Source organism: Lactuca saligna, chromosome 8 (genome assembly GCF_052625555.1).
Source record: "Lactuca saligna cultivar CGN05327 chromosome 8, ASM5262555v1, whole genome shotgun sequence".
NCBI lineage: Eukaryota > Viridiplantae > Streptophyta > Magnoliopsida > Asterales > Asteraceae > Lactuca > Lactuca saligna.
Genome location: NC_136424.1, coordinates 74,007,531 through 74,068,478, shown reverse-complemented (window position 1 = coordinate 74,068,478; position 60,948 = coordinate 74,007,531). Strand labels below are relative to the sequence as shown.

General features: G+C 35.2%; 6 protein-coding genes and 1 non-coding gene across 8 annotated transcripts in view; 2 read left to right on the top strand and 5 right to left on the bottom strand.

The window, feature by feature from the left end:
• Nucleotides 1–3,270: 3,270 nt before the first annotated feature.
• Nucleotides 3,271–5,229, bottom strand: LOC145011149 (uncharacterized). The gene is made up of 2 exons (XM_078969786.1): nucleotides 3,530–5,229; nucleotides 3,271–3,455 (listed from the first exon to the last, which is right to left on the bottom strand). Exon 1 carries the CDS (start codon nucleotides 5,054–5,056, stop codon nucleotides 3,557–3,559), a length of 1,500 nt encoding a protein of 499 aa, XP_078825912.1. The 5' UTR covers nucleotides 5,057–5,229; the 3' UTR covers nucleotides 3,271–3,455; nucleotides 3,530–3,556.
• Nucleotides 5,230–15,750: 10,521 nt separating this feature from the next.
• LOC145008164 (uncharacterized) lies at nucleotides 15,751–23,254 on the top strand. Of its 2 annotated transcripts, XR_013663282.1 has the most exons (12): nucleotides 15,751–16,026; nucleotides 16,403–16,741; nucleotides 16,833–16,905; nucleotides 16,997–17,109; nucleotides 17,202–17,286; nucleotides 17,386–17,458; nucleotides 17,607–17,662; nucleotides 17,736–17,801; nucleotides 17,928–17,993; nucleotides 18,097–18,197; nucleotides 20,992–21,209; nucleotides 23,111–23,254. XR_013663282.1 is itself a non-coding variant. In XM_078966785.1 (10 exons), the coding sequence occupies exons 1-10, from the start codon at nucleotides 15,839–15,841 to the stop codon at nucleotides 18,175–18,177; spliced, it is 1,140 nt and encodes a 379-aa protein (XP_078822911.1). In that variant the 5' UTR covers nucleotides 15,751–15,838; the 3' UTR covers nucleotides 18,178–18,429. The 2 variants fall into 2 exon arrangements, 1 of the variants encoding a protein (XP_078822911.1); XM_078966785.1 differs by lacking the exons at nucleotides 20,992–21,209; nucleotides 23,111–23,254 and having other exon boundaries at nucleotides 18,097–18,429.
• Nucleotides 18,345–22,858, bottom strand: LOC145008163 (Leucine-rich repeat protein kinase family protein). Its single transcript, XM_078966784.1, has 14 exons — nucleotides 22,654–22,858; nucleotides 22,072–22,594; nucleotides 21,186–21,637; nucleotides 20,950–21,067; nucleotides 20,786–20,854; nucleotides 20,621–20,689; nucleotides 20,455–20,523; nucleotides 20,306–20,377; nucleotides 20,159–20,227; nucleotides 19,613–20,066; nucleotides 19,413–19,539; nucleotides 19,076–19,334; nucleotides 18,848–18,980; nucleotides 18,345–18,768 (listed from the first exon to the last, which is right to left on the bottom strand). The coding sequence occupies exons 1-14, from the start codon at nucleotides 22,727–22,729 to the stop codon at nucleotides 18,550–18,552; spliced, it is 2,709 nt and encodes a 902-aa protein (XP_078822910.1). The 5' UTR covers nucleotides 22,730–22,858; the 3' UTR covers nucleotides 18,345–18,549.
• Nucleotides 23,255–27,537: 4,283 nt separating the features above from the next.
• Nucleotides 27,538–29,051, bottom strand: LOC145011144 (large ribosomal subunit protein uL13w-like). Its single transcript, XM_078969782.1, has 4 exons — nucleotides 28,689–29,051; nucleotides 28,140–28,256; nucleotides 27,899–27,986; nucleotides 27,538–27,783 (listed from the first exon to the last, which is right to left on the bottom strand). The coding sequence occupies exons 1-4, from the start codon at nucleotides 28,958–28,960 to the stop codon at nucleotides 27,640–27,642; spliced, it is 621 nt and encodes a 206-aa protein (XP_078825908.1). The 5' UTR covers nucleotides 28,961–29,051; the 3' UTR covers nucleotides 27,538–27,639.
• Nucleotides 29,052–51,255: 22,204 nt separating this feature from the next.
• LOC145012069 (cytochrome b5-like) lies at nucleotides 51,256–53,261 on the top strand. Its single transcript, XM_078970841.1, has 3 exons — nucleotides 51,256–51,471; nucleotides 52,650–52,716; nucleotides 52,843–53,261. Exons 1-3 carry the CDS (start codon nucleotides 51,394–51,396, stop codon nucleotides 53,091–53,093), a joined length of 396 nt encoding a protein of 131 aa, XP_078826967.1. The 5' UTR covers nucleotides 51,256–51,393; the 3' UTR covers nucleotides 53,094–53,261.
• TRNAH-GUG (transfer RNA histidin (anticodon GUG)) lies at nucleotides 52,364–52,435 on the bottom strand. The gene has a single exon. It is a non-coding gene; the product is annotated as a tRNA-His (tRNA).
• A 5,728-nt stretch (nucleotides 53,262–58,989) lies between the features above and the next one.
• The window catches only part of LOC145008038 (Phototropic-responsive NPH3 family protein), a 2,421-nt gene continuing 462 nt past the window's right edge, over nucleotides 58,990–60,948 (bottom strand). The window contains exons 3-4 of the mRNA XM_078966651.1: nucleotides 59,715–60,881; nucleotides 58,990–59,637 (exon numbers count right to left, since the gene is read on the bottom strand). Coding sequence (XP_078822777.1) covers nucleotides 59,104–59,637; nucleotides 59,715–60,881 — 1,701 coding nt within the window. The 3' untranslated portion in view covers nucleotides 58,990–59,103. The remainder of the gene's footprint in view (nucleotides 59,638–59,714; nucleotides 60,882–60,948) is intronic.

Here is a 60,948-nt window from a genome sequence, read left to right as displayed (position 1 = left end):
TCTAATAAATACTTTACATATATATTAACTTACACATTAAATGTGAAATTTTAATTTAATAAAATGAAATATACAATAAAATGACAAGTGGAAAATAGAAAATTTAAAATTTTTAGAAAATGCCAAGTGTCCAAATGAAGGAGAAGAGGACATGTGGCAAAAAAACTTTCATTTATTATAGTAGATATTTGTTAGTACAAAAAACGTAGTATTACCGGCTTTTTACTATGGATTGATTTATAGATTTACCTAAAAACCAACACTAAGAGTATCAACTATACTTTATAAAGAGATGTGTCCAAAATAAAATAAATTTGTCTCCGCTTTCAAGTCTTATATTGAGGTACAAGGTTTATCCACATGTACATGTGTATAAATCCAATTTTCAAATTTAATAGGACTATTTTGAACATTGATTCAGTTTTTTCTCGAATATGGTGTTCAGTTTTGAACCACTTCGAGGTTTAAATGTATGATTGGTATAAAATCAGTTCAAAAGTGGTTTGACAAACTAAACTCTTCCTATTTTTGTTGCATATTGCGGAACTTGATTTCGGCGTTAGAATTTAATGAAATTTCCATTGTTGTCGGAAATTGCCCAATAAGCAAAACCCATAGCTTTGATAAGGTGGCTTTCGACCATTCAATATCGTTTAGGGGTTTGAAACATTTTTTACGCATAATAATTTAATATGAATCTTGGACGCCCGAGATCGATCACGAGGTCAAAATGGTCTTGAGAAACCTCCAAAATCTTGTATCAACAAAAAGTAGAATAAATGGTCGATGGAAAGGATTTTTTTTTTAAATCAAAATTGACTTTTTGAAGGTTTCAATATGGTTTTGCAAACCATTTTTAAAGGTTCAAATGTCAAGTCAACCCCAAACCAAATCGGTTCCATATAAACCAGTTTCTAATTGCATCCGATGTAATTTTTGAACGTTTTTTTTCATGGATTTTTGTATCCGTATGAAATAATACGACCGCCATTTATAGGTAGTTGATTTAATTTTTCCTTCATTTTAAATATTAATTTCATATTACATCGCTTTTAAAAAAAACGACAAAATAAACATGGAATGTTACTTTTAATAATTAAAATATTAAAAGGAGGTAAATCATTACTTATTTGTAACTATTATTAATGCATATAAAATATAAGTTAATTACCATACTTGATAATAGGTTCATTTAAGGTTTTAAAAGATATTTTCACAATTATATTTCTTGTATACCTTTTGCATTTTTCTTACAACTAAATACCAATATACATGAAATAGGTAAGTGTCATGATTTAGCAACAAACTATTTTGTTATGTACTTATTTAGTAATTTTTATTTTCATTTTAGTGTAAGAGAATAACTAATTTTGATGTTTGTTCATGGAGTTTGGTCTTGAGGTATAGGTGGGGCTGGCTCTTGGATTCCATGAACACAGACTTTTTTTTTTCTTCTGTTGCTTCTGTTAGGAGACTTTTAGATACCAATATGTTGTTAGGAGATTCGATGGCTACAAGATGAAATAATAATAATATTCCCATATTTTGATGTGGATAATTAGTTTGTAGTGCATTCCAACTAGAGAGAGACTTGGTCGTAAAGACTTAGATTTGGATTTTATTTTTTTTTCGATTTGTATAGAGGAAGTAGAGTCTTTTTACCGTGTTTATTGTGGTTACTTTTCTTTTTTGGGGTTTTTGTTCCCATATCGTGAGATGGTGGGCATGGCATTGTTAATGTCTTCACCCATTAAAAAATAGAAAGAACCAAAATATAAACTAGATACTAAATCAAGGCGTATACGCCGAGTCCTTGATTGTATGAGCGGATACTTTGAGTTTATTTGTGTTGCAAAGAAAAACTTTTGATGTTGTGGTGATGTGATTACTTGTTGGGAGATGTGGAGATTCATAACTTCTTTCATTTTTGGAAAGGTGAAACGGAGAAAATATAGGTTGTTTGATGAGATCGTTGAGTATTCATTTTTATGAATCGAATAGGTATTAAAAAGGGTTTTTGAATTGGTAGAAAAATCCAACCATCACTTGTATTACATTGTAATTTCTCTTTTTTTAACTTTCATTTCAATTCGAAAATGTAGTCAGATAAGAGATGGGAAATCACTTATTAGGGTAATTAACTATTGCCCTTGTACTTAATTGGCCACTTATTTTTGTTTTTTTTTGTTTTTTTTTTTTTTTTTTATCTCATTTACCATTGAACTTGTTGTATACAGAAACCATTGAAACCGGCTATTGAAGGTTTCCGACAAATTCTTATCTCCAGCGACTCTCCGATCGTCTTCTCCGACGAGCCTCCGGCAAAAATGAGTTTTTCCGGCGGACTTTTCTCCACTGTCATCCAAGCGGCATCCACCATCGGTGTTGCTTCTTAGCTTTCTCCACCTTCCCCTCTCTCCCAGTCTCCCTCCTATCAATTTGATGCCAGAAAAAGGTAGAAGGGACGCAGGCAGCAAGCCACCTGCCACCTCCACCTGCCATCACCAGAACCCACCTGCCACCTCCCTTTTGCTGCCGGTAAACCACCATTACCACCTCATGCTGCTTGTTGCTGCTATAAGTCATCAAGCCGAGACCCAAGGATCCGTCGAAAATCTCATTTTTGCCGGAGGCTCGCCGGAGAAGACGACCGGAGAGTCGTCGGAGATAAGAAATTGTTGGAAACCTTCAATAGCTGGTTTCAATGGTTTTTGTGAATACCTACAACAAATTTAATGGTAAATGAGATACAAAAAAAAAGGAAAGCGACCAATTGAATACAAAGGCAACAGTTAATTACCCTAATAAATCATTTCCCGATAAAAGATCACGTAGTAGTAACTCATATCGCGGGAGGAAACTTTGTGTAGAGTTCTAGATAGTCTTTAAAAATATATTTATCGTTCTAAAATTAAATAAATAAATAAATCTAATGTTTGTTCAAACCGACCCATTATGATATAATATAACATAGTTTACGGATTACTACTTATGGTCTATCTCATGATTTTAGCCATCAACCATTTCGCATGTTAACATATCATAACAATATATTTTGAATAAACATTGGAATTTGTTATCATCACATACAATAATATGAGAAAAACGACTAGATAAGCAAAATATAATGGTAAGGGGTAACAAGTGTGCAAATCATAATGGTATATTTTGAACAAATATTAGAATCAGTTAGCTTCACAAACATTAAAATTTAACTTAAGTAACACATACAGAAATACTTGATTGTTGAATCATGACACAAACCCCAAATAAAGAGTAAAAGAGGTAAAGATATAAAATTATACCAACATGCAAGTTCTGGACTGTATATTTAAAGTTGGAATGTTATATCCATTTATACCATTTCCTCTACCACAATATCACTTCTTCGAATCTTTCTCACCTTAATAAATAGATACAAATAAGACCCGAAAGTTGTTTCTAAACCTACAAATCTGCAACAATCTAAGTTGTTATTCAAAGATAAAAACATAAATAAAATTATTGACCACACAAGGAAGGCTTGAACCTTGATTCTTGAGACCTTCAACTGTTGTTAATTTGCAGAAAGCTTGTGTGGTTTATGAGATCCACCAAAAGCTTTGTTTACAGTCTCTACAAGCATCTGTTGTGATTCAAGTATCATTTCCATTCTCTTATTCTCCATCTCCAATCTGTACCTCTCAACATCTTTTATCATCTCAATCTTCTTGTTCTCTATTTTTACAAACTTTTCAGCAAACCCCTTTATTTCAGCCGCCAATTGTGCTGCTACCCCTTCTTCATTGCCTTCATCTTCTTCATTACTATCGTCTTCTTCTTCCTCCTGATAAAAACCTTTATGTTTGTGAGCAACTGGAGTCCTCAACCCTCTCATAACCCTATCAGGTCCACCATCTGAAAACCGAGCATCTCTGTCATTGGAGATATGATGATTAGAAGAAATATTAGACCTGCTTCTTTTGTTAACCAGAAATTCACTGTCACCATCATCGTTGTTCTTCCTCTTTTTGCCATTAGAGTTGCTTGGTTTCTGGTACTCGACTAATTCCATAGAGGGCAGTGATGATGAAATTGGTAAAGGTCCTTTTTCCAGGTTGTCCATGAGTTTGAAGAAATTCCAAGCGGCGGCTTTGGACCTAGGTTTGCCCCTCTCTGAACGGTAACGCTTACGAAGCTTTTCTATTTTGTGGCGGCACTGTTTGGCGGTTTTGGTGGGCTCGTCGTAGTCACAGCGTGCAGCCACCGTGATGGCGACTTCTTCCCATTGGCTGGCCTTAAGGGGTCCCTTTTTTAAAGAGTACCATTTTTCTTGGTAAGCTTGGATCAGGTTTGCAGTTTCCTGGTGGGTCCAGGGTAAGATTTGTTGTTTAGTCGGTGAAGAGCTGGCAACCGCTTGGAGGAGTGGTGGTGATGATGGTGATGCGGCGGTCGGTGGTGGCGACGGAGAGGGGTCTTTAGGCGATTCGTGTGGTTTAGGGCTAGGGTTTCCTTGGAGTGTTGCTGGTGAAGACGGAGACGGAGATTCATGATCCGAGTTAGGGTTAGGGTTTGGGTAAGGGGTTTCACGATAATTAGGGCTTTGCACGGGGTCTTCATCTCGCTTTGGTGGTGATGGTGATTGCTTTGAAATAGGAGATTCATGGCCAGGGCTAAGGTTTTCCGGTGGATATTCAGGTTCTGTGGGTGGCGGTGGAGGTGGCGGTGGTGGTGACGGTTGTAAGAAGGAGGAAGGCGACGGTGGTGGCGAAGGCTGATGACGGCCGAGCATTTTGTCTTGCGGTGGAGGTGAAGTCGGAACCGGTTCCTGTTCATGTTCATCTTCGACGTCTTCAGGTGGTGGATGTTCGCGGTCGACAGGCTTTTCCGATTTTGCGACGGACGTCCGCGGCGAATAAGGTGAATTTGAGTTTTCAGATTGCTGGTGCTGATCCACGTCTTCAATTGGTGACCGCGGTGACAGAACCAACTCCTGCTGAGTAGGCGGTTGCTGGTTGATGTTATCTTCTTCTTCATGTGATGCAGTAGGATGTGGAGAGGGAGTATCGGTAGCCATAAGGTGGAGCTGATCAAAATCAGGGCTTTCAGAAGGCGAATTTCTGTGAATTGCGGTGAGGTATGGTAGGCAGCGGTGGTTGCGATGGTGGTGGGGGGTGGCTGTAGGTGGGGGATAGTAGTGACAGCTAATAAAAAATGAGATAATATAGTGATTGGTGACTCAGTAGTTCTAAAGTGCGCCTCTTTATACTAGTAGACTAGCAGTAGAGTAGGTGCCATTCGTGAATCCTTTTTCTTTTTGGGTCAATAGATCCGACCCGCATTTAGATAATAATTTCTTTACCATTTCAGCGTATATTTGGGATGATGAAAATTCAGACAACTATTGTCTGAATGTCTTTTAGAACAAACAAGTAGAAGGAATTGACCAAAGAGCTTGTAGTTAAGCATTATCAGGTATTGATGAAAGTTTCAATTATGTTCAAGTTCTGTCGTAAACAAAAATATTGTTTAAAATGGATTAAATAGTGTGCGTGTGTTTGTCGTTCAAATTTTTTTAAAAAGAAATTAAGATTCTAAATCTCGCATGAATACGAGACAATTAGAATTTATTACTTGTCTATTCGAAAAATACAGTAGGACATACACTTTAATTGTAAAAATTACTGATATCCACATCAAATATTTTGCTTGAAAACGTTACATAATAATATCATATCGTTACTTAATCCATTTAAGAGATAAATATTCCATAATAGTATTTTGGGACACACAATTTTATATAGAAAATATGTTTCTAAAAACATAAAATATAGTAAAACATTATAATATTGTTTTTCTTAATAACTAACTCACACTCACTGTATTACTCATAAATATACATATTTTGTACCAAGTTCTCCTTAAATCCTCAGAATATTGTTGATGGTCACCTTTCCTTAACGCTTTATATCATCATATCACAAGTTTTTTGGTATGCACTTACATTGTTATTTCTTTCGTTTAGTCTATAAAATATGTGATAAGTATACTTTTTTTCCATGCAATGTCTTATTTGTGTTTTACATTGTATACACGACATAGACAAAAACCCTAAACATTTTGTCTCGTTAGGGCAAAAGGTGTGGAGTATAAGTAGTTTAGAATGTATGAATTGTAGTTCAAAAAAAGATATGATCACATAAGTGTCTTCATTCATTTGGTATTACTTGTGTATGTCAATATCATACGTTTTTCTTATCTTGTGAATTTGAAGTTTTAATAATGCAGAGAGGAAATACTAATTGAACGAAAACCCTAAACATGCGTTTTTCGCTTCTTGTCAATAGCATGTGTTTTATATAATATAGTTAGTTACATAATAATAATAATAATAATAATAATAATAATAATAATAGTCAATTTAACGTCGTTCTATCGATTATCCACCCGAGCCAAGGAAAATGATAAAAGATATCTAATCGAACGATACCCTATCACATTATCATGTCCTTTTGGTTTACTTCTACAGTAGTGTTGTATCCATGATCTATTCATTAACTATTTAACAGGATAACTAATCTAACTTCAGACACCTCGCCTGCAAGCTAACATGAATTTCAATCAGACTTCATACATGGATGTTCTCATTACAAGTCTCATATCAAATAATTTATCCAATAGCCCATATTGTTTTATCCATAGATGGGTTGTTAAAAACAAAAGTATGTTAAATAATATTATGTAGGAAATACAAACCATTCTTATCCATATATGTTGACGATGATAGACTTGAAAATCACATACGGGGAGTGTAAAATAAGGAATAATGATCTCTTTCTTTCTCTATCTCTCTCTCTCTCTTTATATATATATATATATATATATATATATATATATATGAGATCACATGTATATATTATTGTTAAAAAAATTAATAGTAACTCGTCATTTATTAATTTTTCTTTATTAGGTTTAATTAACTTATTTGGTTTAATTAGCTTTGATATGTCAATCTCTTTAATTGGTTTCTCGTTGTAGGGTTTAACCAATTAATTGATTGATTTTACCTATTAATTGGTTTTGTTTAATGGATTTGTATATTGTGTTTTGTATTTAGTATTTCTCAAATTTTAACGAATAGACCAATATTTGGCATGAAGTTGAATGCAATTTTATGTTATGTGTCTATTTAAGTTGAAAGTATTTTAAATGAATTAGAATGTAAATTAAGTAATTTGCTACTCACTAAAATTATAACAACTAATATTATAGCATAAACAAGACTCACATATTTCTTTATTCAAACATTAAAATTTGATTATTCGGACTTCATATCAAAGACTTAGGGTTTAGGATACCAACAAAGAAAAACTCAAATATTAAGGGAATTCATAGTTGTATACTCGATTGAAACACATCTTATATAAACTATTTGAAATAGTCCTTTAAGACGAAAGTGTAAGTGTTTTATAAGACAAAAAATCATTTTAAGAAAACAATTTTCAAATAATGTCACAAACATTCAAAATTGCAATAGATTTAAAAACTAAGAGTGTGCAACAATAACATCGAGAGACAATGTGACACATATTACATATATTATTCTATAAAAGCAACACATATTACATATAAGATTTCACACGTGTTATTCATGCCATAAGATAAATAAAATACATATTATTTACGGGACATATTTTCTTAGGTAATGAACTCACACTGAGTGTATATTTTATATTTTTAACAAGTTACTGTAAGTGTTGAAGTATTATATATGAACATGCATAATCAAACAAATGACAGTTATTAGTTAGCTTCAATTAAACTAACAAGCTAGATATCCAAAGTTGGGTCTCCATGGCCTTACAAACATCTACAAGGTCTTGCAACGAGATTTACAAGGCCTTATAAACTAATATGTAAGTCCTTATATGCCTACACCTGATTACACTCCTCACGGACTCTTTTTGACACTTCTACAATGTCTTACAGAGCCTTCTACAAGGCCTTGCATAGCTAAATGCAAATAGGTCCTATTTAGTGTTTTTTGCTAAATTTATTATTTTATTAATCTGAATAAACTAAGAGTTGGACTTCAACGATCTATAATAGATTAACGAAATTCAAAATTTTGTACAAACATCAAATGATGTAGCAATCAACATCATTAACATTAGTAATTTGTAGACGATGATAACCATACTTTCCAAAAACAGGACTTCAAAACTGTAGACATGACCACTAGATTTGGTTTTCACTTCTCCATTGCAATTAAGATGGAGACCTAACTCCAAAGTATATTTTAACATTATTTATATCCTTTAATCATTAAATGATTCATTTATTGAAGATTTGGTTAATTTTCACTTGACAAAAATTTATCAAAACTTGTTAAATCATTATTTCATATATTTGAAGGTGTTAAAATCATGATTTAGACTTTATAAGATTCAATATGAATCGAAATCAATAAATAGAATTAAATCTCACTAGATAAATTCAATAACATGTCAACTAATGATTTGGAAAAAAAAAAAAAAAAAACTCCATTTTAGCTTCAAAAGATCGATCTCAGCCTTATAGACGAACTTGTACTTATACATTAATAATGGAAACATGGAATTATACAATAGTTTTTGCATTTAACACTAGGTTTATAATACAATTCAAATTTAAGAGAGGTTTCTAGACATCGAAGCTTAAATGACAAATGATAGTTTAATAAGCTACCTCACATACTTCTTTTTGAAGGTTTTGACCTAGATTCACTAGATACACTTTAATGTTGATGCTAATTTTATAAAAATCTCTAAAAAGTTAGATCTTCCTACTCTCTATATATCCATGTTTGAAAATGAAGTGAATGGAGGGATTTGGTTCCATATTTGAAAAATGAAGTGAATGTAGGGGTTTGGATGCTTTAGTTGTAACATTCCACCTTTAGACATGGTTAGCCCATTAACTTACTAATTTTAGTATTGGTTTTGACTTTACACACAACTAGCATTTTTAACATATTAACTTTTTCACTTTAACCCAAGAAAGTCTTTATTTAAACAATTAAGATCCAAACTCTAATTGTTACTACATCAATATTGATACCAGTTCAAAGATCATACCTTAGCTTCCATAATTTGAAATTCATCTCCCAAGTCTCCAAATCTGAACTTCCATAAATTGAAATTCATCCCCCAATCTTAAAGCTCTTGATTTCAACTTTCACCTGTAACATCCCTAAAATACTAATACAAAATTTCATTTTCAAACCATCAAAACCAGACAATCATTTGTTCAAAACCAATCATAGTCAAATGCATCTTTCAAGCATCAGAATAAAAGGGTAATAATAAATGCGAAAAAAGCCATCATAGGATGTTGTGCAGTTAAGTTGGGCGGTTCCCTTTAGAACTTGAAATATTTGAAATATTTAAACCACAAAACTGTAAGCATAAAGTTTAGTGAGTTTCCAAAAATACCACATACCATACATATCAATGGGCCCATGTCAACCTTATGTGAACATTATGATCCAACCAGGCAAGATTCACAATGACAATCTAGAAACCTGCATAGTATAGTGAAAAGACTCACTTCGTAGACGTAGTCAACAACTAACATCACTCACAATCAATGAATCGGGTGTTATACACCTCTTAATAAACCATACAAGGTAAACCTTTAGTTCACCTTCTAAAACTAGCCAATTGGCCAAAAGTCAACCAAGTCATAAAGTCAATGGTCAAAGTCAATAGTCAAAGTCAATTCTAGATGGTCGGCACGTCATGGCCAATCCTTAGCCATGACATGGAGACCAACCGACAAAACAGTTGTGAATTCCTCAATCCCCACGTCATGGTAGCCTATTCGCCACGTTGTGGTTTATGGGTTTAGACATCCTAATGGATTCAAACCTTAATCCATTAAACTCTAAACTTATACTCTCCGGGTGTAACACCCGGAATCTAGAAAGTTAATTGTGGAATTATGCTAATTTCTAGTTGAACTCGGTAAGTTAGAGGAGCCAACTCGGCGATTTGAAGATGAAGAATCGTGGATTAATGGCCCTACTCGACGAGTTGAGGAGCCTCAACTTGGCGAGTAGAAGTTGTCTTGACCACGAATTTTAATGAGGCAACTCAACGAGTTGGCCACTCAGAAGGAAATCCTAAATTTTAGGGTCTTGCACCCTATTTAAAGGCCTTAAATCTTTCTTTTAGTCTCCTTATGAGCCCCCTTGTCCTCCTGAAACCCTAAATCGAGTTGTGAGCCTCTTGTTGGGAATCATGCGGTTTTGAGTGGATTTTTATGTGCTTTTGGTGCTTGGTGAAGGCTTGGAAGATCTTGAAGTTGTTTAGCTTGGAGGGAAGCTTTGGGATCCGGATTCTATCACACTTTTATCAACCATTTGAGGTAAAAATTCTGGAACTTGGTGATTAATATCTTAGATTTTCTCATTAGGGATGTCAATGGGGGCAAACGGGACGGGGAGTACATCCCTGTGCCCGCCCCCAAAATTCTCCCATTCTCCCGCCCCTGCCCCCGCCCCCAAAATGTCCAGCATTCCTACCCCCACCCCCGCCCCCGAATCCCCCTTATTACCCCGTTCCCCGCCCCCAAATGATTTTGGGCTGCCTTTTTTGGGCTAAAATAAGTTGTTGTTTGGGCTAAAAGAAGCTATTTTTTGTAACAAATAATTATTTATGGCAAAATTTTACTTGTTAAAAACAAAAAATGATGGCATCTTAAAAACATTATAATAACAACTTAAAAACATGTTTTTTTGATGAATTTTGAAAGCTAAAAATCATATTATTGTTTATTATATTTATATAATTAATATATGTAAATATGTATAATTTATTAAACGGGGGCCCCATAGGGGTTTCGGGATGGGACTGCCCGCCCTCGCCCCCGCCCCCGAAATTAAAATGGAGGTTAACTTTGCCCCTGCTCTCATCCCCATCCCTGATTTTTTTTAAGTAAATACCCCCAAACGGGACAGGGGCCCCACGGGACCGGGGTCCCATGAGACTTTTTGACATCCCTACTTCTCATTTGGGTTTTATTGTGATTTTGGCCTCCTTTTTTAGTTATGGATAAGATTGGTGGTGTAAAGTTTCATCCTTTCAAATATGAGTTTGTTTTGCTACCCTTGAGCTTAAAGGTGCAAACTTTAGGAGGATCTTGATGTCATGAGTGTATTTGTTGAGTGCATTTGAAGCTTAAGAGCTTCATCTAGACCTGCATGAACGTAAAATTAACAACTTTACGTGGTTTTCTAGCTCAAGGAAGTCAGATATATGCTTTATGGAGATACTTTTATGGATTAGGTGCTTAATGAATTAAGTTGTTGGAATTTGAGCGAACTCAGCGACTTTATGGATAAACTCGATGAGTTGACTCGATTTTCCCTGATGTTTTGAGAATTATAGAGGAACTCGATGAGTTGGTGAGTAAACTCGGCGAGTTGACTTGGGTTTTCTCGGTCTGTGTAGATTGATGGAAAAACTCGACGAGTTGAAGGACAACTCGGTGAGTTGGGTCAACTTGGACCGTTAACTTTGAGTTTTGACTTATGTATTTAACCAAGTTTTCCCTAAGGGGTGGCTGTGGTAACCTGATTTAAGGAAAATATGGCTAAGGATAATATCCATATGGGGTTGAGCCCAATTTGGAAAATTGGGCAATAAGTGGTTTGAAATGTTTTTTAAAAAAAAAAATTTGTATGATTTTTATGGGTGTTACAGACCGATTGCATGTATCACACCCCTTTCATTGTAAAAATGTATTAGAAAATTTATTTTCTTAAAAAAATATTATCAATTCCTAAGTTTGAGTTCAAACACACCTGAGGGTTTGTTCGAATCCTTCAAACCAAGACTTTGATACCAACTTGTAACGTCCCAAAAATACTAGTAAAAAAAATTCATTTTTAAACCATCAAATCCACATAAACATTTGTTCAAAAACCAATCATAGTAAAATGTTTCTCTCAAACATCAAAGTAAAATATTAATAATCAGTGCCAAAAAAAGCCTTCAGGGATGCAGTGCAGTCAAGCCGAGCCCTTTCCTTTGGAATTGGAAGTATCTAAAAACATTTAAAACATAAACCATAAGCACAAAACTTAGTGAGTTCCTCAAAATACCACATATCATACATATCAGTGTGCCCAACCCTAGGGGTGTATTTCAACCTTACGTGAATGCTATGATCAAACCACAGTCTTACAATCACTTCCAGATTACAACCCAACAATAACCTTTCTGCTATGATCCAACCATGGTCTTCCATGCAAGTCACAAAAGACAAACAAGTGTTATGATCTAACCATAGTCTTTAATACACATGTTGTGATCTAACCATAGTCTTTCATAAAAAGTGTTGTGATCCAACCTAGTCTTTCACGCAAGAGTCACAAAGACAATCTAGCAACTTACATAGTATAGTGAGAAGACTCACCTCACACACATAGTCAACAACTAATAGCTCTCACGTGCAATGAAATGGTGCTATACACATCCTAATAAACCACACAAGGGAAACCCTTAGTTTATCTTCTAAAACTAGCTAATTGACCAAAAGTCAATATTAAAAGTCAAAGTCAACTCTAGATGATCGCCACGATGTGGCCCTCCTTAGCCACGTTGTGGTCGCTTACCGACAAGACAGTCGAGCAAACCCCAATTTCCACGCCGTGGTGAGCAGGATGCCACACTGTGGTGAGCAGGGTGTCATGACGTGGAAATTGGGCTCTCACAGCCTAAAGGATTAAGCACTTAATCCGATAAGCCACTCCATTCCAATATTCTAGAAAGCTTCCTTAGGTCTAAAGTAACATAAAAACCGATGCTTTTTAGATATGCATGTCCAATGCAACTATAACACTCAAACTAGTTTTAAAAAAATGGATAAATAAAACAAGATCCTAAGCATGGATTTCATTACACTAACAAATTTCAGATCTGGAACGTATGTCCACTAAGGGGCCTCAATAGTCCATAAAGTTGCCAACTTTATGGAATCCATGCACATAACTCAACCCAACATGGATAAAATTGGGAAGAAACCTAGATCTAGAATTATATGACGAGAAAAGTGAAGACTTTATACCTCCACAAGATCATAAATGAAGCGAAGATGCAAGATCCAAGCTAGAATCAAGTATATGGCCACCAATATGAGATCCTTATTCCTTCAACCCTCATAAAGTGACTTCACACACTAAAAAAACACAAAAGGCTAGGGTCTGGGAGAAGGTTTGATACCAGAGAGTGAGGGCTGCCAAACGAGGCAACCCTAAAAGTTAGTGCCCTTAAATAGGGCACCAACCCTAAAAATAGGGTTTGACCCAAAATGGCTGCCACGTCGTGGCAAACGTATTGCTACATCGTGGCATTGCATGGATGCATGTTTCCTAAAAAATGGATACCACATCGTAGCCACGACAAAATCCATAAAATACAACAATTAAATCATGAAAGGAATACATGAGAAATGGATGTTACAAAATATATATATATATATATATATATATATATATATATATATATATATATATATATATATATATATATATATATATATATATATATATTCTACTGTGAATGTTGATGATTTGTATACACGTTAGAGAGATATTGAGAGTTTTTAGTGATTTCCTATGGAGGATTCATTAAATGTTTTTTTTTTCATAAATCATGCTTAAATAAAAAAAAATGATAAATAAAATAAGTTTTTTTTTTAATAATTGTGTCTTTATTCCAAGTTTCTTATTGATCCATACATGAGTGTTCAAATTTCAAGACCATTAATATATAAACCTTTTATCATGTGAAACAACATTTCAATTTGTACTAGGAAGTAAAATCAAAACATTGAGCAGTAGGAAATAGATTTCAATGAAAATTGGGCTGGTTTGGGGTTGCTAAACAATTTATTACTGGCTAATTTCGTTAGAGTTTCACATATTTTTAGAGTTTTTTCGTATGCGAGCATAGTCTTTCATTAGAGTTGCCACTGCTCGATTTTTTGTTGAATGATTAACTATCGATTGATTTTGTTTTGGAGTTGTTGAATGATTTCCCGTCTGTTTCTCACACTTGATTTCTTGGTGAACAATTTATTTGTTGGACTTTTCAGGCGGTGTCTTGGCTAGGATTTGTGAAATAAGGAGCTGAATGAAGAAGAGAAAGCGATATAGAGCAAAGAAAGAGATATATGAAGCACATGACGTGAAAGATGATTAACAGGGGTGGAGTATGTGGATGCATTGCTAATTAATAATATTAGCATAGTCAAAACAACCGACAAAAAAGAAGAAAAAAAATACATAAGGGTATTATAATCTTTTTTATGTGTGTCAACATCTAATACTACAAATACACAACAAAATCAAATCATATAAAAGATTTAAGTTAAAATAAAAAACTAGAAATCAAAAACACAAACAACATCAAACGATAAGGACTATTTGTGTAATTCCCTTATTTCCTTTCCCAAGCAAAAACAAAAAAGATCAAGCAAACCAGATTTGCAATCGGATTGCTTTAGTGACAAAATTAACCAAATTTGCAATGTTTTAAAAACTGGTTTGAATCGGGAATTAAAGAAGATAACGATTTAACTAGCACCGATTCTTTTGAACCGGAATGAACTGACCATTTTTTACAGAAACCGATTAAATTAAACTGGTTGAAGTGGTTAGATTAAATAAAAACATATGTAAATGAATTATTTTGCATAACAAATTTTTTTTTTTCATATCTATTTAGATTTCTTTGACTAAAAACATATAATAAATGTTATAAAGTTTTTTAATGTGTATGTATTCATCTAAAACTATATTTGTTTTTGTATTATATTTTATTTTCTTTTTGATGTATATGGATTAATATAAACTTATACTTATGTGTTTTTTAATTTATTTGGATTGATCTACAACTTGTATTTATATGTATTTTTATTGTTTAAACTTGTGAATGTCTTTGTGCGTGTAGGAAAAAATATGAAAATTCTATAAACCATTTGAAACGACGGTCAAACCGGTTAAACCGAAAACCAGTCATCATACTGGTTCAACTAAAAAATCGGTTTTTAAAACATTGTAAATTTGTGCATTCAGATTTAGGAGATGCCATGGGATGTTTGCACTTTGTATTTTGCAAACAACAACCTATAGATTGAGGTGCACAAACCATTTTATTTTGAACCGATTCGGTTCAGTGGAACTAAACCGATTTGGTTGTAGTCAACACCCGTTCACCCTTAAACTGGGTCGGTTTCAAACCGGTTCACCACCAAAATAATCCAATCCTATACGAATCGGTTCACCATAAACCAGTTCCTCAAACCTGTGATGGGATTGATACTCTTTTTTTTGGCAATGTATTTTTTGAGATATTATGGATAGTGTATGCATGGTTAATTGGAATAATGGTTAGACACTTTAAAAATTGACATATTAAAAAAGAACTCTACTAAGTATACATGTGAATCATATGTGATTTATGCATAACCGGCAACACCGATTCAAAGCTGGTTCGAAGTAAACCAGTTTGAAACCGGTCCTAACAACTAAAAATACGAATAGATAGAAAATCGACGGTTTAATTTGAGATCGATTCGGTTCACCCATAGACCGGTTTAGAGGTTAACCAGCTTTTTGGTGCTACAGCAACCAACAATATGAAGCCCAAGTGTCATGGACTAAACGGCCCATAAGCATCAAGGAAGAGGCCTCGACCACACGTTTCAAAAAGACTTCCCAAAGTCCCGTCGAAAATCGTCATCTCAATTCTCAACTACGCAGGAAATATTTCACGGTGACCACCAACCTGAGCTCCGCCGTACGCATTCGTCGATGGCGGTGGTTCTTTCTGTTGGAAACTCCTCTTTGCACCACCGCAACCGCCGACCTCAGTCGTCTGAGTTGTCGCTCAATAAGCGTTCAAGCAGTAATATCAGTTTGTTTGGCGGTAGGTTGTTCACGCATGACGGAAAACTCGCTCTTAACAGTACGCAAAATTTGTTCAACCGTTCACCTTTCTGGTAATCATTTCTTTCTGACATTATGTATACACATGTATACTTATCCATGACGGCATACTTTTTCCTTTTGCATTCTAATAGCTTTTAGTCTTATGTCATGTCGTTCGCTGTTCATTATGGTTGCTTTAGCTTAAATTCAAGAATTTTTAGGTTTAATTTGAATTGATTTAGCATATGTGTGAACTTGACAAAAGAATGGAAACAAAATTTTAGATTAGTAATGTCGTTGCTAGTCTGATTGACTGATTCATCTCAATTTTGCTCAAAAACCTATTTCTCTGTTAACTTCTAGTAGATTATTCTCAGCAAGGGTTTTAACTGGTAGTTAAAGATTACATTCATTTATGTATGTTATCATATCCTTCATTATCTTTAGTACTAGAAGCTTTCGGGGAGAAGATGCAGAATATACTGACACAACAAGATACATAAACAACTCTGAGGGACAAGATGAAACTACTGATGTGATACTTGGGAGTCAACAACAAAATAAAACCACTGTTACAAGGAGTTCATTGTTGGCACAACTAGCAATACTCCTGGGTGTTGCTGCAACCATCACATTATTGTCCATATGTTTTAAACAGCCCAATCAGGGATCATCTTCTAGTATTCAAATATTGGCTGGGAGTTCACCTACCTCTGCTGTATCCACTGTTGGTTTTTCTTTCAATGCTTTTGGATACAAGATCATACTTCCAGAATACACTCCAGGGTATATACCTGATCTTATTGTGTTCTTAAGCAATGTAAATCCACTTTTGTCATACTCATGTATAAATCTTTACTTATATTATTCATGTCAGATGGATCTATTTTTGGCTGCTGATGGCTGCAGGATGTGGACTTTTTATCAGTGAAGAGGCATTGAATATATGGGTGTGTGACTTTCTTCTATACATTTAAACAAAGCTATGTGAAAGTCATCATGTTGATATATATATAAAATATATGATCTTAAATGTTGTAGGTGGGCATCTCACTAGCACGGATGTTGTCACTGGATGGAACCAGACAGTCTTTGGCTGAATCATTTTCAAGAAATGCCCCACACATTTTGTCCACTGTATTGTGGGTATACTGGTTAGTTTATGCATCTTTATATAAATAGAATAGTCAAACTTTTCACATGCTCTTTTGCAAAACTTGCATTGTAATCTTGAAATAAATCTCAGGGGAGTTTGCATTAGTGATATGATACCATTTTACCTTGGGAGGCTTTTTAAGAAATCTGGTGCATCTGATGATGTTTATTCAAAGGTTTCTTTTTCTTCCTAGATACCTTTTGTACTTTCATATGCATCTTTCTTGATATATACAATGAAATAAAGTGATTAAATTTATATATAATGGCTGTAGTTAGGGATTAGCAAAGACAAAGCACTTGGCCTTACTAACATTGTTCAAAGATATGGGAATCTCATTGGTTTTGGTATGTTTTACTTATGCTCTATTACTTCCTATTAACATGCTCACATTTATGTAAAATTACTTTTCTGAAGTGTCATCTGTTAGTTTATTATGCCATTTCATAAATCTGTATTTCTAAACTCTCTTCATCTTTACATTTTAATTTGCAGTTGAACGATTTTCTCTAGGGGTGAGAAATCCAACAGCCTTTTTTGCTGGGGCACTGGTTAGTGAACATAGGTTTTTATATAATGCCAAACTGTTCAATATCATAAATCATAATTTCTCATTTATCACAGGATATATCCCCTGAGTGTTTCTTTGCTGGTGTTTGTTGTGGTGGCTTAATTACTCTTCCAATTCAGGTTACATAATTTCTATCTCATCACATGGTTTCCATATTTTTACAATTAATATAATAATTTAGTGGACTTAAATCATCTATATTTTTTTTGGTTATCTGATGCCTCCATTTTCACTGTGAATCTCAGCTTGCAATTGGCTTCTTACTGAGAGAACGCCCTGTATTTGCCATTGCCACTGTTGCTACAGTAGTTGTAAGAATCTATCCCTTACACCTACCCCTATACCTCAAATCATCTTGTCTTTTTTTTTTTTTTTCATTCAAAGTAAGCTAATAAATTTTTTGTGATTATACAGGGAGTATGGACTGTGTTCCCATATGCTGTGGCAGCTATAACAGCACTATTTTTTTACCTGAGAAGGCGTTACTCTAATTAACCTTGCTACCAATTAATGAGGTACCAAGGATTAGATAGATATTATTAGTTTATTACTATTAACCTATTCAAAACATTACATTATTTTCAGGATGATAGATAATAGATGGTAGATAAGAAAACTAGAAAGAAGTAAAATTTAATGTGTAGATAGATTTCGAGAGCTCATTTTTCAAACCACAAGAGCTGTCTTTTATTTGTAATTCTATACACAGCTTTATCTTCTATGAGCTATATACAAGGCTGTTTCTTACTTGTGCTTTTATATTACTGGTTAGATTTGTCTCAATTCTTACATATTATGCTCAAAAAGTGCAAACATATTTCCAATAAATACTAAACATATAATTTAAGTATTATTACATTACATCTCTCAAGTGGGAGGTTCAAGAGTTGCAAGATAAGATAGTTGGATGCTGTAGGCTTCTTTAAGTTCTGCAAGTACTGTAGACATATTTGGTCTTTGTGATGGATCTCTATCAACAGACATGGAAGCAATTGTAGCTGTTTTTCTCATACTCTCTTCATCATATGTTCCTTGTAAGCTCTCATCCACTATCTCAAATACACCCGCTTGAAGATACGGTTTCGCCTGTCAAAATTCCCAATTTTTTTGGTCAAAGGTTGACCTAACATAAGTGTAAATAGAAAAGGAGAAGTTTTTTGAATACCCATAAAACCAAATTGAATGAATCCGGTGATCCAGTTCTCCTTAATGGTTCTCTACCACAAATTAGCTCCAAAAGAACAACTCCAAAGCTATAAACATCACTCTTTTCTGTCAATTGTTGTGTGGAATAATATCTGCATACAAATACAAGTATAGAATAATAGAACTTAGAAGATCACACCTTCTTGTTAGTTTTTACAATTGGATTTTTGACAAAAGAGAAACTCACTCAGGGTCAAGATATCCTGCAGTGCCCTTCACCATAGTTGTCACGTGACTCACATCTGCCTGAGTTACTTGTTTTGATAGGCCAAAATCACAAACTTTAGCATTCATGTTTGCATCCAAAAGTATATTGCTTGATTTCACATCACGGTGGATGATCCGTGGGTTGCTCCCGTTGTGTAGGTAGTCTAAACCTTTTGCAGCATCAATGGCAATCTTAAGTCTACGCACCCAATTTAATGTTATTTTTTTGCTATTTGCTCCTGAAAAGAAGAAGAGCAACTTAAATGATACAACACAGGTCTAGGATTTATAAAACTTGACAGGTGTGAATGACATACCATAAAGATTCTCACTCAATGATCCACCTGGTAAATATTCATAAACCAGTATTTGCTGTTTTGATTCATCACAATATCCTTCAAAAGTTACAAGATTTTGGTGACAAATTGAAGACAAAATGGACACCTGGAAAGAGGAAAATCAATCCAAACATATATTCAACCATGTTATCCATACAAGGTATAGATGTTAAACATACCTCATTAATGAAAGAATCAGCTCCGAGTTTTGTTTTATCAAATCGGACTTTGACAGCTGTCAGTTTTCCATCCGGAAGCTTCCCGAGGTAGACTGACCCAAAACTACCACGCCCTAAAGTCTTCTTAAAGTTGCTAGTGGCTGCTTTGATTTCTCTGTAAGAGAAGGTTTTTGCTGCATTCCAGTTTCTCAAATCCAGGTCAGCTTGCTCACCTTCTCTTTTTTTAGATTGTTCTTTATTTCTCCTTGACCTTATGTATAAGAAAACTGCAATAGACACTGTAATAAGAACAAAAAGTACTCCTCCAACTCCACCAAGTACAACTGCTAAATGGCTATGAAGTTTTTCCTTCTTCTTGTCAAAAACCGAGACTTTTGGTGCATCAATTGATGCATTTGGTGTAGTATTATAGCAATTTGATATGGAGAAGCTTAGACACAGATTCCCGGATGTTCTGCACACAATCATTGTGTTAGTTTGTGTTTCTGTAATTGCTTGGAATCGGAAACAGCGATTCTTGGAATGTCGGAATCGGGACTTTCATACCTTATTTCAAGACTATCTTTGTTCAATGTCTTTGGGATGGTGCCTTGTAGTTGATTGTTTTCCAGACTCCTAATAAATTATAGAAATCAGTGGAACAAAGATTTTTAGCTGATCGATTCACATAGAAAGCACTCATGATTAACTTACAACAGGTGAAGATTCTTCATGGCTCCAAGGCTTTCAGGAACTAAACCTTCTAAACTGTTGTTCTTTAGATCCCTACAACAGAGAAAAAAAACATTGTGATTGTTGTTTTTGATAAATGATCATAAAAATATGATTAAGATGAGCCTTACAGAACTTGAAGGCTGATTAATCCATCCAGATCAGTCCCAAATGATATTAACTTATTAAAACTCAGGTTCCTGCAATTGTATTAAGTCCATACATTTCTTGATTAATAGCCTTAAAATTCAAGAAACAAGAAAAAAAATTTAACTTTAGATGTGTGTTGATCATTACAGATATTCAAGACTCTTTAAGCCACCCAGGTTTTCGATTTCCCCTACAAGTGATGTATTATGAAGATCTCTGCATTATATAACGAAATAAAAGAGTTAAAGAAAAAAAAAAAAAAAGAGGAGCTGAATTGAACTGCTTGCATGCTGTTTTTAAGTTCTTCCTCACAGTGTTTTTAGATCGAATAGGTCACTGAATGTAGGACTGATTGACCTCAATTCAATGTCAAATAGTTCCCTACCAATAAGTCAAAAAAAAAAAAAAAACTTAGAAAAAATATTCGAATGTGTTGAAAGTTTTAAATCTGACACATGTTTTTTTTTTATTATTACAATGAGGTGACAGAACTTCCTTCACATTGTATATGTTCCCAGGTTGTTGGAGAACATGGATCATCTTCCCATTCAAGATCCAACCCTGTGGACTCCTGAATAACTTGAAGAGCTGAAACTGCAAAAAAGGGCATGGATGAAAAAGACAGGTTAATAGGTTATATTATAACATGCTTCAGAGGGTTGTACTCTACACTCTACAGTGTACAAGTACAAGTGGGTGGAGGGAGGCTAACCTACTGTTGTAGAGGATTCAGGAGGTATGTTTGCTATCTCATACACTTCAATTGCATTGACAAGAGGGTAGAAAGTAATATCTTTGAAAGTAATATTCAAGTTCTGGATTCCTTTCCTTAAGAAATACAAGCTCCCAACTTCCCATATTTTTACATTATAATTTGATGCAACAACTTCCCCATTAATCAAGATGTCAAAGGTGGGTGAAACCGGAAGAATTCCAGCGAAATATACAACAAGATAGTAATCTCCAAGATTTTGGAGGGCAAAATTGTAACTTAACCCTTCTCGCCTAGCCAAAACTCTACCCGTTTGAACAACGGGTAGAGGAGGACGCTCGTTGAGGCTCCATGTATCAAAAGTTTCAGGGTTACTGAATCCAATTGATGTATGAAAAGGTGAAAATTCTTCATCTGGATCCCATATCCTATCGTATTCATCCAAAGGGTACCTACAATTATAACATCATCTTACTTGGGAACCAATCAAGATTTAAAAAAAAAAAAAATGAATAACAACGGAATCGGAATTCAATATTCCATTCCATGGAGTGTTTGGTGGCCGAATGGACGGAATTCAATTCCATCATGCTCCTTCATATTCCATTTTTGATGGAATTGAATTCCGTTCATTTGTCAGCCGAACATATCATGGAATGGAATAGATTCTCAAATTCCAATCACATTGCATTCTCTAGGAATTTGAATTTTGAGATTTCATTCCATGACAAATGGATGGAATTCAATTCCATTCTTCCTTTTATAATTAAAAACCAAATTACCCACATTAAAATAACAGTATAAGAATTAGTTATTCAATTTTTATTATCGAATTCCATTCCATCTACATTAGGTTTCACAGATTCCATTCATTCCAAAAACATACCTAATAGAGCCATTAGTAAAACCACAGTTGATTCGGTAGCGTTTTCTAAGCAACTTGTTTGTAAAATCTTCCATTCCGTTATAGTAACCTCCTTGAGGCATTGGTCGGATTTCAATTGAAGAAATGACCGGAATCCCACCATTCGGAATGGAATTCAAGCATAACAAAAGAGTCTCTTTGTCAATTTGCCATATGAACTCTTCTACCCATGGATCTTTAAATGATAGGTTAATAGTAGCAGAAACAGCTGTTCCTAGAGAAACAGAAAACATTGGTGGCTGTTGAAGCCCATCATAGTTTTTATACATGAAACTGACCCGAATAAGAATCAAGGATGAATATGTGTAGTTTATTGGTAGCTTATAACAGTTTCGGTTCTTAGGATTTGGGAAAAAACGAATGGAGTCATTGAAATCAAGAGTTGTGGTGTTCCCTTTTGTGATGTATCCATAGTCTGATACCCATGAAATGTTGGAGGAATCAATGAAATTTGTAGCTCTTCCACATGATAAACTCCAAAAACCTGTTGCAAAAATAAGTTAGGATAAAAGACGATAAATGTTTTAAAGAAAAATGTAGCACCTTCTTGATTAGATGAAATGAGGTTTAGGTAGCTTAGAAACAAGAAGGTAGTGAAGAAGCACCAATGGAATTCCATATGATTCAGATAATTCTAGTGATGGAAGACAACCCACCCACAACTTAATTTAAGACATGGGCAATTGGGTTTTTCTTTTCTTTTTCTTTTAGAAAGTATTTAGTTATGGTGAAGTGATGTGAATACTTGATAACTATTATTAGCAATTGCCTTGGATATTACTAATATTGGACTCAAAATAGGAAGTGTTATTTGGGTAATTTTCAAACCTTTTTTCAAGGGATGAGTAAAGGGAGGGACAGTGATCATGAGGACGTGCTGAGGAATTTTACAATCGCAATCATTTAACCTCCACTTTCATGATTATATAAGAAAACGATTTTATACCTTTTTAGTTATTTCTTTTCAAATAATTATTTTTTTGTCCATGAACATCTTCAGTTGGCTATTCTGGTCGGCATTCTGTTTGGTTCGAGCCGAAGGTGGTAACACAATTGAATTGGGCAGGACGTTTATTAGGTTGAAACAAGTATTTATTATTATTATTATTTATTATTTTTAAGTATGAATCAAAAGAGATATTCTGAATTGTTGATAATAAAATAATGTTCAAAGTGACCTATTTCAGGACAATAGTACCATGGTAAGGGTCCTAATGGATACAAAATTTCAAAATACCACATGCATGATTGAACATTTGTAATCATTTAGATGCTATAGCTTCTTTGAGCAATTATAATGGATAAAGTGATTGTTTTGAAAGCTAAATTTTAATTACATTTAATTAATCCTTCAGGTGGATTTTATTAGAGAGTTACTATTGAAATTGATCTTTATCTTAAAGTGAACATTGACTAATGAAGTAATGATGCATAGGATACTTAAACCAACGGCAATATTTCTTTATATATGATTGTTGTTTCACCTTTTCCCCGTTACTTTTGCATTTAACAAGTTGTAATGAAATCAATTATCAAGAAAACAAAAGCTAAACCATTTTTTTTTTCCAGAAATGCAGTGGTGAATCTATATTAGAAAAACCTATAATAGAAAAACATGTGATTTCCTAATTAAAAGTACAGCAATAAAAGTTAAATAATCAACAATATTTGTGGTCGTATATCTTTAAAAATCACACCGATCAGTTCAACTGAAAACTTGTCAAGCCACCAATTCACTAAAATTGGTTAAGTCGGCAAAAAAACAACTTTAGAGAAATATAATTTTGAGGTTAAAGTTTGGCTCGATATTGCTAGCAGTCCCGATTGACTCAATGTTTGTAAACTAATTTTGAATCGGTTGTACACCATATTTATTAGAGTGTGTAAGCTGCAAATCTTAATGAAAAATTTACACAAGATGTATATATATGACAACCAAAATGTTTTGTACGATATAATTATCAAAATAGAGTAAGCTTAAGAAGTTTATTTATGGATTTGAACAAGCATCCCGCAGTTGAAATATTTGTTTTAATGAGAAGTCAAAGAGTTTTGTTTTTTTAGAAGTGAAGATAAGTCATCGGCATATGTCAGAGCTAGTGGGGATTGTTGTAGTTTTCCTTGTACTATATGTCGATGACATTTTACTCATGAAAAGATATCCCAACCTTACAGAGTTCAAAAACTTGGCTTGAGAAATGTTTTCCTTCGAAATACTTGAGAGAAGCATCATGCATACTAGGTATAAAGATCTATAAAGATAGATCTAAGCGAATCATTGGATTTAGCGAAAGTACTTAGATAAAATCTTGAAGAAATTCAAGATGCGGGACTCTAAGGCACTATTTGTTTTTTCTGAGGTAAAATGTCTGCAATCTGCGGACCATATGTGTAGAACTCTGCAGCAGAAGAGGTGGATCAAACGTCTATAGTCTGAAAAAAAAAATATTGTTTGTTTTTTTAACATCTGCAAACTACTAAAATAAACTAAAATCTAAATAAACTGGTTTTTTTAAACTACAAAATGATTTTTTAAATATTTTTATGACTTTGTTCTAAATAATTAACTAATCTAGAGCAACTTTTGTGCATTTTTGTATAAAAAGTGAATAAAAATGATACAAATCAAAGTATATATTAGATAAAAACCAACAATTTTTGTCGCAAAGTTAACTTAAACATTGTAATTAGAAATCAAATAATTTGATACATAAATTGATGGAAATCAACTTTGATTTTTTTCATTTAAATCAGCTAAAAACATGACATAAAATATTTTTCTAGAAAAATTGACGATATTATATTAAATAACGTTTTATAAAACTTGACACAAAAAATATAAGAATATATTATGATTTGTTTTTTCATATTTATATAAACAACTTCAACAACCATTTTTGTAATAAAATTTTTAGAGTAAATTCCACAAATGGTCCCTATGGTTTAGGGTAATTTACACGTTTGGTCCCTAACTTATTTTTTTAACTCGGAAGGTCCCCACTGTTTGTTTTTGTTACGCGCATGGTCCCTATCTTACCTAAAAATACTATTATACCCTTGATTTTTTTAATTTATTTAAATAAACACTCCCCTAATCTCACCCCCTCACATTACCTCACCTACCCCATCATTTTTTTCTCTTTAAATAATAGTCTTTTTAGATAAGATAGGGACCAAACGCGTAACAAAAATAAACAGTAGGGATCAAACGCGTAATAAAAACAAACCATAGGGACCTTCCGAGTTAAAAAAATAAGTTAGGGACCAAACATGCAAATTACCCCAAACCATAGGGACCATTCGTGTAATTTACTCAAATTTTTATTTATAAATTTGTCAAAAATATCATGTTTTATCATCGAACTTTTTTTTAAGTATTGTAAGTTTTTTTTTTCAAATTTTTTATCACTAATAAAGTTGTAATAAATATAAATTCAAAAAACTATAAAAATAAATAAAGATATATGTGTTTTTTTGGGCTAAAAGATATTTGAAGATATTAGAAAACTCTGGTCCACATCTGCGTCAAGAAAAAGGCGCACAAACATTTTTAGGTCTGCAGTCTCCAAAAAAACAAACAGTCTGCAAAAGCTAATGTCTGCGCGTGGTATGCGGCCCCGCAAACAAAAGAGACCAAAAAGATCTGCAGACAAAAAACAAACATCACCTAAGAAAAGGTTTGTTCCTATGCAACATAGTATGACATTGAGCAAAGTTTAGAGTCTTACTTCAAGTGATGAGCTAGAAAAAATGAATCAAGTTTCATATGCTTTGTTCGTGGGATCAATCACGTACACCATGATATCTACTAGGGTTGATATCTCATGTACCTTGAACATGACGAGTCGTTATCAGGCTAACATTGGTGAAAATCATTAGACTATTGTCAAAACATTCTTAAGTATCTTAGGAGGATAAATAACATGTTATTTGTTTATGGAGATATGGAAGAGTGCAATGTAAAGGGTGGTATTGATGCTAGTTTTTAGACTGATAAAGACACTTCTCGTTTGCAGTTAGGATTTGTGTTCTTACTGAACGGTGGAGCAGTGATTTGGAGGAGTTCCAAATAAGATATAATAGCGGATTCGATGACAAAGGATGGGTATATAGTAGCTAATGAAGATGCAACAGAGGCCATGTGGCTAAACAAGTTCATTGATGATCTCAGTATTGTTTCAAACTTAGAGGGTCCTGTTGAGATCTTGACAATGAGGGTGCAATCATCTTGACTAATAACCCAGAACTAAAAAATGCACATGGCATATACTAAAGAATTACCCCTACGTTTAAAAACTTAATGAAGAAGGATACGTCATAGTCAGTAGAGTCACATCGAAAGAGAATCTTGCAAATATGTTAACCAAACCATAGTCGCAAACCATACATCACACTCATACTAGATTGATTGGCATTACATTATAAATTTTATCTAATTTGATGATTATTACGTTTATAATATGATGGATTTCAATCACTTTAATTAATTTATTATTAACTTACTGAATACTGGTTATTAGTAAATTATACATGGAGATTGACATGACATAAAGATGTGATTAATACTCGTGTGTACTTAATAGAGATTAAGTATTCAAGTAACACACTTATAAATAGAGATTAAGTATTCAAGTAACACACTTATAAGATAGTAATATCATATATTTTGAAATGGAAATACATGAGATTCATAGTAGTCATATGAGAAGGTCTAGGTACAACATGATGAATGGGTGGGAACGATATACTTGGGCCTCACGATAATTTGGTACTAACATCAAATGTACGGTTATACTCAAACTAAGTTGATTATGGATCAATAGTGTAGCCTTTTGTTGCTCATAAGAAATCTATATCAAAAACATAATCTTGAATATTATAAAACAAAGTACCATTTTATCACTTAATAAGAATTGTAATACCTCTAGGTTATGAGTATAGATGTACACCTTGTTAGGCTAAAAGCATAAGACCATACAGTTGCTATGACATGTACAGTAAGAGACTCTTCAAATTATGCACATGGTTACAAGTTGGTAACTTCCCATAATTAGCAATGTCATTTTAGGTTACACAATATAATTTATTAAAATAAAAGTTATGATGCATTAATTTGAAACTAATTAAGCTCAATAAATATCTATTATTAAGTCATTTTCTCCAATTTTAAGTAATTAAACTAATTAAGTTATGATTCACTCACCGAGGGAGCCAGCCTCCCCTCTCCTCAAATTATTCATTCATTATCAATCCCTCTCTTGCTCGATCAAGTTTAAAACAAAATGACTAGAGTTCACGCATTCCAATCAAATTTCATTAATTAAAGTCGGTCAAAAAAACTAATCAGCACAAGATTTCAAAATGTCTTCATTTTTTTTGCAAAACCAAGTATCAGAAATTTGAACAAAAACATTTGATTCCACAAAATTAAATCTGAAACACGATAAATTCTCATATTGCAAATAAAGATATAAATAGTCTCCAGCATCAAACACAAAAATTCCTAGACAGAAACTAAGATGAAAACCTTTAGTAGGTAACAGGGGCAAGGATCTCAAGTTGTGGCCCAAGTTTCTCTGCTGCAGCCTTCTCTGCCTTTGCACGCAGTTTATTAAGCTGCTTCTTCCTCTCATACACCACTTGAGCCTTTTCCTTCCTCTTCTTCTCAAGATCCTGCAATAACACCACAACACATAAACAAATCAATTACTATCTGAAACAACTTTTAAACAAATACACCATGAAATAAAACAATGATATTAATAAATAAAGAAGTATGTAAGTTCACCTTGATGGTTTCATAATGATTCCATCCGACCTCAGAAGATAAACGGCCCAATAAGCAGTACTTATGTCCAGCTGTTAACCTCAAAACCCTGCAATTTTATTTTGAGAGAGCCATCTTCAATCAGTTGTTATCAATGTATACAACACGAACTACCTTAAACCAGAATAGTAAAATCTTCCATTCGGGAAAATTTCCAGAAACAGATAAAAACAGTAGGTATAGAATTGATAAAGGTACTAACTTGAGAGCATCAGGGATGACCATTCTCTTCTTCCTGTTGTAAGGAGTAGGAACCCCTTCATAAACCTTCAACCTTGCAAGAGCAGCAGCTCCACGCTTAGTCTTGTGTGGAATCATTCTGCAAATACAACAACAGGCTCAGAACAAGGGTAACAAAGAATAAGAATTTAAGAAAACAACAAGAAATCAATTTGTTCGAAAGCTTTCAGCGGCAACAGAATTATCACATAAGACAACACAACGATGAACCATATGATAGTATGCAAAAGCTAATCATTTGTAACTGATCTTTCTAATCAACCTCATATTCTTCCATTCAGATCACAAATAATATTCAATGTTACAGTCAAGTTCACTAACATAGTGAGTGCTAGTTAGATTGATTTCTGATTATCACAAACAACTTAATCAATCTGAGAAGGGTGGATACGCATTGGTTCAAACTAAGGGAGACGAAATACCATAACTGTTTTTGGAAAGTTTGTGATTGTGATGTACAAGTAAACAAACAGATATGTAGACATAAATGTGTATGATTAGAACAGTTTACCCTCGGATGGTACGCCAGAGGATCTTAGAAGGAGCACGGAAATGGATAGGACCGTGAGACGGCTTGGTGTTCATACGCTTACGAAGAAAACGGAGGTACTTCATTTTCTGACGAACAAGGCCGCCGGAAAGACAGATTTCTTCACATCTAACGACGGTGACTCTCTGGCCGTTGAGAAGTTCTTTAGCCAGAATAGACGATAACCGGCCAAGCATGTGATGGCGAGCATCAACAACCACCTCCTTTGCGCATATTCCCGATCCTGACACCATTTTCTCACCTCTCTTGCTTTCTCTCAAGCCCTACGCCTCCGTCTCTAGAATCGCTGCGAGGAGGAATGTATGTGTTGTATTTAGGGTTAAGGTGTTTAGGGTTTTGTACACTGGTTTGTAGATAAGTTGGGCCGATATTAAAACCCACTTCCAAATCTCATGGGCCGATACCCAAGCAAAATATATATACAACTAGACAAGAACAAAGATTATGCAAGTATTATCATCATATCAAATTTACTTGTATTCTATGTTTTAACAAAATAGTTGGTAAGTTTGATAATAAGATTTGCGACTGATATTCATTCTTTATATATATATATATATATATATATATATATATATATATATATATATATATATATATATATATATATATATATATATATATATATATATATATATAATTTGGTATTAGTTGTCAAACTCATGTTTTCTATCATAATATGCAATATCTTTGTGTAAATGATATTAACATATATACTACCATCATAATTATTTTCTTACGATAGAAAAATTAGGTTATAACTTATGTAATACACAGTTAATAAATTAAAATAATATAGATATTTTTTAACATATATATACTTATGTGGTCTTTTCGACGAGTAGTTTTTGGATAACAATTTGTTTCATTTCAGTGGGTTGTATCGGGTGGGAATAAATTTTTTAATAGAAATGACATGTGATGTTGATTTGTGGTTTTGAATAAAGGAAAATTTAAACAAATGATTATGTTTAGTTAAAAATAATGAGAATGAACAGAATCATAAAATATGATGCAGACCGAATAATAATATAAATACATTTGCACTCAATCAATATTTAGAATCTCAACTACTATTGTTCAATAATAGAGAAAAAAGCTTCAAATGACATATAGTTCTTATTTTAATCAAATTATATTTATCGGGACCTTTATGATGACTATTAAATACTCGTGTGAATGTTAGAGTTATATATAATTAAAATTCTAACATGATGACTATTAAATACTCGTGTGAACGTTAGAGTCATATATAATTAAAATTCTAACAGGCCTAGAATGCGTGATTCCGTCTTATTTATTGTTCCTTGTTTGGTTGTAGACTTGGGGTAGACTCACTCATTCGATTATCTTTTCGATCTTAATTATATACGATTAGTTCACACCAAGCGATTATAGAGGGATCTGGTCGGGATCATACTACGAAATTTTATCACTATTTATCGAAGCACTTGTACTGCTAGTACTAACTAATTATGGTGCAAATATTCGCAGTAGAAATAACAAGAATAAAACTGAAAGCACTACAGACAGATACAAAGAATACATTATCGCTCTAAATAAACATCCCTTCCGAATCGACTTAACACCTGTTACAATAAGAAGTTCAGACGTCGTCATTTGACATGGATTGGCTTGGTGCTCACCATACCAGTTTCATGTGTTATGAAAAGACCCTTCGCCTAAACCGACCGACTAATGAAACCCTTTCAATCTATAAAGACAAACCCGACACAAACCTCTGAATCGTCTCTCGCTTCAAAGCTCATAAATACCCACACGAGGGGTACCATGCATTCCAAGCCCACACATGAGATAAGAAATAGGAAGCAAAAAACATCAAGGATGTTCCAGAAGTCCATAAACTTCACAAAGTATTCCCAGCAGATCTCCCGGGAATACCACTCGTATAGCAAGTCAAGATCAAGAAAGGAAACTAAGGAGATGTGGTTCATCTATCATTATTAGGTGTATACGTGAAGGTTGTATATAATTAAGATTCCACAGACTTAGAACGTGTGATTCAGCCTTACTTCATGTTCCTTGTTTGGTTGTGGGCTTAGGGCAGAATCACCTATTCGACTGTCTTTTCAATCTTAATTATATACGACTTGTATATACAGAGTGATGATAGATGAACCAGGTATGTGTCACAACATGAATCCCAAGAAAAAATACTCGGGACTACGGGTGGACACGCTACCAATTGAGTGATGAACCAAATCCATACACTCCTGCCGACCAAAGCAAATATGTGAAATAGTAAAGTCGGCATGAACGCATCATAAAGAGGCTGTGGGACTGCATAGTGTACCACAATCGGTTATTACGGATATGGAACAATCAATTCTCCTAACACTTTCAACCGTCATTATAGAAGCCTTTTAAAAACCCAACTCGTCGTAAGTATAGCTTACCATCCCTAAACAAACAGTTAGAATGAGTGAAACATCCATACATTGGAAGTTATGCCGAGAGCTTGCATGATAGACTTTGGCAAAGCTTGAGATACCCTTTTACCACTCCTCGAGTTCTCATACAACAACTATCACACTAGCATCAGAGTTGCCCCATTCAAAGCCCTATATAGTCGCAAGTGCAGATCACCTTTATGTTGGGTTGAAGTGGGGTGACACACAACTAGTGAAGGGATAAGTTCTTAATAAGACTCTCACCGACCCCGGGATCATATGGGAAAGTACTGAGAAGATCGTTCAAATCCGTGAACAAATGGAAGCTTCTAAATACTAACAGCAGAGTTATACGGAGAAAAGCTGAAACGCCAAAAGAGGACCTGAATAAACCTAGGAACGAGAAAATCAAATGAAACAAAAGTAGCCACATCTTTTCCCCAACCCTTGAAGTTTCATTCACAATGCTAATTTCAGGACAAAATTCCTTCTAACGGGGGGATGATGTGACAACCATCAACTTAGGGTCAAAAAGTCAACCCAGTCAACTTAACTTGTACTAGTATGTGACAACCTGAACCAATTTTTGTTAATGTTAGCCGATTCCGTTATATAAAATTTTCATTTTTATTTAGTTATGTCAAATTTTATGGTTTGGAAAACCGTTTAAGTTATATAATTGAATTTTATATATGATTCGGAACCAAAATCGAGCAAAAACCCGAGTTACTTCGAAAAATCAGGGAATCCAGCCTGACCGGTGTTCACGGCCGTGAACCCGATCACGGTCGTAAACCCGTTCACGGTCGTGAACCCATTCACGGTTGGTGGACCCTATCACCGACCATATCCCCAACCTATATATGCGTGGTTCCTACCCGCATTTATACATTTCCGACAGCAAACATACTTTATCTCTCTCAAAACCCTCACCCGAAAACCCAAGATTTTTCAAGTTTTCACTTCATCTATCACTCTATCCGCCTTGGAACTTGTTTTGGAGCATCAAAACATTCGTTTTTCATCAAATCAAACGTTGTTGTTTTGAGTTCACGACTGCAAACCCTTCAAATATTCATATTTCACCTATAACAGGTTGTGAACCCTTCAAACCTTCAAAGACTGTAAATTCTTCAAGGCAGTAAACAATTCACATCCGAGAACAGTTCGCACCCGAGAACAGTTCAAGGCCGTAATCAGCCCTACACCACGAATCTTGGCTGCAAACCCACTTTTCCAATTCGATCGAGCCTCGGTAACATTCCTTAACCAAAAGCAAGTGTTTTTCTAATACTTTGTATAATGAAATCGCTAATTTTTAGATAGTTAGGATTTCGTTAACTTTCTGTACAACTCAAGGGTCCTCAATTCCAGTCTCGTTGTCCGACACCTACACGTAATCATTAGTGAGTTCATACCTTACGCTTTCATTATTTTAATGTTTTTAGGGAGGGGGAATACAAGCCATACACAAATGATTTTGTGAATTTATACATGAGGATTTCAAACACGCTTAAAAACTGATGCAGTTGATATAACCATACAGTTTCCACATTTTTAAAAAATACGTAGATATTTTATCACTTTTATAACATGTTGAGCATACGGGACATTTTCATCTTACAAGCATAATTGCGTAGTTTTCAGATCAACACACAAGTTAAGTACATAAAATACATGCAAACTATAATAGGTATAGTTTGAGATTTCCATGCACGGTTTTACATTTACAAGCATATAAATTATGACAGACTTAGTTTATGATCTTCAAAGCTATATTTCGGATAACAAGAACACATTACTAAATAATTATTTAAGTATAATTATTACTATACAGGTATACAAACGGATTCAAATACAAGATAACAGTTCAGAATTACACGTAAACTATTTAATACATGATTGTGAGACAACACTTCATTTGTACCATTCGGGGTACTGGCTAAATCCTATCCTTTAGTGTAACCAAAGTCTCCTGGAGGGATAGCGTGAGATTTATGAATAGATTTATTCGTGACTGACAATCCCACGCCTAAACTGTTAGCTACGGTTAGGCAGACATGCCTGAGGTGACAAATATAATATCGTCTGACGCCTGAAAAACGTCGCAGAGGTCATCAGTCATATCAAGCATGGTTATACGACTCACAATAGTATAAACTAACCCTTTTTACGAAATTTCGTTATTCATTAGTTTTATTTTAATTAATAGAACTATTATACATTACACTGGAGGATTCCAAGGATACGATTCATGGTTTTATTTTAAGAAATGAAGCTACTATACATACTGGTGGTGGCCAGGGTTTTCAAATAGAACATTCTATACATTACTGGTGATAGCCAGAGTTTTCATACAAAAGGGTTTTCATTTAAAGTAATGATATACAATACATCTGGTAGTAACCAAACATGCAACTAATACCTTATGGAACACAATAACAAATACATATGTTAGAAAATATTGGATTTTCTTTGGAAGCATACAAACATTTATATATATTCAATGACAGGTTTTCATTACAAAAACATTATTATGAACTCACCAACTTGATGTTGATACTCTTTCAAAAATCGCTTGTATTCTTAGGAAATCAATAGACTGGTACTCCAACAGGCTTTTGAGAATATGGAGCGTATAGACTCACGTCTTTTATATTTTGTTACACACTTGATGTACACAAACTATGTATCAAACATATGTGAATACCTATATTTTTAATGTAATGGTTGTGTTTACTTTGATTACTATGATGCAATTGTATTGATACTGTATATGACGTCCTCCACCCCCGAACGTTTCCGCCATTTCGGTTTGGGGGTGTGATAGATTGGTATCAGAGCTATTGTTTATAGTGAACTAGGTATATCGAACCTTACATGGTATAAAAATATAAACACTAAGAGGTTGAAGTGATCTGAACTAAAAGTATACTTTTTAAAATATAAGTATACATACATACCATAAACAGTATCGCAGTAGAACAAAACCAAAAGTATTTGGATGTTGGACACTAAAGTTAAACCTAGATAGTTATGTAGTCGTGTCTGGAATCAATATAGTCTAATCAACTATATTTATTTGAGACACGACCAACATGTGTTTGGGATTAATTGTGGTGTTGCAACAAGCTAAACTTACCAAGCTATATACAACAAGTGATCGATAGAACAGAACATACAACTTTAAAAATACTATAGGAGTATTTTAGCTAGAGCCGAAATCAGTGTAAAGGTTCATTCCATGTGTTGCTACTTATTTCTTTTCTAGCGATAGTTCACTTGTATTGGCAGCCTTTCTTCGTATATCGCTTAGTAGAACGCTTTCTCTATCAGGTGGAGATATGTCTTGTTTCATATCACTTGATTCTATGGAACTTACCATCATCTTCTTCTTCATTCTTTTAGAATAAGATGCCTCTGAAGAAGAGACCCAACAGAAAGAACAACAATCCCCCGACAGATCTGGCACCACCACCTCCTCAGTTCGATCCTGCTATGTTCCAAGCAGAATTTATGGCCGTTGTGGCTGCCACGATGCCGCAGATTAATTCTGGCGGCTCTAGCAGATCGGGAAGTGGTACCCATCCCCTTAATCTTGATGGTGGTCAGGGACATCAGAAGGAGTGCTCCTACAAAGACTTTATGAATGTGAAACCCAAATCCTTTGACGAAAATGAAGGTGTCATTTCCCTCACTCGTTGGTTCGAGAAGATCGAATAAATTTTCAAGATATTTGCGTGCCCCGAGGCAAGCAATGTGAAATTTTCCGCATGCACCTTCACCAATAGAGCCCTAACTTGGTGGAATAGTCGAGTCAAATCCCTAACTCTTCCTGTCGATAATACCATGGGTTTGGAGATTTTAAAAGAGTTAATGCTTGCAGAGTATTGCCCTAACGGCGAGATGCAAAAGTCGGAGCACGATCTCTGGAACCTGAAGATGAACGGTTCCGACATTGCTGTGTATACTGCTAGGTTCTGCGATCTGGCTCTTCTGTGTCCCGATATGGTCACCCCGGAAAGCAAGGAAATTAAGAGGTACATTTGGGGATTACACCCCCAACTCAAGGGAACGTCTTGACTGCAAAACCTCTTACATTTGACACGCAGACCCTGATAGATCACAGAGTTGATCATAAACCTGTAACAACCGTTCTCGAACCACCAAAGGCGAGTGGTGAGAAAAATAAGTTCTGGAACAAACGCAAGGGCAAATCTTCGCATGAGCCCTCAAAGAAACAACAAATAGTGGCGGTTCGTGTCGCTACTACTCCTGCCGCCACCCCTGTAGCTCAAGCACCTAGCAGTAGATATGTTGGTACCCTTCTAAGGTGCGATAAAATGTAATTTTCACCATCATGGGCCATATCGTGATATGATGTGCGAAAACTGTGGCAATAAGGGGCACACAAACTCGTTTTTGCAAGATATAAGCCTAACCAACCAATCAGGCTCATTGAACGAGATTTGGTCAAGCCTGTTATGGTTGTGGTGAGACCGGGCACTTCAAGAGATAATTCCCAAAGGCAACGACTGGCAACACAGGGAGAGTGCTAGCTATGGGCCAGGAGGAGGTTGTTGTTGATCCCACTGTAGTTACGGGTACTTTCCTCCTCGACAACTCTTATGCATGCATCCTTTTTGATTCTGGTGTGGAGAGAAGTTTTGTTAGTCATGCATCTAAACATCTACTAAAGCATAATTCCTAACCTCTAACTGAAACCTTTACTATCGAGATGGCTGACGGTAAGAAAGATAGCACTGACAACTTATTCATAGGTTGTACCCTTACCCTAAATGATCGTTCCTTTCCCATCGACCTCATGCCAATTTCCATAAAAAGCTTTGATGTCACTATCGGCATGGACTTGTTAAGTATTCATCGTGCCGATATCCTTTGTTTCGAGAAATCCATTTGCCTTAATCTGCCTAATGACGAAGCCATCATCATTTATGGTGATAAAGTCAACAAGGACCTCTGTATCATATCATGCATCAAAGCCTAAAAATATATTCGAAAAGAATGTCAAGCGTTTCTAGCCCATGTCGTTAATGAAGAGCAGGAGGTTAAGGATCTCGAGAGCATCCCCGAGGTTTGCAACTTTCCTAATATCTTCCCCGAGGATCTTCCTGGAATCCCTCCCGAGCGCCAATTCGAGTTTAGAATCAACTTAATCCCTGGAGCCACTCCTATAGCCAAATCCCCTTATCGTCTAGTGTCGACAGAAATGCAAGAGTTATACAGCCAGCTCAATGAACTGCTCAATAAAGGATTCATTAGACCGAACTTCTCACATTGGGGATCCCCAATCTTGTTTGTAAAAAAGAAGGATGGATCATTACAGATGTGTATAGATTATCGCGAACTGAACAAGCACACCATCAAAAATCGCTATCCTCTTCCCAAATCAACGACCTCTTCGATCAACTGCAAGGTGTCAGTTACTTCTCGAAGATAGACCTAAGGTCAAGGTACCATCAGTTGTGATTCCATGAGGGTGATATTCCCAAGACAACATTTCAAACTCGATACGGTCACTACGAGTTTGTTGTGATGCCCTTTGGTTTAACCAACACACCAACGTTATTCATTGATTTGATGAATCGGGTGTGCCGTCCCTTCCTAAAAAAGTTTGTGATAGTATTCATTGATGATATACTTGTCTATTACCAAAGCGAGGAAGATCATAGACAACACTTGAGGCTAGTTCGAGAAACTTTGCGGGTGGAGAAACTATATGCGAAATTCTGTAAATGCGAGTTCTGGATAAGAAAAGTAGCTTTCCTCGGTCATGTGGTTAGTGAAGAAGGTATACACGTGGACCCTTCTAAAATCAAGGCGATTAAGAACTAGTCAGCACCGAAGACGCCCATAGAAATCCATAAATTATTGGGTCTCATTGGCTACTATCGCAAATTTATCCAGAACTTCTCCAGAATTGCTAAGCCTTTGACCACCCTAACTCAGAAAGGTGTACCCTTTAGTTGGGGAGAAAAGCAAGACACTATGGTGCTGTTTGTTTTTTTGAAGTCAAAATGTATGCGGTCTGCGGACCACATCTGCAAGCCTCTGCGGCAGAAGAGATGGACCAAATGTCTGCAGTCTGCAATAAGAAGACTGTTTGTTTTTAACGTCTGCGGACCGTTAAAATAAATTGAATTTTTAAACTTAATTTCATGTTATAAACATTAAAAATGCATTTTTAACAAAAAAATGAAAGAAAAAAAAACTGCACGATGGCCATTTTTTTTTTTTTTGGTTTAGGTTAAAATGAGGTCTGAAGACCTTTGAAGACAGTGGCCCATGTCTGCGCCAGGAAGATCTCGCGCAGACGTTTTCTCATCTGCGCACTTCCAAAAAACAAACAATCTGCGAGGGCATACGTCTGCGCGTTGTCTGCGCGGCGCAGACAAAAGTGGTTGCGCAGATCTTCACACAAAAAACAAACAACCCTTCAAACATTGAAGCGGGCCTTATGCAGCACGCCTATTCTGTTTCTGCCATAAGGGACGGAGGACTTCGTTGTCTATTGCGATGCATCTAGTCAGGGCCTAGGCTGTGTGCTAATGCTGCGAGGAATAGTCATTGCTTATGCCTCAAGACAGCTGAAAGTGCACGAATTCAATTATACAACTCACGACCTGGAGTTGGGAGTAGTGGTTTTTGCATTAAAGATATGGAGACATTATCTCTACGGAACCAAATGCATTGTCTTCACTGATCATAAAAGCTTACAACACATTTTCGATCAGAAGGAATTGAACATGTGGCAACGGCGATGTGTGGAGTTACTTAATGATTGTGAGTGTGAGATACGCTATCATCCATACAAGGCCAATGTGATAGCAGACGTCCTCAGCCGGAAGAGTGCTCTGGTCACAGAGTGAAGGCACTGACTATGACCATCCATTCCTATCTATCCGCTCAGATCAAAGAGGCATAGATGGAAGCCTTGAAACCAGAGAACATGTCGGATGAAGCTTTGAGGGGAATGGAAAAGAATTTAGAGGTCAAGGGAGATGGAGTCTACTATTTCATGAACCGGATCTGGAACCCGAATATCGGTGATTACAGAGAGGTTGTCATGAGCGAAGCTCATAGGACTCGATACTCTGTTCACCCAGGTTTGGATAAGATGTATCTGGATCTCAAAAAACTATATTGGTGGCCAAACATGAAAGCATATATCACTACCTTAGTGGTCAAGTGTCTGACTTGCGCCAAGGTGAATGTGGAATATCAAAAATCCTCAGGTCTACTTCAGCAGCCAAAAATACATGAGTGACAATGGGAAAGGATTGTGATGGATATTATCACTAAGTTGCCCAAGTCTCCGAGTAGGTACGATACCACCTGGGTAATTGTCGACAGGTTAACTAAATCCGCCCACTTCCTGCCAATCAAGGAAACCTTCAAGATGGAAAGGCTGACACGAATCTACATTCAAGAGATAGTCCGTCTTCATGGTGTGCCTGTGTCCATTATATCCGATCGAGATAACAGATTCTCCTCGAGATTTTGGCAGTCACTGTAGAAGACTCTTGGAACTAAGTTGGATATGAGCACTGCTTACCATCCACAAACCGATTGGAAAAGTGAGAGGACCATTTAGACATTGGAAGACATGTTGAGAGCATGTGTAATAGACTTTGGTAAGTTGTGGGACACCCATTTTCCCTTGGTCGAGTTCTCCTACAACAACAGCTATCATACGAGTATCAAGCTTGCATCGTTTGAAGCCCTTTATGGCCGTCAGTGCAGATCCCCTCTGTGTTGGGCTGAGGTGGGTGACATGCAGCTAACTAAGGGTCAAGTCCCCGACAACACTCTCACACGCCTGAAAATCATTTGTGAAACCACGGAAAAGATCGTACAAATCATATAGCGACTGAAAGTCTACAGGGATACACAAAAGAGCTATGCCGACAGACGATGAAAACCCTTGGGTTTCCAGGTTGGTGACCGTGTTATGTTGAAGGTCTCACCATGGAAGGGCATGATATGCTTTGTGAAGCGTGGAAAGCTAAATCTGAGATTCATTGGGTCGTTCGACATTCTTGCTAGGACCGGTCTTGTCGCGTGCAAACTTCGTTTACCCCAAGAGCTTAACAACATTCATCCCGTCTTCCAAGTGTTGAACCTTAAAAAGTGTTTATCCGACGAAACCCTTGTGATCTATCTTGATGAGATCGAGATTAATGAGAACCTAAATTTTGTGGAAGAACCGGTCGAAATCATGGATCGGGAAGTCAAACGAACAAAGCAAAGTCGCATGCAAATAGTGAAGGTCCGCTGGAATGCCAAGCGGGGACCTGAATTCACTTGGGAGCACGAAGATCAGCTGAAACAGAAGTACCCACATCTTTTTCCAAGTCCATGATTTGTATTCTATGTTAGAATTTCGGGACGCAATTCCCTCTATCGGGGGGATGATGTGACAGCCCGAACCAATTTTTGTTAATGTTAGCCGATTCTGTTAAATAAAATTATCATTTTTATTTAGTTCCGTAAATTGTTATGGTTTGGAAAATCATTTAAGTTATATAATTAAATTTTATATATGAGTCGGAACCAAAATCGCGCAAAAATCCGAGTTACTCCGGAGAATCAGCGAATCCGGCCTGACCGGTGTTCACGGCCATGAACCTGATCATGGTCGTAAACCCGATTACGACCATGAACCCATTCACAGTTGGTGGAACCCACCATCGACCATACCCCTAACTTATATATATACATGGTTCATACCCTCATTTTTCAATGTAATGGTTTAGAAGACGGAGCGTATTGAGTCACATCTTTTATATTTTGTTTGACTTTTGATGTATAAAAACTATGTATCAAATAGATGTAAATGCCTATATTTTCAATGTAATGTTTTTGTTTACTCTGATTACTATGATGCAACTATTGTGAAACTGTAGATCACATCCTCCACCCCGAAGATTTCAATCGTTTCGGTTTGGGGGTGTGACATAGTATGTTAGGGTTTACGTTATGTTTTCTAATGTATAACGTACCATTGTAATACAAAACATCACTCGAAAGTTCGTGTGCTCAAAAATATCTAAACCCTAAATAGGGTGAGTGATGTCATGACTCGATAATTTCAATTACCTATACTTCGGGGATGAGTAACATTCATAACGAGACGTAGTGAAGTTCATTATGTTAACACTACAGGACAAAACCATAACACAGACATCAAATACAATATATTTCTCTCTAACTCTCTCACTCACTCAAATATCTCCCAAATCTCTCCTAATCCCTCTCAATCCTCTTTCAACTTTTCCCATAAGCACAAACATCATTCCATCCTACCTTCGTCGAAAACAACCCAAAACAGGAGTAGAAAACCCAAAAAAACAAGCCGACTTCGGAAATAGACAAATGACTTTGGAAATTAGAAGTATAAATTCAAACTTGTTGGTTGACTCCGGAAAATGAAGCTTGACTTCGGAACCCTTGCCTGACTTTGGAACCTTGCTTGACTTTGGAACCTTTGCCTGACTTTGAAACCTTGCTTGACTTCGGAACCCTTGCCTAACTTCGAAACCTTTGTCTGACTTCGGAACAAGAAGACCCACTTCAAAATTGTTAATTCACCCCGGAACTAGAATATTTACTTCGGAAATTGCTCACATTTTGACCATTTCGGACCTTTTCTTCATTTTAAGGATTTTGACATCGGGAATTCCCTCCAACTCGTATCCTTCATAATTTAGACCCTCTAAACTCCCATCTTACGCCAAAATTGAAGCTTTAAAGCACATTTAAATAAGAATTATAAAGATTATATTAATCATAAAGAAATTACCCACTTGGCCACTTGTGTTGCCACTTGATTTGGTACACATTTCAATGTAAACATCACCTCACATTATCCTTTCCTTTATATATATATATATATATATATATATATATATATATATATATATATATATATGTGTGTGTGTGTGTGTGTGTGTGTGTGTGTGTGTGTGTTGGATGCATTTACAAACTCATTTCCCAATAAACAAGCTTCGCCACTTTTTCTCTCAAAACCTCCATATTCGCTCAATATCCCATATTCTCTCAAAAACTCAAGATCATTAATCCCAGGAAACATACTTTCAAAATAATCCGAAAGACTTATGGTAAGTGTTTCTTATATAATATGTGTTATACAAACACGATTTTATGGTTAATTCATATTATTCACACATTAGTATGTGCTAAAAATTCTTAGGATTCAATCATCTTCAAGTGTTCGTAACATAAAGATCGTCACCGTTGTCTCGTTATCAAACCGCAAACAACCATAAGGTGAGTTCATATCCCTACATTTTTCCAAGCTTATATATATATATATATATATATATATATATATATATATATATATATATATATATATATATATATATATATATATTGTGGGGGGGGGGGGGAGTGTGATATCCCCAATTTCTCGGCCAGAAAAGACCGTTTTGTTTATGCTTTGTTTTATAAATCAGAGTAATCGTTTAAAGAAAATGGTTGCGGAATTTGTTCCCAAAACAAGATATGATAAAAACTTATCAAAACATTTCTCAAAGAGAATGTATTTTCATTAAATAATAAAACCTCGGGATGTCATGTTCCGATATAGACACATACGCATAAACACAACATACATTCATTTACTCTAGTGATTTACATCTCCTTTAATCTCTAAGTGCAAAACAGCTTCGTATCGATTCCTTTGATACAATTAAACTGAATGGGTCAGGCTTCGGAGCCTGGTGAGCATATAGGGTTTTCAACCCACAATAATATAATTATTATATTTAATTATCAAACAATCAACCCAATTACCCATCCCCATTATCTTCCTTACTCTTAAGGGTCTACCCTAAGAATCATCTATTCGTTTACCCCGTATTAGGAACTAAGACAATAGCTGCCAGGATTCTTTATTGGGCACTAAGACAATAGCTGCCAAGGCTTCTTCGTAGAGCACTAATTCTATAGTTGCTATGGTTCATTCATCGGGTACTAAATCCATAACTACCAGTGTAGGTATTAAGTCCATAGCTACCAACGTTTATCTAACAGTACTAAATCCATAGCTACCATCGTCTGTCTATACGGTACTAAATCCATAGCTACCAAGGTTTATCTTGTTCATTAACACTATCATACTCGAGATCCCTCTCGCAATACATGCAAATGGATTACTAACAGGTTTATCTTGTTTACTGACATTATCATACTCGAGATCCCTCTCGCAATACATGCCAATGGATTACTAACAGGTTTATCGTGCTTATTGACAGTATCATACTCGAGATCCCTCTCGCAATACATGCCAATGGATTACTAACAGGTTTATCTTGCTTATTGATAGTATCATACTCGAGATCCCTCTCGCAATACATGCCAATGGATTACTAACAGGTTTATCTTGCTTATTGACAGTATCATACTCGAGATCCTTCTCACAATACATGCCAATGGATTACTAACAGATCTATCTCTTTTATTGACAGTATCATACTCGAGATCCCTCTCGCAATACATGTCAGTGGATTAATAATAGGTTTATCTCTATTCGTGATCCCTACTCACGAATCTAAAGCTAACCTTTTGATCTTATTATCCAACTCATCTTTTATCCTACACCAACTATCTCATCTACCCATATCCTACCCAACATATTTGTAGATACAAAATACATATACAGATTAACTCATTTAACACCTATATAAAACATCCATTCCATACTCATCTCAAATAAACAACAACGTATAAACACATAGCACGTATTTCATAGCAAATACTTAATATATATATATATATATATATATATATATATGTGTGTGTGTGTGTGTGTGTGTTAGAAGAAAGTGATCACATACTCACCCAAAACATATACTTAATACATTAAAACAATACTTATATTAATATCGGGTTTATGAAAGGGACTATACACCCACGCATATAAACAACTTTATATTATACACATAGCACGTATTTCATAGCAAATACTTAATATTTATGTGTTAGAAGAAAGTGACCACACACTCACTTGATCAGAAGATGATCGGACAACACTACGGCTTGTAGAAGTAGTATTCTTTGGTGAAACCGGGATCACTTCATACACCGTGTTTCTCGCGGGTAGAGCTTCGGCTCGGAAACTCTTTTCTTCTCGGGATCTTCGGACTTTGGGAATCGATTTGGGTCTCGCGATGATACCGGGGATTCGGGGTACTTCTTTGCACGTAAATCGAGGTAATATGGGTGAGAGATGAGAGAATGAGCAACCAAACTCGACTGGTCCTTCAAATCTATTTATAGGGCAAAACTGGCCCTTGCCACGTCGTGGGCTTGGTCGTCACTGTATGTGTCATCTCAAGTTGCATCTGGGGGACTCTCGGAGGTGTCAGAAGACCTGCCACATTGTGGCACTGCTTGCCACGTCGTGGTCTCTGACACAACTTTGGGGTTCACGCCCCGAACTTCAGAAATTCATAACTTTCGCATACGAACTTTGTTTTCGACATTCTTTATATCGACGCGAATGTGAGATTATGCTATACAACTCTAGTTTAGACTCCATTGGCTAATTTTGACTTTATTTTTAATATATTATAAGTATATTACTTATATATTATCTTTAGTAGGTCGGGACAGGAAAACTCCGTTCGAAATTCATAACTCCTTCATCTGAACTCCGTTTTCATCTGTCTTTTTATCGTTCGACTACTATCGAAGAAATATTCGACTCTCTTTTAGATAAATAAGGATAGATATGTATCTACCTTAAATTCTCTATTTACGTCGCGCTGGGTCATGCCGGTTCTGTCGCGAAACTTCGATAGGTCATAATTTCTTCATTATAACTCGGATTTTGGCGTTCTTTATATGCACGGAAACCTTGTGACATATACTACTACCTGGTTAAGATTAACCCTTCTAAATAATCTTCCATCAAAAAGTCATTTTTGATGCTTATCGTCTCTAATTTGACTAGTCCGGATCTACGGGCGTTACAATTATCTCCCCCTTAGGATGATTACGTCCCGGAATGATCAACGAAATAGGGCTTGCATAATGATTCCACATGTTATCTGTTCATCCTAGGTAATAACCGTAACTTTTGTGTTTCCTCGAAAGATTATTTAACTCTATGGATTTCTTGACTGTAGACGATGCCCAATCTTGCATCTGCTTATCGTACTATGTTGTACTTTCAATTATAACTCCCGAGTTACAAAATAAATCCTTATTGAGGACTCCTTCTTCTTCTTAGGATAAGTACTTTCATTCATATATTGCAATAGATCGATGGGTCATGTTCTAATGACCTCTCAACGTATGATGCAACGCTTAGAGTCAAGTCTCTTAGAGTCAAATTCCATAATGGAATATACCTTCCTTCATATTCTAATGTGATATAATCACATTTTTAACATGTAGCATGCCTAGCTACAAAGTCCCCCCCCCCTTTTTTTTATTTTTTATTTTTTATTTTAACGAGCGCGATACTATCAATCGCATTGATTTCAATCTTCTGACTTGAGTCAGATGTTACCTCGAACTTGGTTCTATGAACCACGTAGCAAACTCACATACCAGAATAAAACGGAATCAATTACTAGCTTCTTGGTAACCTTGTGACTTTCCCCGATGCAAGTGTGAGTCATGTGCTTCTGGTAGTATATGCATCTACTACCTTTCACACCTACTCATAATCGTCCCAAGTATTGTCCCGCATTCGACCAAGTCACCATACAAGAAAATCACAAAACAATTTAACACATACGAATGTGTCCAAATAATCATAAACAATTTCCCTAGACTCTACTAGGACTTCTTCATTGCTCAATCTTCAATCATCAACTCTACTTCAACTCGATTGGTGATGGAAATTCCAGACGATGGGACAACTTCAAGAATTACACCAACCGTTCCATCATCCTGCCAATCGAAGGTGTAATTCAGACGTACCATATTCCTCTAAACGTTCTGTTATTTCATAAGACATAATCTAAAGGCAAGATACCACTCTTACGACATCTTCTGATAGGTGTCATCCACTGTCATAAGCCTTCTTTATTTCTCCATTTACTCAATTTCTCTACAAGTCTTCATCATGACCTTTTGTACACCCAAGCAGACGTTCGGTGTAGCAGCGAGAATTTAAGATAAGAAAGCTTTATTTACAATAAACATATAAATCTCCTTATCCATCCGAAACGTTTACATGCTAGTTCTAATATCGTAGTTATACGCTTAGAATCCTATACACATATGGTTTCCAGATCCGGTCGGCAACAGACCATAGATCCGTACAAATAATAGCATCAATTTAGCTATCACACAAAACAATTAGCACATAAAAGCATTTTAGGCATCGTTCCTATAAAACTGAGTGGGTCAGGCTTGGGAGCCTGATGAGCATATAGGGTTTTCAAACCACAATAATATAATTATTATATTTAATTATCAAAAAATCAACCCAATTAACCATCCCCATTATCTTCCATACTCTTAAGGGTCTACCCTAAGAATCATCTATTCGTTCACTCCGTATTAGGAACTAAGACAATAGCTGTCAGGATTCTTTATTGGGCACTAAGACAATAGCTGCCAAGGCTTATTCATAGAGCACTAATTCCATAGTTGCTATGGTTCATTCATCGGGTACTAAATCCATAACTACCAGTGTAGGTATTAAGTCCATAGCTACCAACGTTTATCTAAAGTACTAAATCCATAGCTACCATCGTCTGTCTATACGGTACTAAATCCATAGCTACCAAGGTTTATCTTGTTCATTGACAATATCATACTCGAGATCCCTCTCGCAATACATGCCAATGGATTACTAACAGGTTTATCTTGTTTACTGACAGTATCATACTCGAGATCCCTCTCGCAATACATGCCAATGGATTACTAACAGGTTTATCTTGCTTATTGACAGTATCATACTCGAGATCCCTCTCGCAATACATGCCAATGGATTACTAACAGGTTTATCTTGCTTATTGAAAGTATCATACTCAAGATCCCTCTCGCAATACATGCCAATGGATTACTAATAGGTTTATCTTGCTTATTGACAGTATCATACTCGAGATCCCTCTCGCAATACATGCCAATGGATTACTAAAAGGTCTATCTCTTTTATTGACAGTATCATACTCAAGATCCCTCTTGCAATACAGGTCAATGGATTAGTAATAGGTTTATCTCTATTCGTGACCCCTACTCACGAATCTAAAGCTAACATTTTGATCTTATTATCCAACTCATCTTTTATCCTACACCAACTATCTTATCTACCCATGTCCTATCCAACATATTTGTAGATACAAAATACATATATAGATTAACTCATTTAACACCTATATAAAACATCCATTGCACACTCATCTCAAATAAACAACAATGTATAAACACATAGCACATATTTCATAGCAAATACTTAATATATATATATATATATATATATATGTGTGTGTGTGTGTGTGTGTGTGTGTTAGAAGAAAGTGATCACATACTCACCCAAACACATATACTTAATACATTAAAACAATACTTATATTAATATCGGGTTTATTAAAGGGACTATACACCTACGCATATAAACAACTTTATATTATACACATAACACGTATTTCATAGCAAATACTTAATATTTATGTGTTAGAAGAAAGTGACCACACACTCACTTGATTAGAAGATGATCGGACAACACTACGACTTGTAGAAGTAGTATTCTTCGGTGAAATCGGGATCACTTCACACACCGGGTTTCTCGCGGGTAGAGCTTCGGCTCGGAAACTCTTTTCTTCTTGGGATCTTCGTACTTTGGGACTCGATTGGGGTCTCGGGATGATACCGAGGCTTCGGGGGTACTTCTTTGCACATAAATCGAGGTAATATGGGTGAGAGATGAGAGAATGAGCAACCAAACTCGGCTGGTCCTTCAAATCTATTTATAGGGCAAAACTGACCCTTGCCACATCGTGGAACCTTTTGCCATGTCGTGGGCTTGGTCGTCAATGTATTCGTCATCTCAAGTTGCATCTGGGGGACTCCCAGAGGTGTCAGAAGACCTGCCACGTTGTGGCACTACTTGCCACGTCGTGGTCTCTGACACAACTTTGGGGTTCACGCCCCGAACTTCAGAAATTCATAACTTTCGCATACGAACTTTGTTTTCGACATTCTTTATATTGACGCGAAGGTGAGATTAGGCTCTACAACTCTCGTTTATACTCCATTTGATAATTTTGACTTTATTTTTAATATATTATAAGTATATTACTTATATATTATCTTTAGTAGGCCGGGACAGGAAAACTCCGTTCGAAATTCATAACTCCTTCATCTGAACTTCGTTGTCGTCTGTCTTTTTATCGTTGGACTACTATCGAAGAAATCTTTGACTCTCGTTTAGATCAATAAGAATATATATATATATATATATATATATATATATATATACACACCTCAAATTCACTATTTATGTCGCACTGGGTCGCGCTGGGTCATGCCGGCTCTGTCGCGAAACTTCGATAGGTCATCGTTATAACTCGGATTTTGGCGTTCTTTATATGCACGGAAACCTTGTTACATATACTAAAACTTGGTTAAGATTAATCATTCTAAATAATCTTCCATCAAAAAGTCATTTTTGATGCTTATCGTCTCTAATTTGACTAGCTCGGATCTAAGGGCGTTACAGGGAGGGATACAAATAAAACTGAATAAATATTGTGGTTAAATATATATATATATATATATATATATATATATATATATATATATATATATATAACGCAAAAAATGCTAAAATCATTTCTACCCAACTTATAGACTTTTACGTACAAAGTTGTTAAAAATACAAAGGCTTTACCATTTCATCGAAACATACATTTTTAAACTATAATATGTATAGTTTGGGGAACATTCTCGTTATTTTACTCTTTTTGGGTCAAAAGAATGATTATATAAAATTATGATTATTTATACATTGTAAACACTATAAAAGGATAATACATACATTAACAAGGAAAAGAAAACTTCAACACACTTTATGTAAACTAGTTAATACAGGATTGTGAGCCACTCCTTCGTTGTACCAAACAAGGCACCCATTAAAATCCTGAATTATAACCAAAGTCTCTTGGAGGGAGAGCGTGAGTTTGTGTATAGATTTATACGAGACTGACAATTTTGCGCCCTGACTATTAGCTATAGTTGGAACGAAAGTTCTGGGGTGACAAATGTCATAACTTTTCGACGCCTGAAGAACGTTGTGTAGGCCATTAGTCGTTTTAGCATGGTTATAATGAACTCTCACAATAAGCATTAACTAAAACATTTGGTTTAGGGGACAAACATAACTTCAATGGTTTTATTTAAATAACAAAAATATATTACACTATTTTCAAGTACAATATACATACATATCGGTTTAGGACAACAAATAATCATATTTTCGTCTATGAATGCTTAGTGTATATGTTAGAGTCATATAAAAATTAAGACCCGATCGACTTACAATTGGTGGGTCCGCCTTAGATCGTGTTCCTTGTTTGGTTGTGGATTTAGGGCTGACCCATTATATTCGACGGCCTATTAAATCTTGATTTTATATAACTTGTATACAGTAAGGGATTATAGAAGAAAGCTATGGGATTTCTAGAAGTACACACTGTTACACCACAAGTAATACATTATACTACTTACTAATATGGTACGATTAGCATTTCAGGGAACATACATATACATACAGCCACAAAACATTTTTTTCTAGTACAGTACAACTTACATTTTTTAAACGACCATTACTGTTAACTCTATGATTGCTTAAGGTATACGTTGGGGTTATATACAATGAAGATCCGATAGGCTGTCGAATGTATGATTTCCACTTTAATTTATGTTCCTTGTTTGGTTGTGGGCTTAGGGCAGATCCACCCATTCCACTGTCCGTTTGATCTTGATTACATATAACTTGTATACACTAAAGTGATCATAAAAGGAACTAGTATGGGTCACACTACTTACATAAATTCATACTTAGTATTACAAATTTGAAGCATACAAAACTTATACATTTCGAATCTTAAGGTCTAAAACTACATTTCATTAGTCAAAGAAAATATTGGATTTTCTGGAAGGACACACTAACGTTTTCAAGGAACAAAGAAACATATCTTTTCATACTAAATGCTTATGAAATCATCAACTTAAATGTTGACACTTTTTCAAATAACTTGTATTATCAGAAAATCAGTAAAACATGTAAACAACAGCTTTTGAGGATGAGACGCTAAGGCGTCAAACAAATCTTTTGTCATCATATTGTAATTGACTTTTGAAACATGTAACAACGATGTAAAATTTTCAATTATACATATGATAGTTGTGTTTGGTTTCTTTACTGTTACTTAATTGTTATGATACAATATATGAAAGTCACCCACCCCGGACGTTTCCGCCATCCTGGTTTGGGGGTGTGACATGTACGTATTATACCATTATTTTTTTTTGTACACATTATACCATTGAACTTTTTTCGTATACACATTTTACCATTAAACATTTTTGTACACATTTTACCATTAATATTATATAATTTATTCGAAAAATATCATTTCAAAAAATTCATATTATTACTTAAAAATGGGTTTTCTACCACCTACTATTACTCCGTGATTTTGTAAGGTTTGGTAACAAAGGTTCGCTTTTGACAATGATACTAATCATTATATTTTACGGCATCATATATTTATGTTGGTCATACATCGATCGAAACCCACAAGGTTTGAACTTGAGACTTCATTTTGGAATGCACAAGCCTTACCTGATGAGCCACCAATATGACAATTTAATTTTATTGTATAAGTATAAAGTATTTTTACAAGTAACGAGAAAGTATTTCAATATATAAATTCGTATTTTTACATACATATAAATCATATTTAAAATAAATATATGTTTTTATGTACAAATAGATATTTCAATGTATAAATACATATTTTGATATTTAAAAACCATGTGTTGGTCCTACTTAAATGTATAAATATATAAATACTCAATTATCCATTATTTTTAGTTGAAGTTTAATTCTTTTAAATGTATAAATATATAAATACTCTATTATCCAATTAGATTTTGAATCCCCTCTCCCCTTTTTGATTATGACTGATAACTAGAAAAATGCATTAAAATTATATCTATCACCGATAGGAAAATGACTTCTAAGGGCATTTATTAAACTTTAGCTAAAATAATAACTAACTGAGTATTATTGAGCATTCCAGAGGGAAGTCTCAAGTTTAAACCTTGTGGATTTCATACGATGTATGACCAATATAAATGTCCGATGTAGTTGTAAAAATGGGTGTTTAGTATTATTGTCAAAAGTGAAGTAGGGAACCCTCCCCCTAAACTTTATGAATAAATTATATAAGATTAATGGTAAAATGTATACAAAAAAGTTTAATGGTAAAATGTGTACAAAAAAAGTTTAATGATATAATGCGTACAAAAAAAGTTTAACGGTATAATATGTATATAATAAACAGTAAAATCCACGCCAGCTGCTACGTGGCTGGTGACATACTATTACCGGTAATCTAATGATATTTTTTCAACAAATATGAAGTTAAATGGTCATACATAACGTTATAGTTGGTTGACTATATTCGTACAAAGTTCAATGATATTTTTTATACAATTCCAATACTTTGTTACCCTTACAAATCATTTTCCATAGTATAATGGTGTGAAACGTACACCTTCCGTTAAACAGGGACCAAAAATGCAAAAAAATAAACCACCAGTACTCTTCGTCCAACAAATTAAAAAAAGTGGATCAGAGGTGCATATTTCAGAAAAGATTATGGAGCATTTCTGTAACTGGCTGTTTAAAAGTTAAAACATGTTACGCAATACGCACGTCCTGACACCATCCATGGTTAAAAAATAAAAATCAGACGTTCAACTTCAACACTTCAACTCCATTTTTTAAGTTAGCGCACCATTTTTACTTCTCTCACCAACCCCCACCTAGATTTTGTTATATCAGTCCATTCGTTTCATCTCCTCAACAACCCCCCCAAACTAGAAATTAGCCACCTACAATCTTTGACAACCCACCTCCATTTTTGTTCTTTAAATCCCTCTCTAAAAGGGTTCTTGAGAGATCGCAAATTGGGGCTCCATAGATCTACTATAGCTCTGTAATTTTTGGGCGATCGATAATGGGCAAAGTGTACACTTTGAAGGAAGTTGCGGAGCACAACGACCCCAAAGATTGCTGGCTCATCATCGATGGCAAGGTACGTATATCCAAACATGATTCGCAATTCAACTTACGATTGATATGTAGCTCGTGATAACTACGGATCTCTATTGAATAATTGAACTCTATTTGACTCGTCTTAATTTGAAATCTGTTAAGTGAAGTTAATGTACATAAATTTTTATTCGTGGTTGGTGGATTCAGCTGAATGCTAACTTGTTCAAATATATAATAGAGAGCTGTGCATTATTGACTAATTGACGAGGAATTGATGTTTTTTATGGTGATTTGAGTTTTTGAGCTGTAATTTTTTTTTTTAAATCTTGGGGGTTTTCTTGATCCAGATAACGGAGGAGTTGACTTTCTAGTCAAACTAAGTGGATTTGAATCAGAGTTCATTAGGGTTAGGTTTCGCTATCAAATCCAAATTCTCTCCAATCATCCTCCAAATAGTTTTCCTCATAAAAGTTTTCATTTATCAAAAAAAAAAAAAAAAGTATATTAAACTCGGGTTACTGAATTTTTAATTTACGTTGTTATCAGATTTTGCATATGCAATACAATTTGTTAAATTTATCCATCAATAAAAATTCACAAATATTTAATTATACAAAAAGTTACATTATATGATTAATGATAGATCTCGATCTGACCTTCAAATTGAGCTTATTATTCAATATAATAATAATAATTACTATAATAATTTTATTTTTTAAATAACTAAAAAGTACATAAAATAGAAGATACACATATAACAAAAGTGAAAGTAAACTACAGAATTGATTAAAAATAATACATATCACAACATTAAACTACAACAAAGCTAATATAAAGATTTGAAGTAAGTTAATGAAGAAAATGTAATCTTTGGTGAATGTTCTCAAATGTCCTTAAAATTAGTTTGTTTTACCTGAAAAAAAATGTAAAAGTGTGGCTGCTGGGATTCGAGCCCAGGTCTCCACGGCCACAACGTGGAATTCTTACCACTAAACTACAGCCACAAGGTTATTACAAAAGCTCGATAATACCTTTTAAAAAGTATCTTGCAACTTTTAACCAAATGTCATGTAGGTAATTTGCAAAAGAAAATAATAATAAAAATAATTTTAGACAACCATACTTAAAAAATATCTTTTTCTTTATATTTGTTTGTGTAATAACTAATAACTAATAAGTCCTTAACCTAATCATGGTTTAATATGGTGATACGTGCAGGTGTTTGATGTGACCAAATTCTTGGAAGATCATCCTGGTGGTGATGACGTTCTCTTGTCAGCCACAGGTATTTCACATTTAATACCATTTTTTTCTTTTAAATATTACTCAAATTATGCTTATATGCATTTTTGATACAAATAATCGTTACTTTTTTTTTTTTGGTTGTTGTTTATTATGAACAACTTTGTAGGTAAGGATGCAACGGATGATTTTGAAGATGTGGGACATAGTACAACTGCTAAATCGATGATGGATGAATTCTATGTTGGTGATATTGACTCAGCAACTATTCCCTCCAAGGTTGAATACAAGCCTCCAAAGCAAGCTCATTATAACCAAGACAAGACATCTGAGTTCATCATCAAGATTCTTCAGTTCTTGGTTCCATTGGTGATCTTGGGTGTTGCTGTTGGGATCCGATTCTATACAAGATCAGTGTAATGAAAGATCTTTCATCATTTCGGTGTTTCCAGATATGTTTTTTTAAGTTTATTGCTTAGAATGTGAGCTATGTGTTTTCTTGTTTCTTAAATCTTGAAACTGTTCTTTCTATCTAAGAGATTAAATGAAGTTGGTTATGGTCAATCTAAGATCTATGATTACTTTTTACATGCTCTCGTGATCTAAAATAGATGCTTTTAAGTCTTATTTTAATGTTCTAGTTGTTGTTTGTGAGCTGTTACAAAGCTCAAATAGGTTTTGTTTTATTGAGCATAGTTCAGATGAGTATTCTCAAGATCAGGATCTGATTATTTTTTGTTTTGTAAGATTCTTAAGATTTCATCAAAACCTTTTTAAGTCGTGAAAGGTACAAACATAAAAAATATAGATCATTTAAAATTTCATCAAAACCATTTTAATAATAAAAAATTCAAAAATGTTTCTAGCGTTAATATTCAATTTATTAGTTAGCCCAAGACAATATTATATATATATATATATATATATATATATATATATATATATATATATATATATATATATATATATATATAAACATAAATGATAACATTTTTTATGATCATACATCCGAGCTTACAAAAAATGATCTGAGTATGACAGGAATGATTTACATAAGTAGGATCGTAGTAGTATACGATCTTTAACAACATTGGTTATAGTGATAGGTAAGATGACATCCTTGGGGCTTTCTGTTTGATTATATTGAAAGGCCTCATGAATTGGAATTTCCCTCATGGTTGAGGTGATTAAGAGGAAAGCATATACGAGGAAGAAGATGAATTTAAAAAAAAAAAACATCGAGATCGAATCATTAAATAATAGAACCAAAACAAATCAACTCTACCTTTTTTTTTTTTTCCTTTTAAATTGGTTTGCCTTTCTTTTACATAGTTTATGCCAAGAAGGGGTAACTAAAGGTGCGATGTTTCATTTGGAATGCGTAATTAGGTAGAATTCCGGTGACGAATGCTTTGACAATTAGGGGAATTAACCTTCCCGACACTCTTTTTATACTGTGTAATATGAAGATAGAATCAACCGATTACATTCTTATTACCTACGAGTATTCTAAAGTTGTGCAAGAATGGATTTTCAAATGGTGTGAGATTCAACACAATTTTTTTTGGGGTTAGAGACTTCATCTATTTCGCAGCTACACGAGGGAATTGTCCTAGAAAAAAAATTGATCATAAGTATGATGTTTCATTGCTTTATTTGGAACATTTGGATGGTCATAAATGAGAAGCTTTTCAAGAAAATTGATGTGCCCTGATAAAAGTTGACGACAACATCATCTCTTTATCATACGTGTGGTGTAAATACAGAAGCAACTTGGGTCGATTGGAGTGTTTCGCCATTTATCCATCTATCCTATTAATCTCTTCCTTATAGCTCTTACTTTTACTTTTGTTTTGCCTCGCTTCTTGTTAGCATATACGTTAATGATATTTGTCATTTCCAGAAAAAAGATAAAACATTAAAATGTGTGATGTAATATCATAAAATAGCTGTATTTTTGAAATTTTTTTATTTATCATTTTGCATATATATATATATATATATATATATATATATATATATATATATATATATATATATATATATATATATAGACACACACACATTCGGTAAGAATTTTTTTGGTAGGAAAGTAAGAAGTTTTTTTAGCATATTTTTGTTAGTGAACAAAACAAATGAATCACTAGATGAATAAAAATAAGATGAATTATAAAAAAATTTCTAAAAAAAAGATTTCGATAATTCATTTTTATGAGGATTTTGTTGATATTCATTAAAATTGTCATAAAAATGAATTATAATTGTGTTTTTTTTTAGAACTTTTTCTTGCTCTAATAATTCATTTCATTTGTTTGCTTATATATATATATATATATATATATATATATATATATATATATATATATATATATATATATATATATAATTTCTTACCTTCCTACTAAAAAAATATGTATATAATTTCAATATTTTGTTTTCTTGTAAAAGGTGATAAGGTGTAACATCCCAAAAATACAGGCCAAAAATTTCATTTTTATTTATGTTATTACATAAAACCATCAGTATAAAAACATTCATAAAAAAGTCTCATGTCAAGACCCAAGTGACAGTAATAAAAACATAGTATCATGAAACCATATCAGAGCGTAATCCCCAAGGATCTCATGTGTGGAAAACATAGTGTGATGCGCTGCGATCGAGCCGACTCCTTTCCTTTGAAAATAAAGTACCTGAAACCAAAACTGAAAACCATAAGCACAAAGCTTAGTGAGTTCCCCCATCATACCACATACCATACAATCACATAGCATACATATTGTCGGGCAATTCTGGGGTGCCCGACCTACCCGGTACGGCCATTCTGGGGTGCCGACCTACCCGTGTCAAGCCATTCTGGGGTGCTGACCTACCCATGTCAAGCCATTCTGGGGCGCTGACCTACCCATGTCAAGCCATTCTGGGGCGCTGACCTACCCATGTCAAGCCATTCTGGGGTGCTGACCTACCCATCGGTCCTAACAACCGACCCTCGGGGACTAGTCCCCTCATACTACCTCTATCTCATATAACATAACAAGTCAGCATGCAAACATATCATCACACACTGTCAGACGTATCTGGGGTGTCTGACCTACCCTTCGGTCCTAACAACCGAACTCTACTACTATCACACATAACATATCATGCCAGCATATAACATATCAGGTAGTAGGAAACGTAAATGATATTACAAAGACAATCATCTAACATACAACTCTTACTGGTGGGCCGGCATTGTGGCCTTAGACCCACCGCTACTGGAAGGTAACTCACCTGAGACTGCTGAACTGATGCTGCTAATCCTCTTGACTGCTACTTGACCTCTGACTCCGAACTGCTGCTCCACTAACTTTTCGAGCTTCAAAAGCCAATAAAACACTTAGTCCAACTGACCTCCAAAGGTCACTAGGTCAACTCTGGTCAAGGTCAAAATCCTAGTCAATGTCAACCTTCCAGGTCAACCCTACTCGCCGAGTTTACCTACTGACTCGCCGAGTTCCTACGCTCAGGGTCTTTCTTATTCGCGACTCGACTCGCCGAGTCAGTCTATGACTCGCCGAGTCCAACTAGTTCCAAGTCCTGTCCTGTCCAACTCGCTGAGTCACCACCCGACTCACTGATTCGAGTCTTAACTCGAAGGGTTTAGGGTTTCGCGATCTGACTCGCCGAGTCCAAGAACAGACTCGCCAAGTCCTAGACAATCTTCAACCAACTCGTCGAGTTGTTCATCCAACTCGCCGAGGCCATGCCTAACTTCATCCGACTCGACGAACTGCTCATCCTACTCGTCGAGTTCCTCCTCATCTTCAAGCTACTCGCCGAGTCCACTCGAAGGACTCGCCGAGTCTATCTAGTCCTCAATCCATGCAGTGGCTTTTCGAGCCAAATAGAGTTTCCAACTCATAGATCCATACTTCTAGGGACTATTCCTCATGTAAAGTGGCAAACTTTACGTGTAGATTAAGAGATCTAGGCTCAAAACACCCTAAAACTCGGGTTTATGGCAAACATACTTCTTCAACATACCAAGGGCTGATACTTTAGGGGATTCAAGACCAAAACAAACATGGATCTGAGGTAGCAACCTCAGATCTGAACCTCCAACTCGGATTGGTTACATATCATACTAAAAATGACCAAAACTCACATATAAGAATAGATCTAGGTGCAAAGGGAGTCCAAGCAACAACTTATTACCTCCAACTGGTCTGAAATGTCTTCTCAATCTCGGATCTACAGTCCCTTCTTGCACCTCCAAGGCTTTTCTTCCTTCTCCAAGCTTTAGTGCACTCTACAAGGCAAGATCTAGCTCAAAAACGGATATGGCGGCTAGGGTTTGGTGTTCTGGGGTAGAGAGGCAGTAAAGGAACCCTAGGAAGGAGAATGAGACGCTTAAATAGGCTCCAAGTTCCCGGATTTAGAGTTTTCCTCGTTCAGACCCAACTCGTCGAGTCTCCTTGGCCGACTCGCCGAGTCGGTCGCTTTCACCACAACCCGGATCCCGCTCGGACTCGCCGAGTCTCCCCTAAACTTGAGGTTTTCTTTCTTTTCTTGGCTTTCCAAACTTTGGGGTGTTACATAAGGTTTCAAAAACGGATCCTTTGAGAAATGACAAACGTTAAAAAAAGAATTTAGGTCATCTAAACTTTTAATTTTTTTAAAAAGTTTAGTGACTAAATGAGCATAATATTAAAAGTTAGGTGACTAGATGAGCACAAATCTAAAAGTTAAGTGATTAAATATGACCAAACCAAAAGTTAAGAAATTAAATGAGCACAAAGTCAAAATTTTGATGTCCTTTTAAAACTTAAAAATAATTAAGTGACAAAATAAACACAAAACCAAAAGTTAAGCCACAAAAAATAACTTAAACCCTTAAAAAATTGATTGGACAAACATCTTTTATTTTGGGTCATTATATTGTTTAACCTAAAAAATTAGTTGTTTAAGAAATGGCGGCCCTTATTTCCCACATTTTTTGTATTCTTTTTTAGCAAATAAATAGGATTTTCTAATATATATATATATATATATATATATATATATATATATATATATATATATATATATATATATATATATATATATATTCTATCGTACAAATGTGCCAAAGCTGAAAAAATTAGAGAATACAATTTATCAATGTTTTAAAAAACGATTTGAATCGGCCGGTCGAACCGGTTGGACCGGGAACCAGGGGAGGGAGCGGTTCAACTATCACCGGTTTTATGTCAATTTTTGAATCAGATTGAATCGATCGGTTTATAGAAACACCCGATTGAACCGGTCAAAATAAACCGGTTAAACCGAATAAAAACACACGAAAAAAACCATTTACATAATAAACTTGAGTAAGTTACACAAATGCTCCTTATGGTTGATGGTACTTTGCATGTTTGGTCCCTAACTTATTTCCTTAACTCGGAAGGTCCCTACTATTTATTTTTGTTACGCGTTTGATCCATTTCGTACTTAAAAAAACTATTTTGCCATTGATTTTTTACTTTATTTAAATAAACACACCCCCAACCCCACCCTCCTTACCTTACCTTATCTACCCTAATATTTTTTTCTATATAAATAATAGTATTTTTAGGTATGATAGGGACCAAACACGTAGCAATAACAAACAGTAGGGACCAAACGCGAAACAAAAACAAAGGGTAGAGACTTTTCGAGTAAAAAAAATAAGTTAGGGACCAAGCGCGCAAATTACCCCAAACCATAGGGACTATTCGTGTAAATGTTATAAAGTTTTTTGATGTGTTTGTATTCATTTAAAACTATATTTTGTTTCGGTATTATATTTTTTTTTACGTATATCGATTGATGTAAAACATTAAAACTTATGGTTATATGTTATTTTAATATATATCGATTCATCAAAAACCTATTTTTATGTGTATTTTTAATGTTTGAACTTGTGAACATCGAATTCATGATATATATATATATATATATATATATATATATATATATATATATATATATATATATATATATATATATATATATATATATATATATATATGAAAATAGAAAAAAAAACATGAAAAATATTGAAACCGGTTGACCGGCAGTGGAACCGGTTAAACCAGAAACCGACCACCATACCGGTTCAACTAAAAAACGGAGGTTTTTAAAACATTCCAATTTATACAATAGTGGGGTGCGGTGGTACCATCTAATATGGTGTTGTCATATATGTACAAACAACATCTATTGCTTGATAAGAAAAATATTGAAACAACCATAGATTTTTTTTACAAGATAGCATCTTAATAAGAAAAGTAACGAAACTTATAATATTGTGAGAGAGAAAAAATGAAAACATAATACTATAATAAACAAATACACAAGAGTACAATGTTTTTTTTTTATGTTTTCGTTAAACTCTAATTTTTTAGCAAAAATACTTGTAAAACTTGGTTCAATCTGTCCTACTTATGACCTTAGAATCTGTTCTTTCTGAATGCCTAGATGGTGGAGAACTTGATCCCCTCGAAGAAGAACCATGTCCAAACATATTCAATTTACCAATTTTCTTCGAGAAAGAACTCATGAAATTACGTGAATTCGATTTCTGCATACTCCTCTTCATGCACACATGTTCTTTCTCGAAATCATTCAATCTCATTCTTAACCGAGTCAACTCCAGTTTCAGTTCCCGGTTTTCCCGCCTCAGAGATGCATAATTATCTTTCGGTGACATGGCAGCGCTCAGACCTCCGCTGTTGATCCGCCACGACTGGTGGTGCATCGGCGGCTTCAGGATCTCCTCTGGGTAATTACAGCATAACGCATTTCGAAGCCTTAACTGCTCAATGTACAGGACTTGAACGACTGCCGGAAGAGGAAGGCGTTCATTCTGTGCAGCGTGTGCTCCGGCTTCCGGCGATAGTTTATTGAAATCAATCAGTTTACAGAGCTTCTTTTTGTCAAATTCCGATAAACCCTGATGAGCCTGTATGTTTTAGATTTGTTAAAAACGTATTAGCACTAGCTTTGACAAAAAAAAGTCAAAATTCAAGATCGACGTACTTTTAGATAAACATCGATGGATCGATATAAACCATCATGAACTGTACGAGCGTGTGCTGGCAAGCTTTGCGCCACCGCGATAAATTTGGAGAGTTTAAGGTTTGTCTCCGGTGCGATTTCAGCGAGATAACTGTCGATTAGCCTCGAGACTTTGACAAGAGCGGATTGGGAAGGCGAATCGGGCCCATCTGACTCAAACCCATCACCATCACCATCGTCATCTTCCATTTCATCATCGTCGTTATCGTCTTGCTGCGAAAAATTAGCCAAAATCCTATGAACAGCGTCAACGTCGAACAATGTATCATCTCCATGGCGTAAAGACGGGATCAAAAGATCATCGAGTGTCGCTAAATCTAACTGTGATCCAATTCGCCTCTCTAGATCAAGCCGACACGCCACCGAGCAATCAAGCATCACCGCCGCTCGTAACAGCCCGAAAAGAAAACTTAACGGCACTGCAAGTTTCTCAACCGGAAGTAAACCGACAATGGCTTCCACCACGATTCCTTCGTGACCCGACCCACCACGAGACTCAACTTTTTTATTCTGATTGTGTAAACCCGTTAACTCCTTTTCCGCATAACTCATAAGCGATTCACCAATACTCTCCGGCCTCACCCCTCGACATTTCATCGCGTTCATAACTCTCTGATAGAAATCAACTCGAAGCACAGACAAATCTTTGATCCACCAATCGGGTTCCCCCTTGAATCGACTCATGTGAAGTCTGCCGGAGCTACTGTATTCCAGCCTCGAGAAACTCGACGCGATTTGCTCAACGCAAGCTTTAGAAGCTATAGCATCGATGCATCTAGTAACGATTTTAAGATCATCAGCTAAAGGGAGTAAGTTTTCAGATTGTTTCAAAACTTCAACAGACATTTCAAGATTCTTGGTGACAACAGTGTCGAGATATTCGTTAGCACGGGAAGCCAGGTTACGTTTGGAGAAGTGCTCTGTCATTTCTAGGTAGTCGGAGACGCAACATAGCTGAGCGACGTTGGATGATGTTATCTCGAAGTTGATTCCGTAGCAGAATTTAGCAGCTTGCTCAAATGTTTCTGTTCCTCCTGGTAAACTCACAAGTTCTATCTTTGATATTGCATTTTCCCTGTGTTCTGCTACTAATCTTCGGATTCGACCGCATCGGGAAACAAGAGGGAACTGCAAAAAGAACTATTATCAAGCAATTGTGTATGAATTCATAGATTACTACAACTTTACAAGGGAT

What these genes read in the sequence shown, in the direction of transcription:
- LOC145011149 (XM_078969786.1), bottom strand. Translation starts at nt 5,056, where the DNA reads ATGGCTACCGATACTCCCTCTCCACATCCTACTGCATCACATGAAGAA.
- LOC145008164 (XM_078966785.1), top strand. Translation starts at nt 15,839, where the DNA reads ATGGCGGTGGTTCTTTCTGTTGGAAACTCCTCTTTGCACCACCGCAAC. An exon ending in CTTCCAGAATACACTCCAGG is followed by an intron (nt 16,742 to 16,832) that starts GTATATACCTGA and finishes TATTCATGTCAG; the next exon opens with ATGGATCTATTTTTGGCTGC. An exon ending in TGGGAATCTCATTGGTTTTG is followed by an intron (nt 17,459 to 17,606) that starts GTATGTTTTACT and finishes TTTAATTTGCAG; the next exon opens with TTGAACGATTTTCTCTAGGG.
- LOC145008163 (XM_078966784.1), bottom strand. Translation starts at nt 22,729, where the DNA reads ATGGAATTCCATTGGTGCTTCTTCACTACCTTCTTGTTTCTAAGCTAC. An exon ending in CTATTCGATCTAAAAACACT is followed by an intron (nt 20,690 to 20,785) that starts GTGAGGAAGAAC and finishes TATATAATGCAG; the next exon opens with AGATCTTCATAATACATCAC. An exon ending in GCAGGATATCTTGACCCTGA is followed by an intron (nt 18,981 to 19,075) that starts GTGAGTTTCTCT and finishes ATTTGTATGCAG; the next exon opens with ATATTATTCCACACAACAAT.
- LOC145011144 (XM_078969782.1), bottom strand. Translation starts at nt 28,960, where the DNA reads ATGGTGTCAGGATCGGGAATATGCGCAAAGGAGGTGGTTGTTGATGCT. An exon ending in CTCTGGCGTACCATCCGAGG is followed by an intron (nt 28,257 to 28,688) that starts GTAAACTGTTCT and finishes TTGTATTTGCAG; the next exon opens with AATGATTCCACACAAGACTA. An exon ending in ATCATTATGAAACCATCAAG is followed by an intron (nt 27,784 to 27,898) that starts GTGAACTTACAT and finishes GTGTTATTGCAG; the next exon opens with GATCTTGAGAAGAAGAGGAA.
- LOC145012069 (XM_078970841.1), top strand. Translation starts at nt 51,394, where the DNA reads ATGGGCAAAGTGTACACTTTGAAGGAAGTTGCGGAGCACAACGACCCC. An exon ending in GGCTCATCATCGATGGCAAG is followed by an intron (nt 51,472 to 52,649) that starts GTACGTATATCC and finishes TGATACGTGCAG; the next exon opens with GTGTTTGATGTGACCAAATT. An exon ending in CGTTCTCTTGTCAGCCACAG is followed by an intron (nt 52,717 to 52,842) that starts GTATTTCACATT and finishes ACAACTTTGTAG; the next exon opens with GTAAGGATGCAACGGATGAT.